At 40.8% G+C, this 54,014-nt stretch overlaps 2 protein-coding genes across 2 annotated transcripts; both read right to left on the bottom strand.

Annotated features, from left to right (window-relative positions):
- Window positions 1-1,280: 1,280 nt before the first annotated feature.
- Window positions 1,281-12,844, bottom strand: LOC144525786 (solute carrier family 22 member 4-like). Its single transcript, XM_078262851.1, has 11 exons — window positions 12,635-12,844; window positions 10,318-10,527; window positions 7,838-7,941; window positions 7,343-7,497; window positions 6,731-6,902; window positions 5,704-5,830; window positions 5,153-5,253; window positions 4,592-4,806; window positions 2,486-2,668; window positions 1,786-1,921; window positions 1,281-1,383 (listed from the first exon to the last, which is right to left on the bottom strand). The coding sequence occupies exons 1-11, from the start codon at window positions 12,842-12,844 to the stop codon at window positions 1,281-1,283; spliced, it is 1,716 nt and encodes a 571-aa protein (XP_078118977.1).
- A 13,079-nt stretch (window positions 12,845-25,923) lies between these two features.
- On the bottom strand, window positions 25,924-31,808 carry znf385b (zinc finger protein 385B). The gene is made up of 7 exons (XM_078262847.1): window positions 31,740-31,808; window positions 31,433-31,543; window positions 27,766-27,940; window positions 27,241-27,477; window positions 26,736-26,920; window positions 26,476-26,571; window positions 25,924-26,193 (listed from the first exon to the last, which is right to left on the bottom strand). The coding sequence occupies exons 1-7, from the start codon at window positions 31,806-31,808 to the stop codon at window positions 25,924-25,926; spliced, it is 1,143 nt and encodes a 380-aa protein (XP_078118973.1).
- Window positions 31,809-54,014: the final 22,206 nt, after the last annotated feature.

The following is a 54,014-nucleotide window of genomic DNA, read 5'->3' as shown; positions in this document are numbered from 1 at the left end:
AGATAAGATTAATGATCAAAATAAAGAATAAACTTTGCATATGAAAACACCGAGCCTACTAAATAAACAATGAATATAGAGGGTTTGAATTACTGAATTTTGATTTATTAATTTATTCATCACATTAAATATATACACATTGTGCTGGTAGAAACCAAACATTATTTATATACACAACTAAAAATTCAAGTTTAAATTACCAATCTGAATCTTGTAATGTAGCATTGCTACTGCTAACACCACTACTGCTACTACCACTACTGCTACTACTGCTGCTGCTACAGGAGCAAAATACATCTTACCAGTCTGTATAAAATGCATAAAACAACTTTCATCTCAAATACATGTTCATGATTTATATGACTCTTTCTATATTTATATTTATGCTGACACTGATTGTCACGTTGTCATGTTTATCACCACTGTTTCAATCCATGAGTGGAAGCACAGTACATCGGATCTACAGCAAGTGAAGTAAGCTGATATGTGATTTTAAACATCCCTTTTTCTAGTTCCGCTAGCTTGTGTAATTTTTTTAGCAAAAAACCTTTGTTCTTTCACAAATATGTGATAATTCATGTGTAATTACTTCCTAATCAAAGTGTTATTGTAAGCGTAGAATCTGCCATTTAAAATCATTCAGAATACATACGAGCGAGTCACTCGAATGACAGCCGCCATGTTGCGCCTCCATCTTTAAAATACATTAGCCAAAGAGGGACATACCTCTGCCTTTCGCCCTTTTACACTCAGTGGCACCAGAGTGGCACCGTGACGAATGCCAGGGGGAGATTACTCGCCAGGGAAGCGAAAAAGAGAATTAAAACGACAACGCAACAGGCAAAGCAACAAGGCCAAAGTTAATATTAGAGTGGCTAGAACAGCTGCGTGTAAACGATAGAGATACTAAGAGCTAATTTCGGGTTCGGCCACCCTAGGCGCTTGGAATGGGAAGGGCTAGAAAGTAATATTCAGTTGGTTGTCATATACAATTTCAACGCTAGATGGGAGAAATTCTTACACAATGTAGCTTTAATTGATGTGATTCCTTATTTTCAGCAAAGCTTTGTAATAGTGTCCTTTTCCGTCTCAGTGGTGCACTCTGTCTCTTCTGTATGTAAAGACAATAAACGTGTTACTATTCATAAGGTGTCTATGAATGCCTCACTCCCAGGGTTCACAGGTCTAAAATTTAATTCCTAAAATATAACCTTGTTTTGTTGGTTTTGGCAGTTTTAGTGGCGTCCGTTGGTTTTTTTCTTTCATTTTTTTTGTGAGTCTTATAGGTGAGTTGTGCAGATGATCTCAGGCGTAGTAGTCTGGTCTTTAGCTGATTTCCCATCATTCTCTGAAAGAGGCATGGAGGCCCATGGCCACCTGAACCTGGAAGCCAGATGAGGAGAGCTGCATTATTCAGGTGGCACATACACAATGACATTTCATTTTACATTGTTTGTAAATGTAATATGTATTTGACACCTTTTTGGTTCTCCATTCTCAGCTGCTGTCTCTGTTCTTGTGTCTAAGCATCCATTTAAAACTTAGCCCTAGTGTGTTTCATTCATTCATGCACTGTGCTTATTGTTATGCACTAAATCACCATGCCAAATTCCTTGTCTGTGCAAACCTACTTGGAAATTAAACAGTTTCTGATTATTCTGATATCTTGTTGTGTAGACGTGTATGAAAATAGTTTAGTTCATTTCATTTCAAAGATCCATTCTCAGATTCGTAGACTTTTCCTATGCTGAACGACCGCATCAACACTCAAATGTGCAGACTGACCGCTGTGTTAGCGCCATCTGCTGGATGGTGTCAGGCAGCGGCTGTTTGAAGGTCTCTGGCAGGAAGACGCAGACCAGAACACTGAGCACAGACAGAGAACCTACAACGATCCACGGCAGGAAGTCATTGAACACAGCTGGAGACAAAACCAGAGCAGATCAGTGAGTTCATACTTTGTCCGACACATACCCTTATAAGCATTACATTCATCCAAATTCCCCAAAAATTGGATAAATGTCTTGAAACCCCACTAGATCAAACCAGAAATATACTTAAATTATAGCTGTATCGTCAGATTTAAAGCTATAGTGCGTAGTTTATGTCTCCCCATGAGGAATTCTAAGTAATGACAACAATTCTGTCGGTGCATCCACATGATACAAGCCTTCCGTGATCACGCTTCACCCCCACCCCTCTTCCATACATTTGCTAGTAGCCAAGGAGGACACAGAGGATAAAAAAAAAAACCTGATGGACTCTTCAGAAGAGGTAATTATCTTTACTCAAGTTTCTGTGCGCGAAAGTTGCTGGACAACACCAATTTCTAAACAAAGCCCAGTCTAAATGCAACACAATAGCAGCCTCACAGCTACTACTTCAGCTGGTATTGATGGTACCACTACTACAACAATTATTTAGTTGTAATACGTTATTGCAGTACATATACTCCACAGTTTAATGTTTGAAGTGAAAGTCTCACCCAGCTGCAGCAGGTACGGGGAAACAGAGGACCCCACTCTGGAGAACATGGCACAAGAGGACATTGCTGTGTTCCTGATGACTGTGGGAGACAGCTCACCAGTGAACATGTACAACACCCCGGCACCAGCCAGAAGGCCAAATTTACCGAGCAGCACCAGGGTCAGGGTGAGAATTGGATAACCTGCAGGGAGGAGGAGGGCTGTAAATTAACGATGGGGAAAAGAAACCATTTCTGAAGCACTGAACCACTTAACCATATACCACATACCATAACTAAGCCTGGCAGGCATGTCAAGCTTTGTATTTCTTGATATGTGTTGAATGCATTTTGCTGCAATAAGAGAGATATTTTGTATATAAAGAGTTAGGAGGTGACGTCTTGTTTTGTTCCAAAACCAACCCAGCAAAATTGTAAGGAATAGACTAAACTCTGTGTTTATCTGCTCTAACATGAACTGCAATTGTTAGCATGCATGGCCACCAAGCACATAATTTACAGCAGGAACCTAGCATTAGTTCCAAAGCTGAAGAGCAGTATACAAACGCCATTATCTTGTTGGACTGCAGGTCACTTACACTTTTATTTATAATACTGTAATACTAGTGCTTACTGGCAATACTCTGCAATAAAAGAACAATGCTGCTCCTTTCTTCCATGTCTTCTTCATGGATTATCAACCAGTGAGGATACTTTAGGAGACTTTAGCCTCAGTCTGTTAGCATAATATTATGAATGCACCCTTCAAATGCACATTTAAAGATTCCCTGTGCAGTTTTTGAACACTAGTAGAACGTTTTTCTTTTTTATGAGTGGGTCCCCGACGCGATCCACATTCCTGACAATGTTTTCACACTATTGCACTGATCTACAAGTGGTGTTAACATGCCAGTATATGCAGCAATGCACCAGCAAAGGAGCAAAGACTAAGTAGCAAAAAGTAAGACATACATTTGATAAACTTGCATGCAAGCGAAGCTGAATTAAAATACATAAAAGAATATGCTTTGCAAATGTTCTTTGAGGAAGGAAATGCATTCATCACTTTGTCAGCCCTCAAGGAGAATTTGTGTTGGTGAGTAACAACACTGAATGTAGACATAATTTGTGTTTGTGTATTTATCTGGTATTGTTTTTCTTCTTTTACAACATACTTAAAGGTCCCATGGCATGGCATTTTCACTTTATGAGGTTTTTTAACATTAATATGAGTTCCCCCAGCCTGCCTATGGTCCTCCAGTGGCTAGAAATGGCGATAGGTGTAAACCGAGCCCTGGGTATCCTGCTCTGCCTTTGAGAAAATGAAAGCTCAGATGGGCCGATCTGGAATCTTGCTCCCTATGAGGTCATAAGAGGAAAGGTTACCTCCCCTTTATCTGCTTTGCCCGCCCAGAGAATTTGGCCCACCCATGAGAGAGAGACAAACGAGCAAAGTTGCAGTTGGTCAAGGCCACACCCCCACTCTCCACCTTGCCCCCCCTCTCTCCTCCTCAATAGCTACAGACACAGAAATGGCACATACTAAGTAAAGCTCATTGTGGGACTGGCTCTAGTGGCTGTAATTCTGCACCGAGGCTGAATTTCGGGAAAGAGACTTCAGATACAGTATTAGAGGACTACTAAGGTCTATATTAAAAACATCCAAAGAGCACCATCTAATGGGACCTTTAATTGTTCGCGATAAATAAAAAATCTAATTGACTATAAGTTAGCGTTAGCTAATTACCCAACACTAGCTAACTACAGCTGATGAAAACTACTTGCAACAATAATCGTTTCAGCCGGCAGAATCAACGACCACTGGCTAGAAATGAGAAGCTGCTTTTGTCTACCTCTGTCTGAAATCAAGAATCCATTGTTTAAAATTTTTTTAGGAATTCCGATGATAAATCTGCATCCATTATTGTTGCAAACTGCATATGCGGTGCATAAGAACGAGAATCCCTGACAGGCGTAGCAACGGTAACTGAAGGGAATGTGGCTTAGTGAACAATAGATTTAGTCGAAAATGGTTAATTGTTTCTATTTCATTCAAAAACATGAATATAATTCACAAAGAAAGAAAGCAGTGGAGGAGTGCAGCTAGCTTGTGCTAGTCTTACTCACTGTACAGAGTGATTTGGATGAGGAGCAGAGCTAGCGCCCCCAGCAGGGTGAAGCTGATATACGACAGGCGGCGAGGAAGACTGCGTGCCGCCAGCCAACTGGCAGCGTATGCTGGGAGTTCAATAGCCGTCACCAGGAAGTAGTTCAGGAAAGGGTTGCCATAGAGACCAGACATGTTGAATGACAGTCCAAAGTAGCTTACACTCAAAGAAAACCTGCAAACAAGAATTAAATGTAACACAGCAACACTATGAGCTAAAATGTAATGTAAATGTAAACTAAAGGGTTCATCCTCTTGAGAGCAGGAACGTGAAACTGAACATTAGATGCTGATATTATTGCGGTAAGAATGTAAGATTTGTCCTGATGGTGGTGCTATAGGTTCCCCAAAATTATTAGTAATCATCCTCTGCGGACAACACAGTAAATTTGATGGAAATGGACAACTTTGATGAAATGTATCTTGAAATATGTATCCTCTTCCTCTGGATGGATGGACCAACCAGTAAAGTTCCTGAAATTCAGGGGAAATTCTTGCAATAAAAATGTGTTTTAACTCACCACATGAGCCAAAGAATAAATGTAATCTGTCGAATGTTTGCTGTCCTCAGCAGGTCCAGGAAATTGGGGGACTCTGCCTTCTCGCTTGTTGCTTTTTCAACCTGTGGAGAGACAGAAACTGCAGTACAATGTACACCATGCTTTAGCCCCCAGGGGGCATCAAATTGGCCTAACATAAATCCAACATATTATTAGCAAATGTAAATCTTCCTATTTGATAATAGGTTTAGTGGCCCATAGGTAAGGTAGTCACTAAGGCCATTCACTGTTAATTAAAAGGATTCAATGTGCAACATGTATGTTTAACATCAAAAAATGACTTATGAAATAATTTCAAATCCATTAATATTTGAATAGCTTAGTATTGTATGCAAAAAAGGTATCTATAAAGGCTGTAGGCTGCCCTACAGGTTATTGTAGGCCCAGGTTAATTTTATACAATTAGGGGGTCCCTGCTCCGTCTCTCCTTCAGTTAAGGGGTCCTTGGATTAAAAATTGTTGAAGACCTCTGCTTTAGTGTGTGAAACAAGGCTGAGGTTTGAGGCTCTTACGTTGGCTGAGAGGAAGATGACATGTGGAGCTTCCACTCTGTTCTCCAGAGCCGCTGACCTCAGCAGTAGTTCTGCTTCCTGAAAACGGCCACGAGACACCAACCAGCGAGGAGACTCTGGGATTAGCCTGGTGGACACACAGTTGAAAATGGTTTGGTTTAAATTGGGGAAGGACTATAGATCACCCTGGTTCATCCATCTGTGTTATATACAGACTCTTTCTCATTCATCAAGCTATGGTAGGAATAACTTAAGGAGTCTGTCCACCTAGGTCGGAAATTATCAGACAAGCATGGCGAACATTTATGAAAAAATGTATTCCACGCTCAAAAAATACAAGACACTAACCTTGTGCCTCAGGCTTTGGTTTAAAAGTTTTTTCAGAATATGTGCACGGGGCGTGTTCAAGCTTAAACAGGGTGCTTATTTGCACTTTAAACATAACATGCAGTAGGGCGTTCCATGAGTGGGGTGTTCCCAAGTGGCTGTGTGGGCAGGAAAGGCCAGTTTATGTCATAGTCGGAAGGCGGTTTATAATACCCAGAGACAGGTGTTGAGAACTGTGGAACGTTATCACATCAACTAATATTTTATTGTAAGGTAGACAGTAGATATACAGTGTTCATGTAACACAGTAATCTACCAGGAATGTGCACTTGCATGCATTTGATCTGGATGGCATTGCATTTTGGCAAGAATTGAGCCAGGTTAAACTTTTTTTGCTGAATGACCCTGTGTTTATTTTGTGAAGACCACCCTCAACAAGTAATTCCATTTAAATGTAAGCAAGGGTTTAGTTTTTTGTCTGTCTGAACAAAGTCTTTTGTTTGTAGTACATCAAGGTACAAAATCAGGTTACCAGTTGAACAAGTTGGACAAATTCATTAACTGGACCCTGACATATGTCATCTTGTCCTTTATGTCATATAAAAATATCACCTGCAAACTAATTAATCAATTAGTACAAAAGATGCAGATATATCTTGAGTGTGTTGAGTGTGATTGTAGTGTTCTGAGGTCATCTTACCACCAGAGGGGGATACAGGCCAGGCCTGGCACAGCCATGGTCAGTGACAGGTGTCTCCAGCTCCTAACCAGGTAAGCAGTGACAGGCAGCACCATCATACCGAACACGTAGACCCAAGGCAAACACAGGTTGGAGAAGAGAACTCTAGTCGAACCGATCAGGATCTCTGAACCTGTGAAGGAAACGTTTGAAAAGTGTCAGCGAATGATACTAACTTCTCTAATAGACCTTTTAGTTGTTTATGTTGTCAGTGCACAAGGATAAAATAATGATGACGTTGTAAGTAGAAATATATCAGCCATCTCAGTGAAAGTTTGGCAAGATGACAATCATTCATCGGCATTTATGAAAACTTCTCTCTCAACAATACAAAACAATACTGGTGTTTTCATATTTGTTGTGAAGATTCATTTTCTGGGTTTAAAGCACTGGCTTTGTATGTATACAAAGCCAAAACAGACAGAAGAAGACTTTCAAGACTTTTCAAAAAATTTCAAATGTGTCCTTATCAGTTTGGGCAGGGTCAACAACACAACAACAACACTGGAGCAGGCAACCAGTGGATAGGAGGATAAAAGCCAGCAGTCACAGAATAAATTGAAAAAGCCATACCCAGAACAAATGCAACTATGTAGCTGGTGATCTGACCCAGGCCCAGCAAAAAGAAGAGCATGGTGAAGACGGGCCAGGACGGAGCGAAGGCCACAGCACTGCTGAAGATGCTCAGCGCGGTGATGGCACCAAACAGTGCAGGCTTCCTGCCAAATCTGAAATAAAATACAACAGATTTAGATATTATTGTCAAAGAAGAGAGACTGAAGTAGTAAGATATTGTTGGAAGCGTGATGGTCGTCCAAGTTTAAAGCAAACCATGAAAGCTTCATGTTTTTTAATTTGCAGGCTATGTATATGGTGTAGGTCTCTACATTTTAGGACTGTCAGCTATCCAAATTATTGTACATTTTCTTTTTCCATAAATTGTAGAAGACCTTCAGCTCTTTGGGTCAATGCCTGCTTAGCTCACAGCTAACTAACTTTACCTCTGCTAACTAGCAGCTGAGAGCAGCAATAAAAAGGGAAGCAGTTTCAACTGAAACTGAAAAGTACCGGTCAGAGATCTGTCCAGAGATGAAGCATCCGAACAGTCCTCCCAGGAAGTAGACGACAGAGGTCAGAGGCTGTTTCCATTGGTCCCTGCACACCAGGTTAAACTGGAAGACAAGGGACATTTGGGAATTCTGCAGCAGACATTAACATATTAACTGGAATAATACTGCAGACTATAAAGCAAACATGGGAATGCAACCAGGAATAACACAACAAACAGACATTAAAAGCATGAACTGGAAAAACGTCCAAAAGACCAGTCCCCCTGGTCATCAGCAGTCACGTATGTCTGGGAACAGAACCTTTTGACCTGATCTATCTGTGCTTGAGTTGCTGTTCCTGTAATGGTTTATCCTGAGTATGTATGTCCCGAGTCTCTGTTCTTTTCAGTCTTCTGCACAAGCTTTTGAACCCCTATTTCCTGCTTGAACCCACTGGTTCTTCCTCTGAGCACAGTCCTCTAGCATCCAACTACTTTGAGCCTAGTCTTCCAGTGTTCAGATTCAGCTCAGATTTTGGTCCTTCAGTATCCATTTTCTTAGAGACAGTCATCGAGTCAGGTTCTCTCTAGTCCATATGCTCCAAGCACAGTCCTCCAGCATCAAGGTTCTTTAGATTCTGGTCCTTCAGTGTCCATTTCTTTAGAAATGGTTCTTAAATGTCCTGCAGCTTTGAGCACAGTCCAGCATAATCCATCTCCTGTCTGCTTGGTCCTCCAGCATCAACCTCCATCAACCCCCTCAGTTTTGGGGCTGTGATGTTGCCTTGTCTGTGGCCTGGCTTTGTCTTCTCATCTGGGCCATCCTCCTGAGCCTTTCTACCTCCCTTTGCCAAAGGTTTGGTTGCCCACCCAACATATGCCTCAGCCTCACAAATGGCACCAAGCTGAGATGAACTTTACAGAGTTGCCTCACAGCAGTACATGGACATAAATCACTTTATGGTGAGGGATTTGATTGTGTTGCTTTCACTGCCTATGCCTCATTATCTATATTGCCAAGTTGCCGTGGTATTTAAGCCCTCCTGGTTTTCTTGGCTACCTGTTTACCGGTTGCCCTGTAGTAAGTCTTGCATCGCCAGAACGCTACAGCAATTACCTGTACTTGGTGATGCCCACTCTGCCTTTCAATTCTGTGCTTTTAATCTTACACTCTACCTCACACAGTCTTAGGCCTTTTTATGGTTCTGCGCAGGCTCTACGCAGAGCTTTCGCCGTAGCCTACTTAAGTGGCCTGATGTTTATACTTGTGGGCTGGTGTGTGCGTCGAGCCGGCATGTGTGTGTGTGTGTGTGTGTGTGTGTGTGTGTGTGTGTGTGTGTGTGTGTGTGTGTGGGGGAGTGGGTGATAGAGGGAGAAGTGAAAGAGTGATGCTGATTAGTTTTGGAGCGAGTACCGACTCTAGAGTCATAGTGAGAGAAACAAAGTGTCTCCCCTGTGTTTTCTGAATCTGTAGCAGGAAAAGTTAACCCTCTCCTTGATTTCATGTTGTTTATGGAGAAGGAGAACCAGGAAATTAGTCAGGGGAAATGCAACGCTACCAAGCCACGGCCGAGCGACGTGTAGTTACATTTTTCGAGAGGTGCACGTCAGGCTACGGCGTAGATGCAGAGGGGTCTGCGGAGCTATGCCGTCGATTCGACGCACAACCATAAAAAGGCCTTTATTAGTGCGCTTATGTATTTTGTGTCAAAGTCGCAAAACCCAAACAAACAAGGAATAATAACAGCAATACCTCTACAAACATGAAAGTATAAGCTAGGTCTGTTTTTAAATCCATTTATAAAATCAATAAACTATATATTGTATAGTTATCTGCAGAGTACACTGTTGGCAGTTAATGTATGATTTTGATGCACTTACTATTTTGTACAAACAAGAAATGAGACAAAATGTACGCCAAAAGATGTAACTTTGAAAAGCTTTGGAAACTTAAAGTATATTTATATTTTTATTGATCACTTTTCCTCAGTGAACTCAAAAGATCAAAACCCTGTCAGAAGTAGTTGGCACTATGTAAATGGAAAACAGATTAGAATAGCACAACAGAAATTAATGTACAGCTGTTTTTCTTTGTAGTTGCGCATAAAAATAATCTGACTAAAAGTTCAATACAGATTCATTAACACAAACATAAATTTAGCAACTGTAGCTGTTGTACAGTAGCCTAGAAGTTGTGGCATTACACCACACAGATATATGACACATGCAGAAGACACCATCCAGTCATTTCCAGTTTTATCAAGGTAAGTCAATGATTGGTAGCCGCTAAGAGAAGTCATGACGCATCAGTGTTTTACAGGCAGAAGCTGTTCTGACCAGACCGGATTCTTATCTAACAATCTGGAGTCTAAACAGTAACCAACAGTAGACGGAGGAAGGTGGGGGGTCACTAATGGGAAGAGTAAAAGTAAAATGTAGTGTTTTTGTACTTGCAGTAGTAAATTCCTTAGTAACAACAGATGCAGCAATAGCTCAGTACCTCAGTGACTACAGTAGACTCGTAGTGCTCAGTACTGTAGGTCCATCCATCTTTACAGCCCTCCTGCTTCAGGCTAGAGAGAAGGAACTCTGGACCTGACAGGTTGTGGATCAGGTCCAGGCTGGGTCTGGTTACCAGTGCAGACAGGTTCTGCACCAGGTCCATCTCGTACCGGCTACAACTGCTTCTCTCAAGCCGCCCGGCCACCTGCTGACCAGGAAAACAACATCCTCATTATTTCCAACTTGTGCTGCAACAACAAGAGGTGCACCTGAGCAGACCACATCAGTTCTGACCTGCATAAAGGTCACTTCCCGGATCCAAAGCTCAGAGTCAATGTTCAACTGCAGCTGCAAACTTCAGGGGAGACAGGGCCAGCCTAACAAGTCTTTTATTTTCATTTTATTTTTATTGAAAAGGAAAATTGTGCATCTTAAGTTCAATAAGCACTCTCTGTAAGCTCTGTTTTTGGTCTCCACCATCTCCTGAGATAAAATATCTGGTGCTTTAGCTGCTAAATACTCCACTTTGTTCAGCAGCAATAGTCCAGTTCTTTATTATCCCAGATGAGAAACCTCATTTGCAGTCAGGAGAATAAGCTAAAAAAGAACAAATAAACAAAAACAATACAAAAACAAAAAGTACAAAAATGTTTCCTGTACATACAATATACAGCAAACAATTATACACAGTACTACAGCAGCAATCTCTAAAAAATCTAAAGTAAATGCACAAAGTAAGCTGAGTAAGGAAACAAAGGAGTTTTTACTGCTATTGCTCTTGAACCGGGGTACTCTGACTCAAAGTGAAGGGGGTGTTTTGTGCAGTCAAATATAGACCTGGCCTTGCAGAGTACTTTCAGGTCAAAGATAGCTGTCAAGAGGGTCTGTGGGATACCTATCACCTTACCAGCCACCTTTACAACATGGCTTAGGTGTTTTTTGTCACTGATGTTCAGACCATACCAAGCAATCATGGTAAAAGTAAGAAAATTGAATAAAAGACTTATAAAACAGAGTAGTTGCTAACTGTGTCTATCTGCTGTTTGGTGCTGAGCAGGTAGTGTACAGTGAGTTTATAGCTGAAAACAGCAGCCTGCTACGAAAAAACAACAACGCTGTAATACAACACACCCTCATACATAAATAACATTATAAGTAGATTTCCAAAAACTCCCAAAACAACACATACGACTACTCTATTTACCGCTACACGGTGGTGGTTTAATCATGTGACCAAATTATGTGATGGTTCTATTGAATGTAATGGCCGCAGTTTTAAACACATAATAAACGTTGTGAAACAGAACTAGTCAAGTTTAGGCACAAAAATACTACATCAGGGATTTGCTTAAAATGTGTCACATAAGACTATTAAAATTAGGACGTGACATTATGTCATTGCGACACATACTAAGGTCCGTAAAGGTTATAGCTTAACTCAGTTAACTTCAAAATGACAACTGTCTTTTGGTTTCACATGGGACATAAACCCAGGTATCCTGAGTGAAAGTCCTGTGTATGTTTGACTCATCCACCACCACCCCAGTGCAAGTGATGGGAAACAATGGGTTTCAGAGAGCAGTAGTTCCCGTGCTGCTTATGGTCTGATAGGCCCTTTACGCAGGACTTCGCGCACTTATACTTTGTCACATCATTTCCTCATTTACTCTCGCAATAATTACTCCACAAGAGATCGCTGGCTAACAAGAAACGTAATAGTCGGTCGTTATGAGCTGCTTGCTTAATCAACCCATATGGTTGTTTTCTTGGTGAGGTTGGACTGCTGTAATACTAGAGTGTAAACTTAAACTGTAAGGTTATGGGCCGAAAACCAAAACAATAAGACGCTAAAACACTTCGTAGTGCTGAGGGGAAATTCAGAGTTAATTGAATTTTGGGGAGAGATTCTCTTCCGTTGTTTTACATGACAATGAAGGTCCCCTAACTTTAAGTTAGGGTTACCTAACCCTAACTCTTAGTTAAGGAGGGTTAGGGTTAAGGTGATTGTAATTAAAACCGAAACAAAGATCTTTTTCTAAACCGAACCAAGTCCTGTTTGTGACTAAACCGTAACCATAACATTGTCACATTATAAAACAAAGATTTGTAACGCATACAAATGATGCATGATATGCACAAATAACTTATTTTAGAGGCCTTTAAAGTCCATTTAAAGCTTCAATGTTAGAGAAATATATTTTGATTGTATTTGATTAAAGGGTGATGATGAAATACAAGTCTGAAAGTGTTAATTACTTTATTCACTAGTCATTCAGTTTTGAACAGGCTCGAAACCCATTCTGACTGGTTCTGACCTGTATTGGGATGCTGGTCTGGATCCAGTCCTGGCTTAGGTTGCTATTGTCTGGGATGTAGCATTGGTGGGGGGGCGTTGCCAGCAGGAAGATGACGGCCAGGAGGTTGTATCCACTTGGGATGGTGGTGAGACAGAGCAGGAAGAAGGTTCTCTTCTGAAATGGGCCCCAGGTCCCCAGGAAAGACACTGACTCCTCATAGTCTTGCATTTTACTGGACTCTACTTATACTCAATTCTGTACGACTCCGATTTTTACTTTACACCTGCAGTCTATACTTTTCATCAGTTCATTCATTAAGTGCTATTATGTCCACTGAAGTAACTAACAATCAATGCCCACAGATCTATCTTAAAACTACAAATACTTTTAAAACTACATGAAGAAATATCACTCTGACAAAATAATATTATTACAATAAGTTCAAAAGCTACCAATATATACGCAATACCACGAAAATAAGTACAAGTTCCCTCTGTTACTACAAGTACAACAACAACAAATACAATTCTCCCACATATAAGTACTACAATAAATGGAAATTGTTTCTCTCTGAATACAAATACTGTTCCTGTTGCAGCACTTGTCAGCTTCTCTCTGGATCTCTCTGAGGCTTCACACTTATCCCAGACGAGACACAAAAACTCCACCTCTCCTCATCCTCCCCCTTTCCTCCTCCTCTCAAAAGTCTGGGCTTATTGTGCAACTACTTGTTGCAACTCCTCATGTTGGGAACATCTACACTTCATATCAGAAATAGACAGAGAGGGTGAAAGCAGGCTGGAGACTCCCCACCCTGCGCTCTCTTTCTGTCTCCCCACTGGAGAGAAACATTGTGTCCCTTTTAAAAGGTAAACATGAAGATTATTGGGACTAAATGAATCAACAGCTAAGAAGAGAAAGGCTATAGGCTATAAAATGTTTTTAGATGTTTTGTGCATAATTTCATAGATTACATATTTTTCCTACTTTAAATTTAATGTTTGTCTATTTATGGAGTAAAGGTAGAATATGTAATGAGTGCAATGAGTATCAGCTTACTGTTTGTAAACACACAGTGTTCAAAGTAGATCCCTTCTTTCATGGCTCAGAGCCAGAGAGAGAGAGAGAGAGCGCGAGAGAGAGAGAGAGAGAGAGAGAGAGAGAGACCTCTTTCACACCAGTGACCAAGGTAGGACTGGGTTATCTGACCTGTGTTCAAATTCAAACCAAGCCAGTCAACAAGAGTTGAAGCCTGGTCACGACAAGTCAGATACGGCCTGTGTCACAACCATAGACTGTATATAAACACACAACCTGAGAGCTGGAAATTGGCATGGTAGTTTACACATTATAGAACTGCTAACATTGTCGCATACTCCAGTCTAGCTATACACAGAACTAGTGCTATGTAGCTTATTGTAGCTGTCATTGTACAGTAGGCTCTCTGCAGCGCTGCAAGCTTAGGCAAGGGAAGAGAGAGAGAGAGAGATAAAGCATATTTTGTGATCGTTTCACAGAGGTTACGTCCTAAAACACAAATAAAAAAACATCAAATATGCAACAGATTTTGTGGAGACAGAAGCTCTTTTCTCCTACTCTGCATTTATTCATTATGCAGTTGCAGCAGTAAACAAGGAAGCGCTATAGTATCGATTTATAAACATTTTAAGATGCGGGGAGAACATTTTGTCTTTGTTTGATATCAATTAAAAGTAAAGTTAGGCATTGCTTCCTGACTCATTTTAAAAAAAATACACGGGAAAAAAGACACACTGAACTGCAAGCTAGTGGCTCGGGGGATAGAGAGAGAGGTGGTGCTGTAGGTCAGAGAAATAAATTGAAATTATTTTCATACATTTGTATTCTAATGAGAAAAGCACTGCATATTATACTTTTAAAACCCACTCAATTAATTAACTTCTTTGCTTTAATAGCCAATTGTACTGTCTAAAGCTATATCTCAGGGAAATACCCTAATTAACATCACTAACATATTCCTCGATGTCCTGCCCTAAATTGACTTTTCACAGTAATCTGGTTTGTTGCCGGCATGTAAACGTCTCGCAGAAGGTCAGTTATTGTGTGCCTGTAGGCTTTGTGTGTAAGGTGTTGTCATGGCATTTACAGGCTCATGATAGGTGCAAGGTGGATGACACAAATGAAAACTCATCACCTTTTAACTGGCCCGATCATGTATTTCCACAAAGCAGGAGATACCGAGTGAACAGTAAATGATTAAACCAGTTAAAAGCTTCCCGTCCATTCCAGTTCTCTCTCTCTCTCTTTGTCTCTCCTGTCTGTCCAATGGCCTCAGATGAACTGGTTTGTTCAGGCCTTTCTACTGAAGAGGAAAAGGTCTGAAGTTTCAGTCTCAGCAGCTCTTGTCCACATGTTATCAACTCAAACCAGTTTTAGAGTAACAGTTTTCCTTCTAATGGCATTTATGAGTCAATGTGTGCCTTCATGTTACAGTAATGTGGGTTGTGCCCGCTAGTGGACACAGATGAGAGTTACTGTAGTAACATAGTATAGTTATATTTTAGGGCATATGGGAATCGTTGAGGTTTCAAACAGTGGTGTAACACACTTAACTCACATTTTTAATTGAGTAAAAATAGCAATGTAAATACTGTTTCAACTAAAAGTCCTGCATTTAATATAGGAAAAGTGCACAAGTATTAGCATCAATATATACTACCAAAATACTGAAGTAAAGTACTGTAAAACCTCTAAATTGTACTTAGTCACATTGAGTTCACAAGACTTACCAATGTCACATCTGGGTCTTTTAGGTCTCATTAAATCTATTTGATGTGTTTTTGTTGATGACTCAAATCAAGCAAGGGCTGATAAGATAGTGACTTAAATAAGACTACGAATCCGAAAAAGCATTCAGTGCTTACTTAGTTTTTCAATCAGTAAAAAGTACTGAGGTCAATGCCTCAGAGCTGTATCAAAATCAAATCAACTAATTACTTTATTTAAAAAGAATGCAGGACTGATATATGTCAGCATTTTTTTAATGTCCATCCATCTTCATCCGCTTATCCGGGGTCGGGTCGCGGGGGTAGCAGCTCCAGCAGGGGACCCCAAACTTCCCTTTCCCGGGCCACATTAACCAGCTCCGACTGGGGGATCCCGAGGCGTTCCCAGGCCAGGTTAGAGATATAATCCCTCCACCTAGTCCTGGGTCTCCCCCGAGGCCTCCTCCCAGCTGGACATGCCTGGAACACCTCCCTAGGGAGGCGCCCCAGGGGGCATCCTTACCAGATGCCCGAACCACCTCAACTGGCTCCTTTCGACGCAAAGGAGCAGCGGCTCTACTCCGAGCTCCTCACGGATAACTGAGCTTCTCACCCTATCTCTAAGGGAGACGCCAGCTACCCTCCTGAGGAAACCCATTTCGGCCGCTTGTACCCTGGATCTTGTTCTTTCGGTCATGACCCAGCCTTCATGACCATAGGTGAGGGTAGGAACAAAAACTGACCGGTAGATTGAGAGCTTTGCCTTCTGGCTCAGCTCTCTTTTCGTCACAACGGTGCGATAAATTGAATGTAATACCGCACCTGCTGTGCCGATTCTCCGACCAATCTCCCGCTCCATTGTCCCCTCACTCGCGAACAAGACCCCAAGGTACTTGAACTCCTTCACTTGGGGTAAGGACTCATTCCCTACCTGGAGAAGGCACTCCATCGGTTTCCTGCTGAGAACCATGGCCTCCGATTTAGAGGTGCTGATCCTCATCCCAGCCGCTTCACACTCGGCTGCGAACCGATCCAGTGAGTGCTGAAGGTCCAAGGCCGATGATGCCATCAGGACCACATCATCTGCAAAAAGCAGCAATGAGATCCCCAGCCCACCGAACTGCAACCCCTCTCCACCCCGACTACGCCTCGATATCCTGTCCATAAATACTACAAACAGGATTGGTGACAAAGCGCAGCCCTGGCGGAGGCCAACTCTCACCTGAAACGAGTCCGACTTACTGCCGAGAACCCGGACACAGCTCTCGCTTTGGTCGTACAGAGATTGGATGGCCCTGAGAAGGGACCCCCTCACCCCGTACTCCCGCAGCACCTCCCACAGTATCTCCCGGGGCACCCGGTCATACGCCTTCTCCAGATCCACAAAACACATGTAGACTGGTTGGGCATACTCCCAGGCTCCCTCCAGGATCCTTGCGAGAGTAAAGATCTGGTCCGTTGTTCCACGACCAGGGCGGAATCCGCATTGTTCCTCTTCAACCTGAGATTCGACTATCGACCGAACCCTCCTTTCCAGTACCTTCGAGTAGACTTTACCGGGGAGGCTGAGAAGTGTGATACCCCCACACACCCTCTGGTCCCCCCTTTTTAAAAAGGGGGAACCACCACCCCGGTCTGCCACTCCTTAGGCACCGTCCCCAGACTTCCACGCAATGTTTAAGAGGCGTGTCAACCAAGACAACCCCCTCCACACCCAGAGCTTTAAGCATTTCTGGACGGATCTCATCAATTCCTGGGGGCTTTGCCACTGTGGAGTTGTTTAACTACCTCAGCAACCTCCACCAGGGAAATTGATGCCAATCCCCCTCATCCTCCAGCTCTGCCTCTACCATAGAGGGCGTATTAGTCGGATTTAGGAGTTCCTCAAAGTGCTCCTTCCACCGCCCTATTACCTCCTCAGTTGAGGTCAACAGCGTCCCATCCTTACTGTACACAGCTTGGATGGTTCCCGCTCCCCCTCCTGAGGTGGCGAACGGTTTTCCAGAAGCACCTTGGTGCCGACCGAAAAGTCCTTCTCCATGTCTTCTCCGAACTTCTCCCACACACGCTGCTTTGCCTCTTTCACGGCAGAGGCTGCAGCCCTTCGGGCCCTTCGGTACCTTGCAACTGCCTCCGGAGTCGTCTGGGATAACATATCCCGGAAAGACTCCTTCTTCAATCGGACGGCTTCCCTGACCACCGGTGTCCACCACGGTGTTCGTGGGTTACCGCCCCTTGAGGCACCTAAGACCCTAAGACCACAGCTCCTCACCGCAGCTTCAGCAATGGAAACTTTGAACATTGTCCACTCGGGTTCAATGCCCCCAGCCTCCACAGGGATGCATGAAAAGCTCCGCCGGAGGTGTGAGTTGAAAGTCTGTCGGACAGGGGCCTCCTCCAGACGTTCCCAATTTACCCGCACTACCCGTTTGGGCTTACCAGGTCTGTCCAGAGTCTTCCCCCCACCCCCTGACCCAACTCACCACCAGATGGTGATCGGTTGACAGCTCCGCCCCTCTCTTCACCCGAGTGTCCAAAACATATGGCCTCAGATCAGATGAAACGATTATAAAATCGATCATTGACCTTTGGCCTAGGGTGCTCTGGTACCAAGTACACTTATGAGCATCCCTATGTTCGAACATGGTGTTCGTTATAGACAATCCATGACTAGCACAGAAGTCCAACAACAAACAACCACTCTGGTTTAGATCAGGGAGGCCGTTCCTCCCAATCACGCCTCTCCATGTGTCTCCATCATTACCCACGTGCGCGTTGAAGTCCCCCCAGCAGAACTATGGAGTCCCCAACTGGAGCCCCATGCAGGACTCCACTCAAGGTCTCCAAGAAGGCCGAATACTCTGAACTCTTGTTTGGTGCATATGCACAAACAACAGTCAGAGTTTTTCCCCCCCACAACCCGCAGGCGTAGGGGAGGCGACCCTCTCGTCCCACCGGGTTAAACTCCAACGTAGCGGCGCTCAGCCGGGGGCTTGTGAGTATCCCCACACCCGCCCGGCGCCTCACACCCTGGGCAACTCCGGAGAAGAAAAGAGTCCAACCCCTATCCAGGAGTATGGTTCCAGAACCAAGACTGTGCGTAGAGGTAAGCCCCACCAGATCTAACCAGTAGCGCTCCACCTCCCGCACAAGTTCCGGCTCCTTCCCCCACAGAGAGGTGACATTCCACGTCCCCCAGAGCCAGCCTCTGCTGCCCGGGTCTGGTCCGTCGAGGCCCCTGACCTTCACTGCCACCCATGTGGCAGCGCACCCGACCCCAGCGGTTCCTCCCACAGGTGGTGGGCCCATGGGATGGAGGGATGTCCGCCACGTAGCTTTTTCGGGCTGTGCCCGACCGGGCTCCGTGGCAAACCCGGCCACCAGACGCTCGCTGACGAGCCCTCCATCTGGGCCTGGCTCCAGACGGGGGCCCCGGGCTTCCTCCGGGCAGGGTCACTTCATCCCTTCCTCGATTTTTCATAGGATTTTTTGAACCATTCTTTGTCTGGCCCCTCACCTGAGACCACTTTGCCTTGGGAGACCCTACCAGGAGCACAAAGCTCCAGACAACACAGCCCTCAGGTTCATAGGGACACACAAACCTCTCCACCACGATAAGGTGATGGTTCCCGGAGAAGTTTTTTAATGTAAACAAATAAATCAAAGTTACAGAAATAAAATGAGAGAAATGTTACATAATCTCAACTTGACAAGTTTGTGTTTGCATATTTGCATAATCATCATAAAAAACAAGCTCAGAGAATAAATACGGTACATTAAGAAGTGGACGGAGGTTCCCTGGAGCAGGAAGTGTCGCTTTTTAACACGTCAGAGGACGATTGAATGCTGCTGTTCTCAGCTAAATCTAAAAAAAAAAAATCTTAAATTCTTCTCTGAACTGTTTCTTGTTTTATTATAAATAGCTTTATGATCCCATTAAGTCAATTTGCCAGTTTCCATTCAAAATCATTTCTGAAAAGTTTTAATGGTAAGAGTGGACGTGCAGAGTCTCAGAAGACTTTTACCACTAATCTAATGTGTCCTCTTCTTGCAGCTCTCCCCTTCCCCTCTCTGTCGCAGGGGCATATGCATGCACAGAACAGCCAATAGGAACGCTCTCTCTCTAAAATGACCTGTGATTGGCCAAAGTCTCCCTGTCACAGGCTAGATTAGTGCGTTCCATTTACCTCAGAATTCGGAAGCCGAAGCTGGGAATGACGTTGTCGGTACACGATCTGTGCTGCCTGCACGATCCGTCATGCGCAATCACAAGATGTTCGCGCGTGCGCAAATGATAATCCTGTTTTATGAGGATTTACGACACTGCACGATCTGTTCCATGCTAGCCTCCACCGGGAAGCTAACATTAGTTTAGCTAACAGCTAATTCGGCTAGCTAGCTGACAGCTTGATTCAGTCTAAAATAACGTTAACTCAAACTAAACACTGGGAAAAGCAGGCTACAGCTAAATTAAGACTTTACAGTAATAACAATAAAGACAAGTATTGATTGATTGTATTTTAAATGAGCACAAGTAAAGTAGAACTGACGTAACAGCTATTATATATTTTAACGGTTATTTTCAGGTTTTATTTTGAGGGTCTTTTAAAGTTATTACATGCTGTCTCAGCTAGTGGTTAGCCGAATTAGCTGTTAGCTAAATTAACGTTAGCTTCCCGGTGGAGGCGTCACACCCGAGTTGAATGCGTTCCATTTACAAGTCGGATTTTCATTTTCAGTTTTCATTAACTCTAGCCAGGTTAGCCATTGTTAGCAGTGCCAGTTTATAACAACGCACTATGCAGTTTTTTGTGCTTACAAACAGCGTAACAACATAACCACAGAAAGAATATGGACAGCGCTGCGTGTACGACTAGTAAGACACAAATAACACAGAAGTGCTTATAACTGTATATTACTACAGCTTTCACTACTGTTAATGCACGGAGCATCCACGTTGGATCTTTAGCTCTGGGTACTCTGTGGTTGTCCGAGTTCCAGGCTCGGAAATCCGAGGTCAGGGGGCGTGTTTTCGACTTTGACCTCTGAGCACAAATGGAACACACTATAAAGCCTGAAAACAGAGCTAAGAGGAGATACAGAAGTCTAGTTTTCTCTCAGACCACTTGAATTACAACATGCTGAAATATTATTATGACGTTCTTGCCCAACAATGCCAAAAATAAATTGCCTAGCACAGTTTTTAACTTAGATTTTGAAAATCTGGATTTATTCTTTTTAAATATATTTAGTGAGGGGAAAACACACAAAAACATTTGGCGCAAATACATTTCCAACTAAACAATAATCAATATCAATAACAATCAGATGTGTTAAAAACAACTCCTGTCTGGTTCAGAGTGGGGCCTGTGTGCAGCTGTGTGGGTGAATTGCTCCTTTAAACACTTAAATTTGCATGCCCTCACACTCACAATCTCAGTTTTCAGCAAAAACATTTTGACAGTTTAAACCAAAAGGAAAAGTTTACATCATGTCAACTAGAAATAACTCTTCAATTCAAACAGTGCATACCTGTTTGTTTCATTCCAGTATTGCAACTCGGCCCCAGTGTCGGCCCTTGGCCCAGTATCAAGACTTGACCAGTGTCAAGACTCGACCCCAGTGTCAAGACTTGCGTCCAGTATCAAGACTCTCAGGCCTCAGTATTACTGATAAGGAAGCAGAGCAAATAGAAAAGCAGCAGCTGATCTGTACATTATTGCATCATGATGACATCATCGGACAGAGAAGGAAGTTCAATTAAAGAGTTCAGAGCTTCGTTTTTGAAAGTTCAGCAACATTTGAATTGACACTTTGTCTTCTTTTTACAGTTTGCATGTTGATGTGATGGATAAGAGATACCGCACCATGAGACCAAAATACTGCATAGATAAACACACAAACACATAATGTCCTTAAATCTGTTTGTTCATAATTGGAAGACTGAGATGCTTCAAGTTCTTCAGGAGGAGGCAGGAAGACAGACAGGAAAATATTGACCATATTACCATAGAAAATAAAAAACACTTTCATTATACAAAGATTTCTGCTTGTATTATGATTTCCAATTTCTTTGATCCAGTCTTTAAAGTCTGGTCCACACATTGTTCCTTAAACTTTCTTTTTATCGGCATGGCTTTGACGTTCATTAGCACTCATTTCTGAAGTATCAAACAAAAATGTTTAGATATAGACTTTGTAGATTATTGCTTAAAAAATAATAACCTTTGTGCACTCAATTTGTATGCGGTTCATTTAGACAAAAGATAGAGTACTAATACAACACTCACATGCCCATATGTTCATTTAAAGAGTTATTGGTCAATGTAATTGTTCCTCCAGTCCATACTGGCTGTAAATACACTGTGAACTTTTCCTTTAAGTCTTTTCCACCCATTTAGATTCAACGCCCTTTCAACACTGACTGCTTCACGCTGCATTCATGTGGTGTCGGTATAGACTGAAAAATGAGTTCTCGACTGGGAAAAATGGTACACAACTTATCGAGTTGACGTCATATTATGCAGAAAAATGGCGGACGAAAGAAAATGCTGGGTTGATGATAAGAAAGCTTTTTTTAAATTCACGTATTGCATATCTGGGCACCGGAATTATGGGGGTAGGAAGTAGGGAAGGGCCCCCCCCCCCACACACACACACTTTACGCCTCTGGCCCGATTTCTGCGGCCACACTCTGTCACCGAGATATCTTGCAACTGTGCGAGATGCAGTCACGAAACTTTAGGTCTGTAGTTCAAAATGAAGGCTGAGTTCAAAAATGGGTGTGGGCCGAGCAACAGCCTTGCCCGCCCCCGCTCTATGCCCCTGGCCCGACAACCGTGCAAGATACAGTCACAAAACTTCTCAGGTGTGTAGTTGACATTAAAATGAAGGGCATGGTCGAAAATGGGTGTGGTCCGAGCAAGGCCGCTGGAAATAGGGGGGTAGCAAGTAGGAAAGGGGCCCCCCCACTTTACGCACCTGGCCCGATTTAGCCTCACGCGTGTTGTGACATCGCAAGATGATCTCTAGTATAAAGCTTCATACTAGATTTAAACACTCGATACCGCATGTTGCTCTGAGCAATAAAATACAACATCTTTGTAGCGTCCATGTTGTTTGCACATTACGACTTCCCAACTCAGGAAATGGGACCATCCGAGGAGCACATAAATGCAGCATCATTTTCTCAGATGTTTTTGAATTAATTGATTGCAGAACAGAACAAGTAACTCTCCCTTAGTTGCTAATTGGTTCAATTATTGAAATTACTGATAGCCGATAAGAGAAGTGAAGTGGACTCTCAACAAACCCTCCTGTTACATCATCTTGGAGGAGTTTTCTATGGTTTCTCCTGGTTCTGTGAAGCTCTTTCACGACTGTCAAACAAACCCTGATGGAGGTCAAAAAAATGCTAGCGAAAGCTATCTACTAGCAATGTTGTTTGTTAGCGAACACCAGACCAACATTAGACAATCCTGCTAGTGCCCCCTAGAGACTGCAGCGTTCACTACACACAATACGAAATTGACAGACAGAAAAACAATATACAATATAAACAATACACTAACGTTAAGCAGGGAAAATCAGTTTGTGTGACAAAATAATCTCAACTCAAAGATCCACTTATGAGCTTAGCTATCAACCCCATCCGTGCGGCCATACTATCTATCTATAAATTGCAGGAACGTCTGTCTGTCTGTCTGTCTGTCTGTCTGTGTGTGTGTGTTATGCGCATATCTCTCGAACCGTTAGTCCGATGGATTTCAAACTTGACATGTGTCTTACTACGGGCACGGGTAAGTGCAGTGCCAAGTTTGACGTTGTTTGGATTAGAAATGCAAAAGATATCGTTAAATATATATCGGTAAAAGAAGCACACACTGGCTTTTGACCTAGCCGCTGGCCACTCCCCCTCTCGCACTGTACACTGACTGAGCAAAGCACAGGACCAGAGACAGAGAGGGTCGAAGAAAGCAGCGGAGCTTTGGCAGCTAAAAACGTGAAATACACCTCTTCGCGACTGTTGTGTGGAATGAGGTTGGCGAAAAAAAGGCGCTTCAGATTATTCCTTCACAGCGCTGTGCAATGTGAGAAAATCTCAGAGCTGAACCGGGCAGACACAGCACTTTTCATCAGATTCAACCCAGGTTAATTAAGTATACTGTTAAATAATAACATTACCGTCGCCAAAATACCCCCGCGTATCAAATCCCCTACTTCACCGTTAACTGTCAAGCCACTAAACCTGTATGGAAATTAACACCTCTGCTGAAATGTTAATGTGAATCAATCTCTCTCTCTCTCTCTCTCTCTCTCTCTCTCTCTCTCTCTCTCTCTCTCCGCGCACACACACACACACGGTCCAGTTCTGGTAGTTGAGCAACGCAGATATGTGCTGATTAGCTCTCATAATGGGCCGGGTGGATAGCGCACTTTGGGCTTTTCTGCCTTTATTCGACAGGACAGCTAGGTGAGAAAGGGGAGAGAGAGGGGGAAGACATGCAGTAAATCGTCACAGGTCAGATTCGAACCATGGACCACTGCGTCGAGGCATAAACCTCTAATTATATGTGCGCCTGCTCTACCCACTGATCCAACCCAGCCACATTACTCCACATTTTCATGTGATATTTTGTGATTACATTCTGAATCTGCAGCGTTCTCTGTCAGGTAAATCAGTAAGTTAGTAGGAGGGTATACAGGGGAGTTGCATATTAAGTGGTTTTGGGTCCTGTAAGTATTTTTGGGGTACAATTTGGTTTTGATTAATTCTACAAGCAGCAATGCCACAGGCCAAGCAATCGGCCCGTTCCAAACAGTCACATTTTCAACGGGCACTGCACTAGTCTATAAAAACAAATTTTAGCCCTTCAAAGTTAAGTGTCTGGCAGGGTGCACATGGTTAGACAACTAAACAACTTCTTTCTCTGTGCCAAGATGTCAAAAGTCAATATGTGATTGTATGTGGTGTGTTTAACCAGGTCCAAGATAGTAATAGGCTCCTGTCATAATATGAATAACTATATATATACTGAATATATTGTGATTGAGAATGGGAGAGGTGGGGTGTAAGGCGACAAAAAAAACAACAACCAAAATATGAACAGTTGAAAAGCTCCGAATAAAGCTGGTAAGTGGCTGTGTGAGTTGAGATTATTTTGTCACACATAACATGCTAATTATTAAGCTGTACATAGAGCCTTACTAATAGCAGAGCTAAAAGTAGCATATGTATCCTGAGGGTGGGACTAGAGGAAAGGTAATGGGACCAAATCTAAAGGGTTTGTGTAATGTCTCTAGACCAAAGCGTTAGATGGACGGACAGATCATATGGTTGTTTGAAAGTTGTGAAAAAGCTTTTGGTGAATATGTTTATATATAAACTGTAAAATAACTAAAAGCAACCAGAGAAATGTTTATATTTAGTTTTTCCTCATGGAAATAATAATAATATGGAATAAGCTTGTTAAATGTATTGATTAAGTAAAGTATTGAGAGACAAACACATTGTTGGTTTTGGTCTTTTCATGGGATTTGTCGACAATAAGAACAATTTAGAAAAATGCCTGCCTTATCTTTTAATTGATTTTTCTGCTGTACGTTAGGAACGAGTTGAACATGAGTGCAGGGACGTCTGAGGGAGGACACCTGAGGCATCAGTCCAGTGTTAATATGAGATGAAGACATCTGCAGTAGTATTTGTTCATGACGGAGAATGTCTGACATCAGGTTGGTGCTAGTTAGCTCCTCCAGCAAGAGCAAGAAGAGCTTCTGTTTTCAGAGGAGATTTGTTTAGACAGAAACAACGTCCTCCAAACTCTGAGGACCCGACCCAACCAGACCTGACTAACTTGTCCACCTTTTTGTCTAGGTTTTGGGTATCGTTGAGACATTTTTTAAATTCTGCTTGTCAATTCCGGTTCCTCACAAATCCTGGTCCTGATCCTTGTTACCTTAGTCAAAACAAAATACATTGAAAACAAACTCCAGTTTTATTTTCAGTACATTTGGGCTGCCACAAAGATGCACTTTGGGGTACTTTTTTCATAAAAAAAAAGGTCAAAGAAAGAAAAATTTAAATATTCTCTACTGTATGTTTCCATGCACAAGTTGAATGTTTTACTTTCTTTTGGATGTTTTGAATCTGGAGCATCAAAATGACAAATGGGGACAACAAAAAAGTGGCATACTGATTTTTTTCCCAAGACAACTTATTGCTTACTAAAAAGGACTTTTCCATGACTGTGTAAAAAAAAAAATCCAACGTTTTCAAGGATGTGTGGGAGGCTTTCAGCCTCTGATCCTTTCTGGTTTGGATAAAATCTTCACAGGTTGCTGTTGCGTCAGCTGTGAAGTTTCAGACCCGAGAAGAAGATCCAGACAGAAGGAGGTTCTGTCCTTTTGAGTTTCCTTTTGAAGCCTCAGTCAAGTGAGAAGGTTGCAGGTTTGAATCCCTGCAGCCTTGATGGCAGAGCTGATGTCTCTTCTTGACTCTTCCCTCACTCCAACAAACTGGAGGTCAAAGGTCAACGGTTCGACTCCTCACCGCCAACGCTGCCATCAGTAGGGGGTGAAGAGGATTGATCCTTGGCTCGCTCTGATTGGTCCAGGAGCCGGACGCAGGAAGGAGGCGGTGAAGAGGGACGAGGAGGTTGGAGGACGAGGATGGAGAGAGATGGTAGGGGTTAGGGGTGAGGAGGTGGGAGTGAGGAGGGGGGAGGAGGAGAGAGAGGAGGGAGGCAGCGAGATGGTGGAGGTGAGGGAGGAGGGTGGATGAGCAAATGGAGTGGAGAGGAAGGAGGGAGAGAGGGAGGGCTTCACCAACTCCTTCTTAGGAGGAGAGGACCGGAAACAAGGACAGAAGAGGAGGGGAAACAAGGAGAGTAGAAAAAAAGCAGTGTGGAATAAATACAAAAAGCAAATAAACATAATCATTAATTCAGAAATTATTATTATATATTTTTTTATTGTCTCACCATTATTGATTTATATCAGCATTCATCTATTTTACTGATGCATTCATTGATCTGCACATATCTATAATTAATTGTGGTTCATGCCAATAAAGTAAATTGGAATTTGAATAAGAGTGAGAGGTAGATAAATACTTACAGTAAGTGAGCTGCGCTGCTGTTTGTTATAAGGACTGTATTTGGGTTTGCTGGGTTTTCCTGCCACTCTGTCCTTGTGCCTCCTGCTGGAGATGTGCTGCAACAACCACAAACATTGATATTCTTCTGGGGTTCCCACTATGATATCATATAGTTAAACTGTGGCTGAGTCCGAAATCACTTCCTATTTATGACAGTAGATCTGTATAAAGTACGGTTAGAATAATGTTATTATACTGTATGTGGTGGCTGTGTTTCTACCTGTTTGAGTTGGATCTCAGAGTTGACATGGACATCACAGATCTGGCAGTGGAAAGTTTTGTTCTGCAGGCCGGAGCCCTTCAGTGCAGAGGTGCTGCCGTTCTTCAGCTTGGCTCCGGCTCTAGGGTAGGCCTTGATTGGCCCGGCACCGCTCCGAGCCTCCAGCATCGTCTTGTGCTTTGAGCCTGGAAACAGAGACACACAGAAACCAAACTTCTATGAAACTATGAAAATGGCAATGAAAAACTAGATAAATTCCCTTCCTTCCAGCCCACTAGTTCCCGTTTATTTCTATTTAAATCAAACTGCAGAGACTTGAAACTTGATGAAGACAAATAATATATCTGTAGAGTAATCATCATCATGTAGTAACACAAGTGTTAAAAACTCTCCCTGTTGTTGCATTCAAGGACGGATGTGATCACTCAAGCTTCCACTGAAGAGATGAGAAATGGCAGCAGATAAAAATAATAAATAATCCTTACATCATCTTGTTCTTCCTCACCTGCATTATGAGCCTCCAACTGAGACAGAGAGTTGACGGCGACTTTACACAGAGAGCAGTACAGCAGCTTCTTCGCTTTTTCCTCCTCCGACTCCATTGAGAGAGGAGCATCCTGGGTAGAGGCCTGGGAAGGAGGAGGAGGAGCAGCAGGGGATGAAGTGGAGGTGACAGGAGCTGGAGGAGGGGGAGGCGGAGAGGCTTGGGAAGAAGGGGAAGAGGAGGAAGAGGAGAAGAGGCCTGAGGCGGGGAGAGCGGTGGGAGGACTGGAGGGAGGAGGCTCACTGCCTGGTCTGCTAGAGGAGGGGGAGGTGGATGAGAGAGGGGAGCAGGAGGGGAGGAGGAAGGGTTTAAGAGGAAAGGAGTCCATGGGGCTAGATAAGAGATCTGGAGGTAAACAGGTGGGAGAAGAGGAGAAGGAAAAGGAAAAAAAAAAAAAAAAATACCCTTTGCTATAAAAACCAAACTCACTCCAAAATAAAAATCAGTAACATTAACAGTATTTAGATCAGTGTTTTTAAAATTAACCTGTGTGCTGATCGTTGCTTCTGTTAGCTGAGACAGGAGGGGCGGGGCAAAGAGGACTTGACGTGATGCTTCCATTGGTCTCTCCAGTGATTGACAGCTTGGCCTTGGTCTTGTTCTCCTGAGACTTGAGCTTCTTGGCGTGACGACTGCCTCTGTAATGAGCTTCTGCCTGAGACTGAAGAAAGAGACATACAGAGAAGTTTTAATTTTGTATTTGGGCTTGTTTCTCTTCATTTACAAATAGTCCTGATGTCACTTACTGTCTAGCCACTCTTCCACTAGCTTCTGAGACTCAGTACAGTCTTTCATTGAGGGTTTCTTTCACCAGTCTTTCTGATAAATTGCTGAATCCTTATCACTGTCCGACACTATTTTTTAGCATACAAAAAAAAAATTCAAAAACTTCACATCATAGTATCCATCAAAACACAGTTATCTTTCCAACTTTTATCTGTAATGTCTGCTGTCTAAACAAGACCAATAGTCTGCAGCCATGCTAGCAGCTCTGTCAGGCTGGTGCTTTGAGCTAAATACTGTCAGCATGCTAACATGCTCACAGTGACAATGCTAACATGCTGATGTTAAGCAGGTAATATTTACCATGTTCACCATCTTAATTTAGTTAGCATGCTAACATTTGCTAATTTGCACTTCAGAAAGGACGCTGCTCATAAGAATGCCATTCATTCTGCAGGTATTAAATCATAAACTAAAGTACTTAACAAATAACAAATTTGACATACTTGCAATAATCTACTGTATGTGTGCATTTTCACAATAAGATATCCAGATACAAATAGCTTGCTAGGTGAAGATGGAGTATTTTAGGTCTATTCAGCCTGTACATCAACCACCAGGAGTTGGAGAGCCTATGTGTTGGGATGTATATGGACTTGAAATGTGAAACCAGAATTGTATATGAACAATTTAGATAAAGTTCAGACTATACAAAATGGTTCAGTTATTCAAATTTGTTCAAGTATTGTTTGTTTGTCCAAGACAAATTTCCTTCAGGACAATAAAATCTATTTAATCTTATAAGTTAGGTGTCACCACACAGTGTAACAAGCCCAGAGTAACAGTGTGTCAACTCAGTACACAAACCTCCAGGTTAACAGTGTCCTCATGTGACTGTCTTGAAGCTCCATGACTCAGCTTTTATTCTGTGTAGTAGACTGAGTTAATGCTGCCCTTTTTACCCCTCTCCTTGTCTCCTCTCCTCAACAGTAATTCTTGTTTTTATGTTCACTCATGAATAACTTAAACAGCTCATAAATGAGTCATGTTTGACTGGCATGTCACTAACGATGCAGCTTGTTACCTCTCAGCAGTCATCATGTGGATGAGCTGTGTCACAGCACTGTAATAATATAAATGTTAGGTACAGTAAACCTGATTACACACCTGCTGTTTTGAAGGAATGTCTGACAGGACCATCCACTAAACAAAAACAAGCCTCACAAAGTTATAGTATTTGCTTTAGTAGTTCTCTGCAGACAAAAATTGTAGGCTGTCCTCAGGAAATCTTTTAAAGGACCAGTCCAATATCAACTTCAGTCAGTTTAATCTATGTGCTTTGTAAAACAAGATTACAATGCAAGTATCAACCATTAGGGAGAACTAATATTAGTGAGCAAACTAAATGTAAATTTTAGAGCACTACTATATGTTACATTATATTCTGACTGTTCAGAACTGTTTTAATTCTTTCCCCAATTTGGTAACCACAGATTTGTAGTTGCTAATGAGCTAGTATTTGTAAAGTAGCCTAGCATCTAGTAAACATAGCATAATAGCTAACAAGCACCTGAGACGTAGATGATAAGATGTACAGTATATCAGTTCCATCTCTGTGTGTCCAGAGATACAGTAGGTCCAGGGTGTATTTAGCCTAGCTTAGCAAAAAGACTGGAAGCATGGGGAAACTGCTAGCCTATAGCTTCATCAAAAGTGAAAAAAAGTGAGAATACCCTGTAATTTTCAGTGTCACAAATCATAAAATTCTGTGAGGTCCTGGTAGGACTCCTGATGATGATATGGACTGCCATCAACCAGAGAGTTAGAGAGTTAGTCAAGCCCAGACTAGTGTTGACGAACTGACCGAAGAGCCGGTTAATTAATCCGACTCGTGTCACTGAACTGGGAGAATCGAGTGCCATACGTCAATTAACCGACTCACTCCTGTTTTTTTCTTTTACCTCATTCATGCCGTTGTGTGTAGCTGGTATTCTTCTGCTACTGTGTGTGTAGTAATCTAGCTCATTAGAGCCTCCACTGGAGTGGTGGTGGTAGAATCAATCAGGAAATGAGCTACCTAGACCGCGCACCAGGCTAATGAACGAGACCGTAAGGACCGCATGAGTCTATATTCAAACGGGTGTCTAGGTTCTCTGCGAGTTGAGTTATCAACCGATCCCAGAAGCCTTTATTTCTCGTGCATCTTAAATGATTGTGTACATAGAAATTCATAGGCCACATTATCAATGGATATCACATACAAATACACATCATGTTATCGTAGTAGTTATGTTAAGTTAAATGTTTGTTACATGGTAGGTAGGCTGTCACCAGGACCCCGCGCAACAGGCTACGAAATGAGACCGTAACCGTGACTATGATGCATGAGTCTATGTAATCAAACGGGTGTCTAAGTTCTCGGCAAGTTTGAGTTATCAAAAGCCTTTATGTCTCGTGCATTTTAGAATTGTGTTCATGGAAATTCATAGGCTACATTACCAAGGGGAAAGTATTATATCACATACAAATACACGTAATGTTATCTTGGTAGTTATGTTAAGTTAAATGTTAGAAGTGAATGTTGCTACATGGTAGTTAGACTGTCACAAGGAGACCACGCACCAGGCTACCGAATGTAACCGTGGCCAGTGCGTGAGTCTAGTGTCGGTCAGTATGAGTGTGTAAATAGTATGTCGAGACCGAATGTAACCGCAACCGCTCGAGTCTAATGTAATCAAGCGGTGTCTTGGTTCCTGGCGGGGGAAGTAAACGCGCGATTCATTTTATGAAATCATCTTTCTCTCTGTCTTCTACAAATTTAGATGAAAAGATGGATATCAATTTCATCTCTAAATGTAGCTACAGACATATGTCCAGTGTGTTAAGCCTTAAGCACATGGACTGGAAGCAGGGGAGAACTGCTAGCCTAGCTCCATCAAAATAGAACAAATACACCTTCCAACAACTCCAAAGCTGTAGTTAGTTTTAGCAGCAGTTAGCATTGGAGCTATTTGTTGACCAGCAACTGCTGGGCACAGTGACTGCATCTCAAAACTACTGTCCATATTGTGGAGTTGCAAGGTTTGAGTTAGTTGTTGGTGGGTGCATTTATTTTCAGTTTCAGTTTTGATGGAGCTAGGCTAGCAGTTTCCCCTTGCTTCCAGTCTTTGTGAGAAGCTAGGCAAACCATGTCCTGGATGGACAGAACAATAGGAGATGAAACTGCTATTAATCTTATCATCGGACTCTGGGGAAGACCGATAATAAGAGGATTTCCAGAAATGTCACACTATTCCTTTCAATGTGCTTCAAACATTTTGATCGCAGCAGGACCAAAGTGCAGATAGATCACATTACAAGAAGTTTATCAAAGAAACATAATCAAACTGACTGGAAGAGTCTGAAAAATCAGATCTACACAGACACTTACATCAGAGTTAAACCTCAGCTGGCAGACGTTGCATGAGATGACCTGTTTCTTCCTGGGTATAAAGGTAACGCCAAAGGTGTGGTTGATGACGGCTTTCTGCACTGGGTCCATCTGCAGGATTCACACAGAGGTCAGAGATCACCAGCCTGCTCAGGAATGGCTGAACAGTGATGACAGAGTGTTGCCTCTTGTCTCTTTATCACAGTCAGTCTCTAACGCCTGCAGCTACAACACCCTGTGTTACTGTCCCTCACACACACACACACACACACACACACACACACACACTCACACACACACACATTACCGTGTTGAAGTTTGGGAACAGTCCGACTGGTGATGTCGTCTCGACAGGAAACGACAGGAATGGTTTCATCATCACCGAGGGACCATTGGCACCAATTAGCCCTGGCAATGCCCCGCCCACTGCACCACACCCACCTCCTGGAAACAGAGAGCGAAAGAGTTTGAATGATTGATTTCCAATAACTAAGCTCATGACACTAATACTGATTTGTTTGCTTTTTAGTTCCTGGCACATGACTGGAAGTGATTGGTTGTCTGTTTAACATCAAAAAAGTATCCTTTCAAAATGATTCAACGCATTGACATTGACAAGATGTTTTTAATACTTCAGATGTTCTTACAGAGGGACAGAGAGAGCCTTCTGTGTATATTAAAACACTTTGTGATCACACAAGTATACTTTCTGGTTGAAATGATAAAATAATTTCCCAGGGCGAAACCAATGTTTAATATAAGATTTCTACAGACTGTACAGACTGCACCAATCCGTTTTCATCTTTTTCAATGGATCATACGTAATGTCCGCTTATTCTGTGGAAATATTGCAATTAAAGGTTGGTTAGAGAAGACATTTTATCAATCCAGGCAAACGGGAAACATCTTTGAGATCATGAAAATACCTTTGAAGACACAACCACTGCTGGATAACATGAGAGAGCAGACCTCCGCCAAGGCAATTTTGACAGCTGAGAAATTATTTTTCTGATTATTCCAACACCACATGAATGCAGCACAAACGCCCTATCTCTTAATATTAACGAATGTGAAAAATAATTTGTGTATCCACCCTGTGATACGGATCCGTTTCACTTTTTTGGGTTCTTCTTGTCCTATACACCCTTCCACCAAGTTTTATTAAAATAAGTCCAGTAGTTTTTCCGTAATACTGCTGACTGAAAAACAAACAAACCAACAAACAAACAAACAGACAAACCCATCCGAAAACATAGGCGGAAATAATTTCTATAATTAACTTTTTAGTCTACCTCCTTCTGTTGTAAAACCATAAAGAGAAATCATTAAAAAATGAATCATTACGTACAATAAAATCAACTAAGAGTCGTATAAAACACATTATTTTTGTGAAATTCATGCGGTGAATGGGGCTGCTTCAGCAAAAGTAGTGCTATCTCTGAAGTCTGAATCCAAATTTAATATGAGGTGTTACATATACTGTATATATACATACTCTATCTGTGTATGTTTATAGTCACAGCTTGTAGAAGCTCTGCAGTGAATTATTTCATAACAACAAAGTGTGGGTGGAAACACTGAGAGCAACTGAATCAGCCCTGACATAGAAGGAGGAGGAGGAGGAGGAGGAGAAGGAGGAAGAAGAAAAGGCGGAGGAGGAGAAGTTTTTGGTCTTATTGGTTTTGTCCATCTATCCAAGTTAAGATAGGTCAACCCATTCTATGCCATTTAAATACGCTATAAACCAGTCTAATGAATTCTAAATGCTTACAATCCAACCCATTCAGTATGTCCTATAATGCTCAATTTTTTTTCCAAAATCTGGAAATAATATGCCTTTGGGTGGGCAGGCCAGCTGTGATTAGTCCATATGTCTGTGCCATCTCACCAGGGGGGCGGATATTGGCAATCTTTGGGCCACTATAGTGCTTCTTTAACCTCTGTTCTATCTATTATTATAACTGTAAGTAATTTATTAAAGTTTCTTTCGTTTTTCCCCCGCAAAATTACATAAGTGGGCCCCAGGGGTTGAGGGCCAAACATTACTGGGCCTTGGCACAAAAAAAGTTTGAGAAAGGCTGCTATAACCCATTCTTAATGCACTATAATCCAAATCCAGTTCTAACCTTTGCAGATGAGGGTTTCTAAAAAAGCTTTAAACGTTGATGACTGAATAAACTGGATTGAGAAGCTTGGTTTTAGGGCCAGGCCAGCTGTCTGTGTTTTCAGACTTATAACCCATCTGAACCCATTCTAAATGCTTTATAACCAATCTTAACCCACTCTAAATGCCTTAAAACTAACCTAATGTAAATGCGTTATAACCCATCTTAACCCAATGTAAATTCTATATAACCTACTCCAAATGCCTTATAACCCATACAAACTTAATGTTTTGTAACCAATCCTAACCCAATCTTAATGCCTTAACCCATCCCATCCCACTGTAAACGCCTTAATACACATTCTAAATTAACTTGAATCCATTGTTACGTGTTAAATCCAGTTCTAACCCTTGCTGATGAAGATAGACAGTTTTAAATGTTTATCTGAATAAACTTGATTGAGAGGTTTGGTTTTTGTACTCAGACCAGGCCAAGCCAGGTCAGGTGTATTTGTGTTTTCCAACTGACTTTAAGATAGCTGTGAATTAGCAGTGTGCCATGATGCTGTTGTCTGAGTTTATCCTCATATAGCAGAGCTATGAGTCATTGTCTGCATTTATCACTAAAGCTCATCATTAAGTTCAGAACAGCATGACTCAACACAGAGCTGTAATCAAACACATGTAGCTGGACACACAACAGCTCAGATCACTGTCACTGTGTTGTTATTAGCTGGGATATTATTTATGATTATAAATACAGATTGTCTATTTAAAGATGGTGTAATGTGTCAGCTTGGTGGACCAGCCAAAATAAAGGTTCACTTTCAATAATACAGTCACAATGAAGACGTAATGCTAGCAAACTGCGGACTGTCATTATAAAAAAAGAAGGTATTTGCAACCACTGTAAAGCAGAAAATTATTCATCAACCTACTACGTCACCGTATTTATTAGCAGTATTTAGTATTTACTAGTAGTTCCCAAAGTCAGTTTGATTTGCAGTTTGTATCCTATCATGTTGGTACAAAACATCACAGAGCACAATAAACCGACTAAGTACAGTACACCACCAGCTGACATCTTTTCACTTTTATCAACTTGTGAGTATGTCCTTCATGTTAAGCATTGCAATGTGGGACAGAGAAACACCTGCAACCTCTTAAGAGACTACTGAAACCACCTCAAGAATCATTTCACCTTAAAAAAAACAGAACCGTTTGAAAGACCACTCACACTAAACAAGATCCGATTGAATCTCATCAAGGACTACTGAATCTATAACAAGAAGACATTAAACATCCAGGAGAACCACTGGAGCTCCCTTAAGTAAACTGGACACTTTATCAAGAAAGATTATACCATGACCCTTGGCAACCTGGCCCCCCCAAAGGTGTGGTGGGAGGGAGTATCTGACGCTGTTTAGCGATCTGTCAAGCACTTCCATTGAACCATAGTGATGCTTTAAACCTCCTGGAGCACCATTGAAACCACTGCAAGGACCATTTGAACCACCTTAAAAATCCCTAGAAAGACATGTCAGGACATACTGAAGCTCCTTTCATACATGCAATGCAAACCTGAACCTATCTAGACTACCTGGAGGAGCTGTATGTGAGAATGCAAATTTCCTAGTACAATGTGTGTAATATCCTATTGAGCCCATGTGTGAATAGAGCAGGTCATTGTCACAGCGAGCAAGTGGGCGTGTTGTTGACGTTTCTATCATGCACCTGCCGTGAAACCGAAAGATAACATACATCCTAGGGTGAAGAAGAAGGGTGATTTACACAAAGACGGCAACGAAAATGACTAACTGGAGAGAGGACGAGATTAAGAAACTTCTGTAGGTAAGGGCCGATGCCAAAATCGTCAGACAAACTCAGGGCACGGCAAGAGACTTGGTTATTTATGACCAAATTATGAACCGGCTACATGACCACGGTGTAATTCGTGTCATGTCCTGCCTCATGCATGCTCTACCCAGGTGCCAGCCCTCGCTGAAACAAAAAAAAAAAACATCTAGAGTATTTCCAGTGAGTGAGAATGCGTCTGACACAGACAATTTCGTTTTGTGTATTACATGTGTGAAAGGGCAACTGATTTTCAGTCCGCATGCTTGTATTTGTAACTGCACTTAATTTTGTCATTTTTACAATGTGAATGTACGACAATGAAAACAGAGTCACGATTGGTATGAATTGGAGATTAAGTTTTGGTGATGTTCATGTGTGTATGATAAATGGGGTGGTGACGGGGTCGTCGTAATTCTGTCCTGTCCTCTGAGATCTGTTTACAACACACACACACACACACACACACACACACACACACACACACGCACGCACGCACGCACGCACGCACGCACACACACAAACACACACACACACACACACACACACACACACACACACACGCAGTAACCCTCCCCTTCTGTCTTACAGTAAGTTGCTGATCTAAGAAGCTGCTATAAATATTGCTACACATCTGCTACTGCATTCGCATGGAGACAGTCTGTAAACCAGCATTGAAAACTGGCCAACAACGAAGTAACGAGCCAGACAGTTTTATTTCAGGCTGTTGGCGATTCCGCTTGAAGAGCTATGAAACGCGGCACAACATGTAAACAAACTAACACGCTCAGTTTGAAGTTTCTTCACAAGTTTCTTAAAACGCTTTTCCATCTGCAGCCTGCAAATCTGAAGAGGGTAATAAATAGCAAAAGTGCTGAGAAGTTTCAAACTTAAACAGACATTGAAACTGGAACTGATCAGTTTACTAGCTGAGTGGTGTAAATCAAATCACATACAAGGAATTTGTCTTGGGGTTTTGTATGTGCATGATGGTCACAATAGACATAGTAAGAGAAAAGTAAGTAATGCAAAAGTCAGTCTTTGTATTTTCTCTATACTTATATGTTTACACCCCTCTAGCATATAATGCTCAGGATTGTTCATAATTTCAATCAATGAAGAGATACTGAAGGGGGAAACAAGTTCTCAGAGCTGGCTAGCTAGTTAGCTTGGTCGCTAACAGGAAAATTAGACTTACCACAAACTATTCTACTACTATTGTGTGGAGTCGTTTAAATACGGCGACAGAGGAGGTCAATGCCCCTGCATACCCATACTTATCCTGGCTGATGAAGAGCTCTGCTCAGTTTAAAGATGGGCAGAGCTATCCACTAATCACGGTGATTCCATTGAAATGAATTGCTTTTTATTTCATCATTTTAAATGCAGTTCTAAAATTCTAAATGATCAAAGTTTCTTTTACTGGTACTGTGTTTGCTGACATCAGCAGCTGCTGAGATTAAATGGTCTATCAATTCATTGTAAACCCCTTCTAATTTGAAGTGTCCAGTTTCCGGCTGGTCAGTCCAGTTTTATCTGCTGAGGTAAGATTTATGATTGTGGCTGCAGTCAGGCATGTCTGGCATTCACACCTCACACTAACACACACACACACACACACACACACACACACACACACACACACACACACAATAAAGATGTATGAAGGAAAATCTTACACAGTGTTTGGCTGTACCGTCAGCTGCAGACTGAAGCTCCTGTAACTGATCTGACATGTAGAGCTCTGTGTCATCTGTCATAAACCACCCCCATAATGTAGCCAATGGCAGTGGTTACTAAGAACTGTGGCTGATATTTAATCACTCACACCCCCACCCCCCGGGTTTATAAATCCAAATGGGACAAACCTTTCAGTTATTTGCAGGACCTGGCACACAGATCATCTCTGGTGTTTCAAACAGGTTGAAAACATATTTGTAGCGATCCAGGGTGTGGCGATAAGTGCACTGATCAGCCAATATGCATCCCAGCAGTTTTTTTTAAAGGCCTAACCCTCCAGACATGTTGTACTCTGGAATAATAATTTGTCAATCAGCAAATGTTGCATGTTGGTTTAAGTTAGGAAAAAATGAAGGAAAGGAAAGGAAAGGAAAAAAATATATATTTTTGGGTGAAAGCATCTGATCAGATGGATTGCCAAAATAAATCAGTATAAACAAGAAGCAAGACTAACACAGACACATACACACACAATCACAGTGCCAGGTAAGTATAATAATTAGGGCTGTCAGCATTAACGCGTTAATCGTGATGCGATTAAGGGTCGAGCATAATGCGTTAATTTTTTTTAATCGTATTATTCGCATGCCGCCATTTATTAATTTATTTTCACTTCACTCAGCTTTGCGTCGTGCCTAACAGCCTACTATTTTGCCGTACTTTCTCGTAACACATCCTGCTACTGCAGGAATAGCAACACGGATTTCGGTGCCTCATTCTGGTGCCACTGATATGCCTGCACTTCTCTCTGATGCTCTGAAACAGAAGTTACAGGAAACAGAAACATCGCTGCACATGACGCTAGTTAACACTATACTCGACAGCAGCTAGGAGGATTCCGACACCGGGATGTAACAATCTGCAGCTGCTGTTGTCGGAAAAACACAGACGGTGCATTCAATAAAACTGGTAATTTACAGCCTTGTGATGCATGCATTCAAATCTTAAAATCAAGTTCATAAAGTCACTTTCTTTGCATTAATTTGATTCCCAATCAAGATATACTGGTAAGAATGGCTTTCCATTGTTAATATGTACTTAAAAACAGTTCTGAAATGCAAAATAATAGAATTTTAATCATGTGATAAAACATGCGATTAATCACGATTAACTATAGAAATTCAACAATTAATCGCGATCAAGTAAATGTAATCGTTTGACAGCCCTAATAATAATACTAAAACTTGCACGTAGCAACCAGCTGGCAATAAAAACTTGTGTTTCAACTGCAGTACTATTCTTACGAGCCAAAGAGCAAAAGCCAAACACACCCGCTACTGTGTGTGTGTGTGTGTGTGTGTGTGTGTGTGTGTATGCGTGCGTGCGCGTGCGTGCGTGTGTGTGTGTGTGTGTGTGTGTGTGTGTGTGTGTGCGTGCGTGCGCGTGTGTGTGTGTGTGTGTGTGTGTGTGTGAAACAGTTAACCCTCTAAATATGTTGAAGCAGATATCAAAGTGTAGGTAAATCAACATGGCTCTTTTGTTGTACAGACTACAGCTTTAACACATTCACTTTAAATCTGCGCAGATGTTTGTGATCAGTAGTAAACTGAGTTGACAGAGCTGAAAGAGCCAAAAGAATTCCAAAATAGAGGAACATATTATAACTTATTAGCTGTGTTGCACCATTCAGTTTTATATAAGAGGAATGATTCATAGAAAAACAGGAGTCCGTGCAACAAATTAACTGAATAGACTGTGTGAATTTATTTTCCTGTTAATGACCAAGCTAACTTACAGTTGACTGACATTTATAACCTGCTGGCTCAAAACCTTTACTTAAGTAAAAGTATCAATAACACAGGGTAAATAAGTAAAAGTATTAGCAGCAAACTCTACAGTAACAGTACTCATTATGTAGCAACATTAATATCATATAAATATTATTATGTTTTACATTATTTAAATATTGTCACTAATGCATAAAAGTGTAAGCAGAAACGTTCATCTTAAAAGCAACTATTAATTTTAGCTTTTAAATGAATGTACTGGAGAAAAAAGAAATATAAAAGCAGAAACAGAAAAAAATATTTTCTTAAAACACATGAACAATATCTGTTAGTTCACTTTTAGTATTAGTACACTGACTGTTAGTATGTCAATCTGTTTTTAATTCAAGTGAACCGACTGTATCTTGTTGCTGAATTAAGACAAATGAAATATTCTGCATATTCTCACTGCACTGATGGACATTTTTTACATGAAAATAAGTAGGTTAGGACTCAATTATAAACTAACATGACTTGAGAAGAAGGATGTTTTTGCAAAAACAAAACAAATGCATCATCATTTAATGATCATATGTTTTGTTTAAAAAAAATCTTAATTAATGAAATAAATAAAAAGCTGGTAAAAATTAAAAAATAATATTTGCTGCTGCAATGTAGAGGTACCCCAAAATTGATACAGGTGTAAGTTGTACCATCTGAACAGGAGAAGTCAAACCTCCTGGTGGACAATAAAAAAAAATGTTGAAGTGGTAAATAAATAATCATGAATATAAAACTAGCAAATACATTTTCATCTTAACCCATCAATGGGTGAAACTGTTGAACAAACCAGTGAGCAAAACACACACACACACACACACACACACACACACACACACACACACACACACACAGAAACATACATATCTGTTGAATCTAATGGGTGCCAACTCAAAAATCATACAACTAGCAAATAAAGTCGTCAGCACTCACATGTAAGCATAATATTTTTGATAATGCACAGCTGCAAAGTAGACGCATTTAGTACGTTAAATATATTAAACAACCCAACAGTTTATAAAATAGTTCAAATCAGCAATAATTTGAACAGATGTACAACAGATGTACATACGTACATAATTACACCTATACATAGCCATATTCTACTGCTCTTCATACTATTCATCCTGTACATACACTTATTCTTACTACTCTTATAATGTTACCACACTGCACATAGCTGTACATACTGCACATATATGTCTATATGGTTCATTCAGTATATATATTTATTCTGTTTTTCTTATTATATATTCTGTTAATACACTGCATATATCTATATCTATATTATTCTTACGACTAGTATAATGTCACTGCTACTACATTGCACATATCTGTACATGTTGTTCATACATTGTTCATATTACATAGCCATATTTATTTTGCTCTTATAACACTGCAATATATTTCTTGTCCTGCCTATGCACCACCATGCTTTTTTTGCACTTCTGGTCGGACGCAAACTGCATTTCGCTGTCTTTGTACTTGTACACTGCACAATGACAATACAGTTGAATCTAATCTAATCTAATTATAATTAGTAATAACAATTTTCAGCATTATGAGTTTTGATACTTTACACAGGCTGCATTCACAATATGTAGGTACTTCTACTTAATTATGAAATATTTGAAATGCAGTAGTTTTACTTATAACAATTTTCACAGTCTGGTATTGCTACTTTTACTTAAGTAAAAGATCTGAATACTTCTTCCAACACTGCTTTGTCTACATAGCAAGCACTATGTTTTATATATATATATATATATATATTTTTCTGAACTCAGTATATTCAAATCTCTTCCATCTCTTGATATTGAATAACTAATTTCAGAGTTGGGTGAAGGTGTGAATGGTGTACTGGAGAACAGTTGTGCACCAGAGCTTATCATTATTACTGCTTCCTTATATCATCATCCAACTCAGGCAGAGACAAGAGAAACATCTGGTGCTGTTAATCAGACTGTGAAGTGATGTGAACGGCTGCTGTTAAAGCGAAACCGACAGCAGCGAAAGACATTTCTCACACAGACAGCAGGAATAGATGAAGGATGAGGAAGGCGGAGGATGGTGATGAAGATGATGGCATTTATTTAAATGAAAGGTTCCTACCTGAACCAGACGTCTTTTTTTCTTTATCTCGATCCAGATTTACTTTACTTTGTTTCTCCCCTTTCTGTCTGTATGTATTCTACTGTACTCTAATCTGTCGACTACTGTACTCTGCTGTTCTTGAGTCTGCCTGTGTTACTCTGCTCATGTCTTCTTACGAACCAAAGAGCAAAAGCCAAACACACCCACTACTCACTCTGTGTGTGTGTGTGTGTGTGTGTGTGTGTGTGTGTGTGTGTGTGTGTGTGTATCAGGTGACTGGACTAAGAGTGGCATGTGTCATCGCTATCTGAACCCACAAACCCTGAGCGTCAGGTGTGGGTGTGTGTGTGTGTGTGTGTGTGTGTGTGTGTGTGTGTGTGTGTGTGTGTGTGTGTGTGTGTGTGTGTGTGTGTGTGTGTGTGTGTGTGCGTGTGTGCGTGCGTGTGTGTGTGTGTGTGTGTGCGTGCGTGCGTGTGTGTGTGTTACTCCTTCTTAATCCCCTGCTGCCATTTCTTCCACAGAGAAGAAACTCTATCCCTGGGGACGAGAAAGAGAAGAGAGAGAGAGAAATACACACTGAGAGAGAAGGAAGAGAGAGACCACTGTGACCGATAGAAAACTACGAAAAACTGAGTGAACACAGCCTGGTCATAGAAAGGCGAGAAGAGAGGAAGAGAGAGAGAGAGAGAGAGAGAGAGAGAGAGAGAGAGAGAGAGAGAGAGAGAGAGAGAGAGAGAGAGAGAGAGAGAGAGAGAGAAAAGACGACCACACTATTTACATAGTACACAGATTATATTGGAGGATTAAAGTTTAAATTACTCTGCTGCATTTAGTTGTGTGTGTGTGTGTGTGTGTGTGTGTGTGTGTGTGTGTGTGTGTGCTGTTGCAGTTGTTGGATCATACCGTCTCCTGTTACACAGAGCACAGTGTGTGAGAAAGAGACATACACAAAACCAGCTGATTCACAGTTAATACAACACACATTAAAGTAGCTATATGTAACTTTCAGTTTGTGTTGATTCTAGCCACCACTTTGGACAAAAGTGGTAGTGTTTTAACCACACCTGCTGTCGTAAAGGTCTTTTCTTCAGGGTGCTGTATATGATCCACTGTAGATTACTGAGTTAGCGCCACCGGGAGGTCATATAGTCGCAATGAATATTTTGCTCAGACAGAAAATCATTCATTTACAATAAGAGAATACGTTACAGATGCATCGTTACATTTCAAGTGTTGCATACGGTAACTTAGCCTACTTTGGATGTATCGTGAGCTAAACCGGGTATTAAAAGATTGTCATAGCAACCAACGTAGTAATAACTTATATAGCACATTTCATGAAATTCGGGGACGTTTTTGAATCATTTACAATCCTGTAATTGTCTCCATCTGTTGAAAGTCCGAGTGTGACTCGGTTTTGCCCGTTGTCTTTCACTTTCCCTTTTAACTTTTAGTTGTTCTTCGTTTTAATTTCCTTCTTTTCTGTGATGGCCCTGCCCCAGTATCATTTATAAAAGTAATTGTGTGCACATCCCACCTTCTGGCAGGTGCAGGACAAATGAAAAATACTAAAATGAAAAAATTGAATGTCCGCAACACTGCTTTAAACTCCCATATTTAATATAAAGGCAATGTTTCGGCCCTACTGGGTCTTCTTGATGAAGGGATATATGTAGGCCTTACATTCAGCTGACCCACCATGTGGCTTCAATTAGTCTGATTAGGTCTGAAAGGCCTCAAAGCCCCACTCATGACTCAATTGAGAGAACACTTTCATACAGGTTTTTAACAAACCTGCCCCAGTATCAGCCATAACTACAGCAGACAACTTCTGAAATACAATAAGGCCTATATAAAGAATTCTCCTGCCACCCTTTACCTGGCTGGATACACTAACACAGGCTTTTCCGGTGATACAACGAAACCCGAATGTGTTACTGTAGCGCCGTCTACCTGCCGTAAATCATTTTGTGACTTTGCAGTAAAAATTGGACCTTAATAAAAACATTAATTAAGATTAATAAAAACTATATAAAAATAGCATTCTTTTCACTGTCTCGTTTGCTGTTACAGGTCATTTATCAGATGGAACATTACACAGTTTCAGAAATGTGTAAAAGCTACATATAGTCACTTTAAATTAAATAAAGAGTGATATCAGATGTTTCAGTTGTTCGCTGTAACTGACTCCAGCAAACACTGACCAACCAGCAATAAGGCTGCATTCACACCCAATCAGGTGTTGCGATGAAAAAAAAGTCCTCCAATTCATTTGAACGGGGGTGCGTTTAGGGTGCGTACAAGTACAACTGACTTTTTGCTCCAAAGAGGAGGAGGTGAGTACAAGTGGAGACTTTACGGGCACAGTTGTGCTTCTTACAGTACAGTGACATAATCCCTCACTGGCTTCCCACTGCAGATGAAATCACTGCAGCTTGAGATGAAGCCTGGAAGAACGCAGGGTATTAATACACCAGTGATCCTACTGGGAGGAGAACCCGTCTTACTACCTTCATCTGCATCACACATTCCTTATCCACAGAGAGGGAGAGCGGGAGAATGACATAGAGTGGTTCTGCTGACGGCAGCATAAGACATCACACTGCATTATTATTATGCAGAGAAACACTCACATTAGCATAACAAGCCTGTATGTGTGTGTGTTTAAGTAGGTCACGTTCAGATCCTTCTTCATCCAAAATAACACAACCACACACACACACACACACACACACACACACACACACACACACACATATATATCAGACCAGATATATGAAAGCAGACATTAGAGCTCCAATCTGAGACTCAGTAGAAAGAAAACAGCGTAATCACCTGATTAGCCAAACCAACATATGTTAAAGTATCGGACAGAACAAACAACATACCAATGATTTAGCCATTCTTTGAATTAGCCTTTCCAGTAGCAGAGATAAAAATGATAAATTTTTCTGGATATCTGACCAGTAGATTAAAACATATCTCTTGCTCTGGAAATAAAATTTACTCAGGTTCTTAAAACCTTTAAAAAAAACAATTTTATTCCAGTATGTTTAGCAGTGGCCTGGAAAAATAATGGAAACAGCACAAGACAAGGTATTTTATTAAAAAAAAAAAAAAAAAAACTTGGTGGTGCAGTACAACAAAAATATGGTGTTTTTTGAAAATTAAACCATGTAAACCTATTCTGGTACAACCTCAAAATACAATTATGAACCTCAAAATGAGCATAATATGGCCATGATATACTTCGACCATGGCTGACATCTATCTAGAATTCAGAAAGATGTCTAAACTCATTAACTTGTGATGGCTTCTTGGTAAATAAAAACTTTTTTCAGACTGAAAAACATGACTGACCAGCGTCAAATCACTGTTTCACTCCAGCTGAACAAGTTTGCCTTATGGAGAAATTCAACAGTTTCTGATTGGTTACCATGGAAACATTGCTCTTAGTTCAGAGTTAAAGCCTTTGCACACCAGGGCGCGTGATAAATAAACAAGAAAATGCAAAATATATTTTGGAGTATTTGCTTGGAAAATAAATAGTTCTTGACTCCATAAATTATTCCTAAATAAAAAAGAGGATTAAGCTCTCAGTGCTGGAGGAACCATGGGAAAAGTAATGCAAATTAAGTACATATCTTTTATTCATGCAAATTATTAAACAGATTTTGGCTAAAAGTCTTTAAGTTTTATAGAAGCAGTTTAAAAAAAAGCAGAGTATTTAAAAGCAGAGCATTTCTGGGAAAACGTCCAACTGGTCAAGATAAAAATGATTAATTCAGAATCCTGAAAATCACTGAAGCAAATAACAAAAAGTTGGAGCAAAAAACAGATTCAATAAAATGGAAAAGTATGATTCAAGAAGTACAACTCATGGAGAAAGTGACTCACAAAGGAGGGAAGATGTGTTTGAGGAAAAAGTGAATTCTGAACCAGCGTGTCCTCTTCTTTTTAAACAGACGGATGATTATTTTACTGAACATCTGACCACTCCCTGTATGTATGCTCAATCATGTCTGTGTGAACGTATATGTATGGCTGAATGCATGTGTTGAGTATGTGTAAGTGTGTATATATGTATGTGCCTAAATGTATTTAATGTACATAAATGAGTGCAGTATCCAACCTGTTTGTAACATGTAATCATATTAATATAATTAAGAAAACAAACCAGCCTTCAATCTCTTTGTGAAACTAGGGCCTGGCAACTGCAACCACAAAAAGCAACTATGAGCTCTACTAATACACCTAAAGAACCAAAGAGACAACAGAACCTAAATTTACAGTAAACTGAATTTGTATTAACTCGTGTTTATGATTTCGTATTATTTATTTTCAGGGAAAAACAGAAAACCTCTAAAAATAAAAGTAAGAGTTAAAGCTCAGGTTTAATCTGCAGAACTAAAACCCGACAAGAGAACCAATTGTGTATGTGTGTTAGAAAGCGACAAACACACACTGTGCTGAGATGATAAGCAGCAGTGTGTGGGTAATCACCGCAGTCACGCTATATCTATAATGAGAGGAATGTCAGACAGACAGGAAGTCTCAACCAATCGCATCCTTTATTTTCTCCGTATCAAATATTCAGTTTCTCCCAGGAATATTCTAGAAGTTCTCTGCATGTAAGGATCCCTAATGTTCATTGAGCTGATGATATTCCTGGAAAACGTCAGACTTCCATATTTAGCACACAAGATAATCACATTTAAGAGTGAGCAAATAAAGCAAGAGAAGCTGCAGTGTTGTAGCGTTTGTATCAGAGAGACTATCCATAGCAGGTACATTTCCATCTGCACTTCATCAAGGTGGAAAAGTTGGCATACTGAGTAGGTTTGCACAATATATATTGTTCTTTTATCGCCATCGCGATAGCAACTCGCACAATAAACACATCGCTAAAGGCTGCAACATATCGCAACAGACACTCAGAGGGTTTTTTTTGTTAGTTGAAAGAAAACATCAATAGAAAACTACAATTTAAAATGTAACTATTTTTTAGTGGTGTCTTTTATATTCAATTCAATGTATAATTTGTTCAATAAAATAATGTTGTAAATAATTTCCAACAAGCAATGTGTATTTTAGCAGAATAATGAAAGCAGCAGAAATGCAGAACTGAGTACACTTTAATATCTGTTTCTTTATCGCAAGTAATATTGTTATCAAATACCATCAAAACTAATGACATTCCCAACAGCCTCAGCTGTTTACTGCTAATTAGTAAATGTTAGCATGCAAATCAACCCTATTCAACCCTGGTTATGCCCTCTGTGTGAAAAGAGTATAAGATGGTAAATATGGTAAACATTATTCTCTGCTTAGCATCAGTATTTTAGCGTCGTCACTCGGAGCTTGTTAGCATTTCGTTAACATGTATCTGAAGATTAAAATCTTCAGAAACAAAGCAGTCTGCAGGATTTCTATCTAATCTGATTAAACAGATGTGTGAAAGGTGAATATTTTTAAATACTGCTGGATTATCCACAGCTCCATAGGTTTAAATCACACTTAATTATTTGGTGTCCAAATAATTTAGAACATTTAAAATAAAAAAAAACATCATAAAATCCTAAAGCTATCTCTAATTCTAATTTCATTACAAATATCTCGTCCCGTAACAACATCTTTTATAGTAGTAGTATAGTTTAAATCAGCTTCCATCAGCCTTCATCACATCTTCTCTTTATCAAAACCACAACTTTTACACCTCAGCCAAGAGAAAACACTGTTTAGCTACAAACAAAGGCAGATCAATAGAAATGTACTGATTGATTGTTCCAATAAACTGTAATAACACAACAAAGTAGAAAACAGCCCCAAGAAAATTTGATATTTTGTTGTGATGTGGATATAATCGTCACACAATAATTATAATCAACCTCTGATAAACAGCTGATAATATGTGTGACACTGTCAGTTTTCACATTGTGAGCAGAGAGACTACAACCTCAGTTCAAGGATCGAGTCCACCCCCCCCCCCCAAAAAAAAACATACACATAACTGACACAAAAAAGACGCTTGCATTGAAAACCTAAACGGCTAAATGTGGAGCTCAAACACAAATAGACAGAAGACGGATTTCCTACCTTGACCCAGGAAACTACTCCACATCATCGACAGGGAGACAGCTGTCTCACCTCCTTCTCCTCTTCCTCCTCCCTCTATCATCTGCTTCCCCAATAACAAAAAGCAAAGAAGAGGAAACCCAAACTAAACAGCAGAGAATCGCCACCTGACTGTCTGTCTGTGTGAACGCTTGTGTGGATAGAGGATGGCGACCGACACACTGCGAGAAAGATACAGAGTGTACAGTGTATTTGAATCACTGAGGTGATGGTATTTAGGGTGAGTGGTGATGACAGCCACTCTGTCTCAGTGGAAATCCCTTTTTCACTGTCTCTCTATCTCTCACGCTCTATCAGCCAGTTCATGGCATCGTGATTCAAAGGAGAGGAGGATACAAGCTATTAGTTATTTCATTCGCAAGAACAAAATGCAGAATGAATATGTACAAGAATGAAAGAAAACAGACAAAAACAGCAAATAAAAAAAACAACGAATAATTTAACAAAGGAATCAAGAGGGACCAATAGGAGGGACACTGTATTATAAGAGAAAGAGGGAAAAAATCTGCGAAGGTAGAAGAGAGAAAGATGAAAATAAGCAAGCAAGTAAACTGCCAAATGATTAAAAAAAAAAGAAAACTAAAATGACAAATAAACAGGACTGGAAAACAACAGTCATTCTCTAGAACTACGGGTTCACCAGTCCAACCGAGTATCTATTAATCCAACCAGTCCTTACTATCTTTTCTATGTTTCATACTGTACCAACAACTTGTCCCCTGCCAGTACCACTTTTAATCTTGACTAGTCCTACGAGTCTTCTAGTTCTGCTAGACCTTATAGACACATATTATATTACAAGTTGTTGTCTACAGGTTGGTGGGCACAAATGTGGGTCATGTGGTGCAGCATCACAGGTTCAAATCTGGTCACTGACCCCCATGCAGCCCCCCACCTCCCTCCCCCTTCTGAGCCTACTGTCATGAGTGTGTGAATCTGTCAGCAGGGTCTATTCATACACAACTGAATACATCAACGCAAAACCACACATCAACACCTGCCCAATCTCTCCATTTCACACACAACAATATGTGTCTATTAATAATGTATATTTGTCATTATGTACAAGGTATCAGCAGGACAACATGCTGACCTTGATTATCCCAGGAGAGCTAATTAGAGCTAGTCTACACACACATGCACGCACGCACGCACGCACGCACACACACACACACACACACACACACACACACACACACTCATTTGCATGAAAAGCAAATAAAGGAAGAGGTGAGCTGCTGTTGACATTTTTACTGTGCTAAAGAAACCAATCAGGAACACTGAGGTTTTCATTAAAAGGAAACCTCAGTAAAACTACATTTTACTCTGTGAAAAAAATAAACTTCAGTACCCTCCCCAAAATGTTTCACACATTATATTCTTATTCATTATTTCTGCTGTACAACGCATTAGACAGTCAAAGCACATTAGTCGTTTTGTCTTCATTATACCAACAACAACTCTGCCCACACCGAATACTGAAAACTAAGAGAGGAGAGTATAGCTTTAATATTATGAACGTTATTAGTCGCATGTGAGTTAATCTCTTCATTTGTACTGATGTGGATCATGGGAATTCACTTCTTTAATTAGTGAGTGTGTGGGTATGAGTGTGTATGAGTGTTAATGCTGCCTCCTAGTGGTCACTAACTGCCACGGAGGAGAAAACACAACTATGAGTGTATTCAGTTAGAGCACATACTCTATATACAGCATATCCTCACTTACTAGTATAAATGTACAGTAAATGGTTCTCTCAGCTCCTCAGACTGAGAAGAATTATGCAAGTAATTCTGTTTCACCTCCTACTGCCTGGCTACATGTTTGTAATTATGTATTTTTACCGTGCATTTTTTAAATTTCACCACATTACATGTGTTTGGCAGTGGTGGAAATTAACAGGGATTGTGGGTAGTGTAGTACTTTTCCATGACATCACAAATAAAACATGTTTTTCTTAAAACAAGGTTGACTTCATAAGGACGTGTGGCTTCTACAGGGCCATAAACCATCATATCTCCTAGCTTGTGGTAAGACTACCTTGGATGGTTAAGCCATTATGGCAAATATAATCAAAATCCTTATGCAGAATATGAATGGGATTTTCACATCCGGGACCACACTGTTGCGCTCTATTGAGTTTTACCTTTTTATGCTACTTTATACATCTACTCCTGTTCTACCACTGACATTGTTTTGTCACATCGGTGAGCAAGAAATATATTGAGAAGCTACTACTACCCTCAAATGCCCTTTTTGCAACATTACTTGTTAGTACTCTTTTTATAGAGCTATTTAGTGATTGTTGATTTTTTAATAACATTTTTCTGCGATCAGTTTACTGCTAACTAAGATAGCCATTATACTAGCTAATCTGAGGCTGTGTGTTGCAAACGCAATATTCTAAGTAGGATTAATTATTAGCTTGCTGTTGGTCTAAGTGTATGTATTTCACTCTGTACTTTTACTCATGTGGATTCTATGCATGTTTACTGGTGATGATTTCTTTCTGGCATGAGGGAGGGATGTAACTAATTTGACAGCTAGTCTAAACTCTTGCGAATCAGGTTTTCTTGTTACTGCACTAAGCTATTGTTTTAACAGGTCTAACCTTTTTATGATTTGTAATCACTATCATTAAATTTGCTGTGTGTTTATCCAATACCTTTATTGGAAGTGTGTGGGCAGAAGAACTCCACTACATTTCAAAAGGAAATATTATACATTTTACTACATTTATCTGACAGCTGTAGTACTTTACATTTACATTTAGATTTTACACACCAAAAATATAATCAATTTACACATTAAGATGCATTGGTATATAAAAATAAAAACAGTATAAAGTAGTAAAAATTTGCACCACCTTCCCCAGTTAGACCGTTAAAATACTTCTTACACAATAATGCATCATTGATATAATTCCGTAAATATAATATAGGCATTTAACAATACAACATTGACAGTATTTTTTTTACCCAGTAAGTACTTTTACTTTTAATCATTTAGCCTTAGTGAAGAACTTTTACTATTACTATTGATACTTTCATTTAAAGCTAATATATGTAACTTTTTAATGTTTCTGAAACTGTGTAATTTTTCATCTGATGATCATAAATGACCTGTAACAGGAAACGAGACTTACAGTAGAAAGAACGCTATTTTTTTAGTAGTTTTTATTAATGCCTCTGCCTAGGTCCAATTTTTCCCGCAAAGTCACAGAATGATTTACGGCAGGTAGACAGGCCTACAGAGCAGACATTCTGATGGGTCACAGATTTAGCTGTAACACCGGAAAAACCCTGTGTTAGCATATCCAGCCAAGTAAAAGGTAGCAGGAGATTTATTTATGTAGACCTAATTGTTTTCTAATCTTATTTTATAAGTTATCTGATGTAGTTATGGCTGATATTTGGGCAGGACCATCACAGAAAAAAAGTAAATTAAACAACTAAAAGCTAAAAGGGAAAGTGAAAGACATTGCGCAAAACCCGAGTCAATCTCTGTCGGGCTTTCAACAGATGGAGACATACAGGATTGAAAAATGATTCAAAAACGTCCCCAAATTGGCCCTTAGGTATGTAATATGTCTATTTCATTCATAAAATAACTTTAAAATGCGCGATGTGGTTGTATGCCAGTAGCCAACATTAAATTACTACCCCCTTCCATTTAGTGAGGACGTTTTATTCCTTTTAGTCTGTGTTTGTGTTGGTCTACTATTTTCTTTTCCCTTGTCCCCCTGTACTTGTGTAAAGCGTCCTTGGATCGCATGAAATGCGTTATATAAATCTTAGTTATTAGTATGTTCGCTACAACAAACTCTTAACATTAATACTTTGGCTCGTGTCAGTGATACCAGGTTTAGCTCATGATAATCCAGGCTAAGTATGCAACACTTGAAATGCAACGATGCATCTGTAACATATTTTCTTATTGTAAATGAATGATTTTCTGTCTGAGCAAAACATTCATTGCGACTATATGACTCGGTAACGCTAATACAGCACCGTGAAGAAAAGACCTTTACGACAGCAGGTGTGGTAAAAACACTACCACTTTTGTCCAAAGCAGCCGCTCGAATCAACACAAACTGAAAGTTACATATAGCCACTTTAAGTAAAGGATCTGAGTATTTCTTCCAGCTTTATTGATGTATAATTTTAGCCTTTCAGTACTGACAGTACTGAAAGGCTTTTTAAGGCCTTTAAGTTCTATTGATCATCTAAGAAGACACAATAATCCATACTAAATAACCGATTTATATGAACATCATTGATTGAGGAACTCACAGATCTTGTCGACTGTAAGCCTGTTTGTATTGGCTGTGATGTCATCTGACCTGACTGCTGATAGGCTGCTCAGCCAGGTCAGTGTCACTATCTCACACACACACACACACACACACACACACACACACACACACACACACACACACACACACACACACACTCACTCACTCACAAATGCAGACAGCTTGGCCTGGAGGAGTTGAGTTCAGGCCAAAGAGCTTTTCATGGTCGAGCAAGCATCATGTAATGGACAGAGAAAGAGAGAGAGAGAGAGAGAGAGAGAGAGAGACACACACACACACACACACACACACACACACACACACATACATAAGATATACTACAGTATATGATTAATATAAATCAATCTTAATGTTGTGTTAATGTCTGTGTGTGTGTGTGTGTGTGTGTGTGTGTGTGTGTGTGTGTGTGTGTGTGTGTGTGTGTGAGTGAGAGAGAGAGAGAGAGAGAGAGAGAGACAGAAAGCGAGAGAGACAGGAGAGAGAGATTTAATCTTTAATCAGTGTTATTGTAGCCTGTACACTGATATGGACACATAGTATGTAATTACAGCTGCTGCACACACACACACACACACACACACACACACACACAGCCTACAGGTGTGTGTGTGTGTGTGTGTGTGTGTGTGTGTGTGTGTGTGTGTGTGTTTGTGAGAGAGATTATCTTTCGGTTTCCTGTCTCTCCTGACATCATCCTCCCATGTACTGTAATTAGGTGTGTGTGTCTATATGTTTGTTGGTTTTTTTGTCCTATTCTTTCCTCTTGTTTTTGTTGATTTTGGAACTTAGTTTTTTTTATGTGACTATACTATACGAGTGATGTTGTAGTTTTATAATCTAACCTGGAAGTCAGCGCCACTCCACTCGGAAGTTCTGCATTGTGTTTTTGAACAAGAAAACAAAGCCAACAAACTGGATCACTGTATTATACAGTTTTGAACAAGAAAATAAGGACAACAAACTGGAACACTGTATTATACAGTGATTTACATGAAGATTTCATCACAGCATGTTGAAACAGACACATAAAAGGACTAACACCAAATATAACGTAAGGATAAGAATCAATGCAAGCGATGTCTTTGAGAAATGTCGTCTGTATGGTTTCAGAGCAGTGGTATGTCCCAATTTAATGACCTGCTGCTGTCTGCTCCACTTCTCAACTCCTTTGCATCTCATAGCACATCCCCACTCTGTTGACCAACAGTTTGACTTTAAAAACTGGGTCTGAAATGCTGCAGAGAAGGAAACTGTTTCAGTCACAGCTGATTACAGAACCAAAGAGAGTCAAGCAATGTAAAGAGCTTCAACTGTAATTTCAGCAGCAGAGGGCGCTGGAAGTACTTAGAAACCTGCTGCAATAATGAAAATATTTATAGAGCATTTTATAAAATTGGACATAAAATATGAGAGCTAATACAATAACACACTATTGTATCATTGCCCAATAGCCACTGATAAGAAGATCTATTACTATCTTTATGTTAAAGGAATAGACATGGGAAATACACTTTCATATAGGCTTTCTTGCCCAGATTTAGAGATAAATACAGGCATGTCATGTCCGTGCATATGAAGCAACAACCAGCAGCCAGTTTAGTAGTTAACTTAGCTTAGTATAAATACTGGAAGCAGAGGGAAACAGCTAGCCTGACTCTGTCCAAAGGTAACAAAATCCACAGATCGATTCATATCCACTTGGAGATTGTCAATCCATTTCAGCTAACGTGGGTGAACTTTAGCCACTGTGTAAGCATGACAAAACGTTTCAGCTCATCAACATGACTGACAGGTGTTTGGGTGGAGCTAACAATACCCATAAAGAGGTTAAGTATGAAACTGCACTAATGATCTGACTTAATGCAGGGTCAGTTTATTCTTTCAGGGGTCAATCTGAGAGCTCTCTCTCTCTCTCTCTCTCTCTCTCTCTCTCTCTCTCTCTCTCTCTCTCTCTCTCTCTCTCTCTCTCTCTCTCTCTCTCTCTCTCTCTCTCTCTCTCTCTCTCTCTCTCTCTCTCTCTCTCTCTCTCTCTGACCTCTCCCAGAGGGCAGCAGCAGCTGTTTATGATGGATGAGCCAAAGTCACTCAGCAGACAGACATTCAGACTTCACAAATGGATGTCCTGTTTAGCACTTAATGTCTGTCTGGTTAAGGTGAGAACTTGCATATATTTCTGTGATGTTGTTTGGACTATTCATTTCCTCTCATGCATGTCAGCTGTAGTCTTTGTGGTGTGTTCAAGTGCAACTTTTAATGTTTGATTAATCCGTCATTGTCAGCGCAGTACACCAGTAATAGAAGAAGCATTAGTAGCACTGGTCCTACCTGCTGTCGTGCTGGATGTAGCGCTAAGGCTTGGACTGAGGCCTGGGGTCGGAGTGAGTCCTGCAGGCTGGGAGCTGAGCCCTGTGGCCTGGGGAAGAGACCTAGACTGAGCCCCTGCTGGAATCAAAGACATTAAGATCCATTAGAACATCTTGCTAAAGTTACCGCTACTACTACTGCTATTACTACAGCTACTGGTGCTTCTGTGACTATTACTGCAGTCACCTCGCTACTACTAATGTCTCACGG

Source organism: Sander vitreus, chromosome 11 (genome assembly GCF_031162955.1).
Source record: "Sander vitreus isolate 19-12246 chromosome 11, sanVit1, whole genome shotgun sequence".
NCBI classification, from domain to species: domain Eukaryota; kingdom Metazoa; phylum Chordata; class Actinopteri; order Perciformes; family Percidae; genus Sander; species Sander vitreus.
Note: the sequence above shows the minus strand (reverse complement) of the source record. Positions and strands in the feature narration are given on the sequence as shown.

Bases quoted from the DNA above. Each gene is read 5' to 3' on its own strand.
- LOC144525786 (XM_078262851.1), bottom strand. From the start codon at position 12,844: ATGCAAGACTATGAGGAGTCAGTGTCTTTCCTGGGGACCTGGGGCCCA. The intron at 6,903-7,342 runs GTATGGCTTTTT...TTTCCTTCACAG, and splicing joins CATAGTTGCATTTGTTCTGG to GTTCAGAGATCCTGATCGGT. The intron at 1,922-2,485 runs GTGAGACTTTCA...TTTTGTCTCCAG, and splicing joins CCCGTACCTGCTGCAGCTGG to CTGTGTTCAATGACTTCCTG.
- znf385b (XM_078262847.1), bottom strand. From the start codon at position 31,808: ATGAAACCATTCCTGTCGTTTCCTGTCGAGACGACATCACCAGTCGGA. The intron at 26,572-26,735 runs GTAGAAACACAG...TGGTTGTTGCAG, and splicing joins CTGAGATCCAACTCAAACAG to CACATCTCCAGCAGGAGGCA. The intron at 26,194-26,475 runs GTAAGTATTTAT...TCTCCTCCTAAG, and splicing joins AGCAGCGCAGCTCACTTACT to AAGGAGTTGGTGAAGCCCTC.